The sequence below is a fragment of the Pristiophorus japonicus genome, chromosome 19 (assembly GCF_044704955.1).
Source record: "Pristiophorus japonicus isolate sPriJap1 chromosome 19, sPriJap1.hap1, whole genome shotgun sequence".
In the NCBI taxonomy this organism is placed as follows: Eukaryota; Metazoa; Chordata; class Chondrichthyes; family Pristiophoridae; genus Pristiophorus; species Pristiophorus japonicus.
The window spans coordinates 28099035-28159982 of record NC_091995.1 but is presented as its reverse complement, the minus strand read 5'-3'; the positions used below and the strand labels follow the sequence as shown (position 1 = coordinate 28159982).

At 47.1% G+C, this 60948-nt stretch overlaps 1 protein-coding gene across 1 annotated transcript; it reads left to right on the top strand.

Annotated features, from left to right (window-relative positions):
* The first annotated feature begins 4969 nt into the window (after positions 1–4969).
* LOC139230142 (uncharacterized) lies at positions 4970–48800 on the top strand. The gene is made up of 12 exons (XM_070861984.1): positions 4970–5493; positions 8311–8406; positions 10452–10685; positions 12404–12426; positions 12510–12628; positions 15994–16522; positions 37688–38168; positions 40992–41087; positions 42595–42828; positions 44727–44749; positions 44833–44951; positions 48268–48800. Exons 1-12 carry the CDS (start codon positions 5095–5097, stop codon positions 48798–48800), a joined length of 2886 nt encoding a protein of 961 aa, XP_070718085.1. The 5' UTR covers positions 4970–5094.
* The last annotated feature ends 12148 nt before the right edge of the window (positions 48801–60948 follow it).

The window sequence follows — 60948 nt, the reverse complement described above, 5'->3', positions numbered from 1 at the left end:
CCGATTGCCACCTCTCTTCCTCCAGGGCTTGTTTTCCAGCCGAGCCACGAGCCCCTGTGTCTGGGCGCGGGGCCGATTCTGGCGGCCGATGCTATGACCTTCCTCCAGCCCTGCTTGAAGACGTTTGTTGGTGCCGTGTGGGTAAACAAAAAGAAAACTGCAGAAATCCAAGAAACTTCCATGTGCCCCATTGAAAGGTTAAAAAAAAAGTTGAACTTTATTACGGATATTTCAAATGTTAGAGACTGCCTCCAAAAACGTTGATGAAAAACAATGGTGTCTTTCAGTGCCGATTTTTCACTGTGTTCTGCTTTCTGTTAACTCACCAGAAGGTTTTTTGGGAGTGGCCAGATACGCCGAACTAGGATAAAAAATTTGGGGGCAAACTGTGAAAAATGCTGCGAACTGGCGCAGACATGACGTCAAAAAAACCTAACCTGGAAAAATCGCAACTAAAGCAGTTACGCCGGCAGATCAGAGGGGGGGAAGTTTGAAGTAAATAATTACAGCAGAAAAAACAGCACAAATGACCCGGAAAATTGAGCCCATATTAAGTGGACATCATAGAAAGTGGGTATAAATGGGCATTGTAGAAGGTGGGTATCAGGAAGCGGGCATGGACTGGTTGGGCCGAATGGCCTGTTTCTGTGCCGTATGCCCTCTGTAATGTGTGCATCGTAGGAAGGAGTTATGGTAGGAAGTGGGCACCTGTAGACCATAACCTCAGCGTTGCAGCACAGAAACAGGCCATTTTGCCCATTGAGTCTGTGCAGCTGCTGCTTGTCGCCACCTTAGTCACCCGGCCTCGGCCTATGATGCTGCTAGCTCCCCATACAGCTCAGGAGCGGTAGAATCATGCTCGGGCAGGTCCAATGACCCAGAAACCCTCACCCTGTTAGCTTGGGGCTGAAGGAGGGCCGGATTGGGTCACGTACCCCGCGGGAGGTCAGGGACTGTGGAGCTGTGTCCTGGTGTTGGTCACAGAGCCCAGCGGGGTGGGGGTGGGGGGTTAGACTCCAGTGGGGAGGGGGGGGGGTTAGACTCCAGTGGCGGGAGGGGGGGGGGGGGAACAGACCCTTAAACAACAATGAACACGGACCAGGGATGAGAAACCCAAATGCGTTCACACCTGCTGATGGTGTTACATTACACAATCTTAGTTACCTTCCACACCACTGAGCTGGGCAGTTCCCCCAAACCAGAGAAAGAGCTTTGAAAGACAGAGAAGCTGCGACCATGCCCTTCTTACTTCTAGAAACTTCTGCAATGATGCCTGGTCAATGCCCGCAGCGTTTGGCGACACTGGCCCTCAGTCAGACCGTGGGAAAGAAAGGATGGTAACAGTGGGCATCGTAGCACTGACCTGCACATCGCAGTCACAGAGGTTAGGACCAGCTCCAGAGCAGGGCATCACACACTGGTCCCTCTTGGTTACAAAGGCTCCTTTTCCATTCTCCCCTCCTGAAGGCACTGACTCACGCTGCCCTACGGTTATATGGACTGCCTTACCCAAATGTCCATTCTGCACGTGTGAGTCCTTGCCAAGTGTGGCCAAGCTCTTCGACCATAAGTGGGGTTATTGCTTGATCATGATGTCGACACACACATGTCCTTCTGCCTGGGGTCAGTGGACAGGCATCAGGAGTGTGCACCCTTTGCTGCCTCCATCTTTTTCCCCATACAGGGGTCTTCTTCCCATGGCCGAGGAGTTCCTCCTGGAGTCACAATGCGGATTTCGTCCCCTATGGGACACAACGGACAGGATTTTTGCAGCCCGACAGCTGCAGGAAAAATGTAGGGAATAACGCCAGCCCTTATATATGGCTTTCTTCGACCTTACAAAGGCCTTTGACACTCTTAACCACGAGGGTCTATGGAGAGTCCACCTCCGTTTCAGATGCCCCCAAATGTTCGTCACCATCCTCTGCCTGCTCAACGACGACATGCGGGCTGTGATCCTTACTAACGGATCTATCACAGACCCAGTCCATGTCCAAACCAGGGTCAAGCAGGGTTACGTCATCGCCCCAACCCTCTTCTCAATCTTCCTCGCTGCCATGCTCCACCTCACAGTTGACAAGCTCCCCGCTGGATTGGAACTAAACTACAGAATCAGTGGAATCCTGTTCAACTTTCGCCATCTCCAGGCCAGATCCAAGAGGGAGCTTTACTCTGTATCTAACCCGTGCTGTATCTGCCCTGGGAGTGTTTGATGGAACAGTGTAGAGGGAGCTTTATTCTGTATCTAAACCGTGCTGTACCTGACCTGGGAGTGTTTGATAAGACAGTGTAAGAACATAAGAAATAGGGACATTCGGCCCCTCGAGCCTGCTCCGCCATTCAATAAGATCATGGCTGATCTTCTATGTTATCTGCACCTTCCCGCCCGATGCCCATATCCCTTGACTCTCAGGGCCCCTGAGCCCAGTAATTCTCATGTCCAAGCCTGTGTGCTGTTTCCCGGTGTTGGCAGGAAGGGATTTACATGGAGCAGTGCCGCCATCTGATGGCGGGATCAGAGTACGACCGCTCGAAGCGCTGTCGGCTGGCTTTAAACTGCAGGCTGATTTAGTGAGGCCAGAAATATAAAATAGTCACTAAAAATCCAATAAGGAACTCAGGAGAAGCTTCTTCACCCAGGGAGTGGTGAGAATGTGGAACTCACTACCACAGGGAGTTGGTGAGGCGAATAACACAGATGCCTTTAAGGCAAAGCGAGATAAACACACGAGGGAGAAAGAAATGGAAGGTTTACACTTGACAGTCCACAGTTGCCGATCTGACAGGCCAGGTATTCTCCCGATCCATCAGATGTTGTGAGAGACAATTATAAACCACCATCCTCCCCTCCCCCCACCCCACCATATGGGAACGGGGGTGGAGGGGAAGCGGGTACGGGTTCAAATAGAGACAGGATCCTTGCCCCCCAGCTCAGCACTGCACTCTAGCCAGCCTAGATTTCAGAAGGGGTGTAAGGCCCTTGTCACAGGTGACCAAAAACTTGGTCACAGAGGGAAGGTTTAAGCAGCATCTTAAAGTCGGGGCTTGATGACATCATTTGTGCTCACAGTCGCGCCCGGTGTAAGTCCATGGAAAGGATAATTGCACGGGGTGTTCAACAAGCAGCCCATTCACTCCCGCCCATAGAGCGCTGCCGCCATAGTCGAATTTCACCCCCTTTTTGCTCAAAAGGTAGTGTCCCTTTAAAGGGCATTACTGTCTTGGTAATAAAACAGAAAATGCTGGAAATCTCAGCAGATCAGGCAGCATCTGTGGAGAGAGAAACAGAGTTAACGTTTCGGGTCTGTGACCCTTCATCAGAACTGGAATAGTTCGCGATGTAACAGGTTCTTAAGGAAATGCAGGGGCAGGGAAAGGGGGAGGGGAGGAAAGAACAAAAGGGAAGGGCTGTGATAGGGTGGGAGGCAGGAGAGATTAGAGAGACAAAAGGGATGATGGGTAAAAATGAGATGGCAATGGCACAAGTTAAGAAACAAAAGATGAGAATAGACGGGGTGTGAATGGGGGAATCATCACCAGCTGCCATGGGAAGGGGAAATAAAAGGGAGGGCTTTGTTTAAAAAAAGAGAGAAGGGAAAAAAATGTGGGCAGAGGTTGTGTCTGGAATTGTGGAACTCGATGTTGAGTCCAGGAGGCTGTAAAGTGCCTAAACGAAAGATGAGGTGCTGTTCCTCGAGCTTGCGTTGTGTTTCTTTGGAACCATGTAGGAGGCCGAGGACGGAGAGGTCAGAGTGGGAGTGGGAGCGGAGAATTAAAGTGACAGGCAACCGGAAGCTCGGGGTGACGCTTATGGACTGAACGTAGGTGTGCAGCAAAGCGGTCACCCAATCTGCATTTGGTCTCCCCAATGTAGAGGAGACCACAGCGTGAGCAGCGAATATAGTATACTATACTGAAAGAAGTACAAGTAAATTGCTGTTTCACCAGGAAGGAATGACATGCCTTGGTAATGTGCCTTCCAAGGCTGTTGTGCACTGCGGAGGGGGAGACAATCGCAGAATCAGGGTCGCCCTTTGTTCAAACTAACAGAACACCAACAAGCCTATTGAGCAGGAGGTGAGCAGTAATTTAAGGATGTGATTGAACCGTTGTTGTCCCAGCCTGCGGCAGCCTCACGGGGCGCTGTCCAATTTCCAGGGCGGGGCGGAAAGTAACTGCCATGAGGGCGGACAGGGGTCACCGCGCACGGCGATGATGTCACTGCCGGAGGTACAGCGACTCGGGGCGCGACCAGTGGGGTGTGTCACTGCTACATTCGTGCCTCCGCTAACTCCCACGCAATTCCCGGGAGACGGTAGTGCCCCTCTCCCTCATCCCCTACCCGCCCCCCGGGCCAAACCAGAGCTGCTATCGGGAGGCGCACAACAGGGGAATTTGGCCCCAAAGAGTTCTCTGAGTATTCAGTGCTGTAGCAGGGGCAGAAACCTGATTGCAGAGGTTCCCACGGGTGGCCACCCATTGGGGAGGCAGCAACACTTTCACGGGAGGGATGGTGGGGGCGGTTGGAGACCGGGCGGTAATTTGCAAGGAGAGAGGAGTGAAGGGTGAGTTTTTGAGGGGAGAGAAGGTGATAGCGATTTGATCGAGTCAAGATAGAGTGAGGTGAGTCACATCGACAAGATGAGCTCAGAGAGGGCACGAGGGGCGATAGGCGATAAACTAGAGAAAGATGTGAGTTCAGTGTTAGGGCAGGGGGGGGAAGTTTGACCCGGGGGGGCGCACAGGGGAGGGAGGGATGTGTCAGAGGCAGGAGAACGGATGGTCTCAATCTTAGTGACACACTCCATGAGCTCCTCCCACGTTTTGTTGGAGGTGAGGGTGGAGAGGACGAGGGAGGGAGGGGTGTTTAATGATAAGGTTGGTATTGGAAAAAGAATGAATGTTAGAAACTGGGCTTTACAAATCTGCTAAGTGACCACATACAATAAACGGTGTCATTTTGATGTAATTACAAAATGCAGAACACTGAGTCGGTCCCTGGTTACGTGAAGTCAAAGCCAGGAAGTGCAGCACCGACCAAGAGTTGAAAGTGAAAGTACTGGACAGGGAAGGAGAGAGACTGGGAACACCGAGATGGCGGCTGCAGGTCTAACACATGAACTAACCTGTCCCATCTGCCTGGAGATCTTCACCGAGCCGGTGTCCCTGGACTGTGGCCATCACTTCTGCCGATCCTGCATCTCTGGGACTTGGGAGAAGGTCCCGGGAGATGTCTCCTGCCCCCAGTGTCGGCAGCTCTTCACCCAGAGAGACACCAGGCCCGCTCGGACCCTGGGCAACATCGTGGAACAGCTCAGACTGCTGAAGGTGAAGGCGACAGAGCGGGAGGGGGAGTTTTACTGCGAGGAACACGGGGAGAAGCTGAAACTGTTCTGTGAAGAGGAGCAGGAAGCGATCTGTGTGGATTGCTGGAGCTCAGAGCACCAAACTCACAATGTGATCCCTATAAAGCAGGCCACCCAGATATACCAGGTACTGGGTCACTGATTTAATTTGAAATACAATCTGTACCTGTATCACCTTTAAACACACCTGGCACTCAGCTACTGATATTGGTCACAATTTATTTGATGAACATAGAACAGGAAGCTGCTTCACCGTAAATTCAGCATAAATGACCAACATGTAAATCACAATTATAATTATCCACGGACCGTATTGTAGGTTTATATGTGAACGTTTAGTTACCGGAGAACAGTTGGACCTTAGGAGCCCGTGTCCTTCATTCGCTCTTTGTGCCAATAATCTGAGTGTGTGCCAGCTCACAAACTGGCAACATTTCACTGCCCGAGCTCCCTTGTTAGTTAATAATTCACAATCTGTCAGTTTCTCCCTGCCCTGTTCTAACATTGTGTCTCACTGTCAGGAACACGGAATATTTCCCACTCCTTGTTCAATCATCATCATAGGCAGTCCCTCGGAATCGAGGAAGACTTGCTTCCACTCCCAAAGTGAGTTCTTTGATGGCTGAACAGTCCGATACGAGAGCCATAGACCCTGTTCCAGGTGGGACAGACATTCGTCGAGGGAATGGGGGGTGGGGCTGGTTTGCCGTGCGCTCCTTCCGCTGCCTGCGCTTGGCCTCTTCACGCTCTTTGCGTTGAGACTCGAAGAGCTCTATGCCCTCCCGGATGGACTTTCTCCACCTCGGGCAGTCTTCAGCCAGGGTCTCCCAGGTGTCAGTGGTGATGTCGCATTTTACCAGGGAGGCCTTGAAGGTGTCCTTATAACGTTTCCGCTGTCCTCCTTTGGCTCGTTTACCACGAAGGAGCTCCGCATAAAGCATTTGCTTCAAGAGTCTCATATCTGGCATGCGAGCTATGTGGCCTGCCCAGCGAAGCTGGTCGAGTGTGGTCAGTGCTTCAATACTGGGGATGTTAGCCTGGTCGAGGACACTGATGTTGGTGTGCCTGTCCTCCCAGGGGATTTGCAGGATCTTGCAGAGACATCGTTGGTGATATATCTCCAGCAACTTGAGGTGCCTTCTGTAAATCGTCCATGCCTCAGATCCATACAGAAGGGCGGTATTACTACAGTCCTGTAGGCCATGAGCTTGGTGGTAGACTTGAGGGCCTGGTCTTTTCCTCAGACGGCTGAAGGCTGCACTGGCACACTGGAGGCGATGTTGAATCTCCGCATCAATGTCTGCCTTTGTTGATAAGAGGCTCCCGAGATTTGGGAAATGGTCCACGTTGTCCAGTGCCGCGCCATGAAACTTGATGATTGGAGGGCAGTGCTGTGCAGCGGGGACAGGCTGGTGGAGGACCTTTGTCTTACGGATTTTAAGCGTAAGGCCCATGCTTTCATATGTCTCAGTGAATACATTGACTGTATCCTGGAGTTCAGCCTCTGAATGTGCAGACGCAGACATCGTCCGCATACTGCAGCTCAACGACGGAGGTTGGGGTGATCTTGGATCAGGCCTGGTTCCCACTGGTTCTGTAGTTTAGTTCCACTCCAGCGGGGAGCTTGTTGATTGTGAGGTGGAGCATGGTGGCGAGGAAGATTGAGAAGAGGGTTGGAGCGATGATGCAGCTCTGTTTGACCCCGGTCCGGATGTGAATTGGGTCTGTAATGAATCCGTTGGTAAGGATCACGGCCTGCATGTCGTCGTGAAGCAGGCGAAGGATGTTGACAAACTTTTGGGGGCATCCGAAACGGAGGAGGACGCTCCATAGATCCTCATGGTTGACAGTGTCAAAGGCCTTGGTAAGATCAAGAAAGGCCATGTATAAGGATTGGCGCTGCTCCCTGCATTTTTCCTGCAGCTGTCGCGCTGCAAAGATCATGTCTGTTGTGCCCCGTAGGGGACGAAACCCGCATTGTGATTCCGGGAGGAGCTCCTCGGCCACAGGGAGAAGTCGATTGAGGAGAACTCTAGTGACAACTTTCCCAGTGGCTGATAACAGGGAGATTTCCCTGTAGTTGCCGCAGTCGGACTTGTCCCCCTTTTTATAAATGGTCACAATCACTGCATCTCTGAGATCTCACGGCATGTTCTCCTCCCTCCAGATGAGAGAGATGAGGTCATGTATTTGCGCTAACAGCACTTCTCCACCGTACGTTAGCGCCTCAGCAGGGATTCCATCCACACCTTTGTTATTCTTCAGCTGTTTTATGGCTTTGCCTACCTCATGCAATGTTGGAGTTTCACTGAGTTGGTGGCGGGTCGCATGCTGTGGGATGGAGTCGAGAACACTTGAATCAAAGGCAGAGTCTCGATTGAGGAGATCTTCAAAGTGCTCCTTCCATCGGGCCCTGACAGCTTCGGTGTCCTTGAGTGCTTCCCCGTTCTTGGCCAGGAGTGGAGTGGGGCCTTGGGAGTTTGGACAACAGGTGGCCTTGACTGCAGTGAAGAATCTTTGCATATCATTGCTGTCAGACAGTTGTTGTATCTCCTGTGCTTTCTCCATCCACCACTTCTTCTTTAGGTCCCGGGTTTTTTGTTGGACCTGAGCCTTGAGCCGTCTGTAATGTTGTTTTTCAGCTCCCGAGTTGGGTTGTTGCTTGAGGCTCAGAAATGCTTTGCGCTTGCGATCTATTCGTTCTTCGATCTCCTGTTCTAATATTGTGTATCACTGTCAGGGACATAGGGACTATTTCCCACTCCCTGTTCTAACATTGCGTCTCATGTCAGGGACACAGGGAATAGGGTACTGAGGTGAATGATCAGCCATGATCTTATTGAATAGTGGTGCAGGCTCGAAGGACCAAATGTCCTACTCCTGCACCTATTTTCTATGTTTCTATGTTTCCTTTTTTCAAGCCACATGCGTTTTTGTCTCCCAGGAAAAATTGGAAAAATCATTGGAATTTCTGCAAAAACTAATGGATCTCGCTGTTCAAAGTAAAAGAGAAGGGGAGGATGGGATCTTGCAGATAAAGGTAGGTGAGGTGTCCTTTGGGGTTTGTGTTCGAAACTAACTGAATGAGCATTTAACACAGTGAGAGAGAGTTTTACTGAATTAAGAGGTTTCTGTCCAGCACACTGCCAGCTGCAATCTGAACTTCAGCCTGAGGGACCGTCTGTACACAGGTAATTTGTTTAAACGAGTAGGAAGAGTGTTTGACTTTCATCAGATCCTTCATGCTGACTGCTAGTTGATCACTTTCTAAATAACAAAGTGTAAGTGTGACATCGATCCCCTTTCCCAACTGAATATCTTCTATTCTTCTACATCTCTGACAATTCGGCTGGCCCCTAACTCGTCGGCCCCAAAACTGCAGAGTCAGTGAGACCAACCTCCATACCTCATTTCATCTCTTCAAATATTCAGGGAAACAAACTTACTTTATGTTCCCATGAAAATTACAAACTCTTCAGTTTCAATCATTTTAATCAGTTTTATGCATTCGTTGTTAAATATCCGAAATTAGATTCTGCTTGGTAACTCACTCCTGAAAATCCATAGGTTCACAAAAACCGCTCACTCCCAGGTATCCATTATTCTATATATAAACCACCTGAACCCCTCGATTAGATTCCAGTCTGTAACTCACTCCCAGGTATCCATTATTCTATACATAAACCACCTGAACCCCTCGATTAGATTCCAGCCTGTAACTCCCTCCCAGATATCCATTATTCTATATATAAACCACCTGAACCTCTCGATTAGATTCCAGCCTGTAACTCACTCCCAGGTATCCATTATTCTATATATAAACCACCTGAACCCCTCGATTAGATTCCAGTCTGTAACTCACTCCCAGGTATCCATTATTCTATATATAAACCACCTGAACCCCTCGATTAGATTCCAGCCTGTAACTCACTCCCAGATATCCATTATTCTATATATAAACCACCTGAACCCCTCGATTAGATTCCAGCCTGTAACTCCCTCCCAGATATCCATTATTCTATATATAAACCACCTGAACCTCTCGATTAGATTCCAGCCTGTAGCTCACTTTCGGGTTTTCATTAATCTATATATAAACTATCAAATTTCCTCAATTAGATTTGGATCTGTACCTCACTTCCAGCTATCCATTATTCTATATATAAACCATGTGAATCGCTTGATTAAATTCCAGCCTGTAACTCACTCACAGGTATGAATTATTCTCGATATTAACCACCTGGATCCCTCGATTAGATTCCAGTCTGTAACTCACTCCTATGTATCCATTATTCTATATATAAACCACCTGAACCCCTCGATTAGATTCCAGTCTGTAACTCACTCCCGCGTATCTATTATTCTATATATAAACCACCTGAACCCCTCGATTAGATCCCAGTCTGTAACTCACTCCTGGGTATCCATTATTCTATATATAAACCATCTGGACCTCTTGATCTGATTCCAGCCTGTAGCTCACTCTCAGGTTTTCATTAATCTATATATAAACTATCGAATTCCCTCAATTAGATTTGGATCTGTACCTCACTTCCTGCTATCCATTATTCTATATATAAACCATGTGAATCGCTCGATTAAATTCCAGCCTGTAACTCACTCACAGGTGTGAATTATTCTCGATATTAACCATCTGAATCCCTCGATTAGATCCCAGCCTGTAACTCACTCCCAGGTACCCATTATTCTATATATATATATCACCTGAACCCCTCGATTAGATTCAAGCCTGTAACTCACTTCCGGGTATCCATTATTCTATATATATATATCACCTGAACCCCTCGATTAGATTCCAGCCTGTAACTCACTCACATCTAACGGCTATTTAATTAAATTGCTCTGTTGACAGTGCTTATTGGGAATTGCTGTTTCCTTATTAATATAGTGAGGCAATGAAAGCAGGTTGACAGACAGTGCGACTTACAGAGTGACAAAGAATATGACAAACCCTATTTCCATGTGTGATGGTACAAGACTTATACTCTGTAGAAGACACACGGAGCCCAGGGACACAGGGATTATGAATACTGTTTGTCTCGTTCTGTATTCAATCTGTTTCAGGCCCAGGTTGATGGTGTGAGAAGTGAAATCAAGACTGAGTTTGGAAAGGTGCACAAGTTCCTGTCTGAGAAGGAAGAGCTGATGAAAGCAGAGCTGGAGATAAAAGCAGATCAAATATTGAAGGAAATGGAGAACAATTTAAAGAGCACCTTCGATGAAATGTCTTCTCTTGAAGGAGCGATAAGAGATCTAAAGGCAAGGCTGGAGATACAAGAAGCCCCAAAGCTCCTCAAGGTACAAAATGTCCCTCCTCCTTGTACAGGGAATCTAAACGGACAGTGAAATAAGTGTCAGTGGGATTGATCTACAGGGTCAATGGGAGCAAACCAGCCCCCTCAGTGAGAGCAGGTCAGTGGAAACACTGCAACATTCAGGGGACTGGGGGCAATGGGTTAACATACTGACCTTTCACCTCTGGGCTTTGGTTTAGCTCTTTCTGCTGTCAGTAAGCCTCCAATGGGAACTGATGTGAGGCAATCTCAGGGCAGTTCCGAAACATAGTGCAACAGTGGCACTGATTGGTGACTGGACTTTTCTGAGGATGGGGTTAAGGTGCAGTGTTGAGGCAGAGTACGTAAAACTTTGCTGACTGTTGGCTGTGCTGTTCCTGATCCTGGGACTGCTTGATGCTGACACTGGGGATCAAAATGGAAACTATACGGTTAAACCGTCTGTCTTTGTGTTCCATATCAATGTTAAAGAAAACAAAGTCTTGGGCTGGGGTTGCATGTTTTTTAACCTCATGCTCTTCCATTATCCAGCTCTGGGATCCATTGTATTATTGCGTATAGAATTCAATCTTCAAAAGTTACACAGGAACAGTTGGAAATAAATCTAATGATTTGTTGAAGTTGTAATTCTTCCTTTATTCATGTTGCAGCTTTCGTCCCAAAGCGCTTTACAGGCAATGAAGTACTTTTGGTGTAGCCACTGTTGTGATATAGGAAAGCACAGCAGCCAATTTACGCACAGCAAGCTCCCACAGATTGCAATCAAATAAATTACCAGATAATCTGCCTTGGGTGTTATAATGTATGGGTCTGTGAGTAAGCTCACAGGTTTGTCGAACTGTTGCCCTGGCCAAGCTGGGCATTAACAGAACGAGGGGGTCTTTCAGCCCGACTGCCTGCCTCTCTTCCGTGGGTACATTCGAGCTAAGGTGTCCCTGGAGAGGGAACACGCGGTGTTCACCGGTACGCTCGCGGCCTTCCGCGAGAGGTGGGCGCCGGAGGGACTGGAGTGCATCATCATCCCCGGCAACCAAATTTGAATTTGATTATTATTGTTTAAAGTTTAATTTGTTTAATTGCTGTTTTTAGTGTCCCCACCCCTACCTTTTTAGCCAGGGGGCAATTGAAAAATTTGTGTTTTTTAGTGTCCAAAAAAAATGGGCACTTGTTTGAAAATGTTTGGAGTGTCTCACCATCCCCCTTTGAATGAGGGGGCACTTGATTTTTGTAGAAAACAAAAAATCAATGAAGAGTTGTTAATAAACCAATTAGTTCTTAATATCAAAGAACCCAGGAAGCAAATATATTAGTGGTGTGTGTTGAGGGATAAATATTGGCCATGACAGCAATAGAACTCCCCTTCTCTTCTTCCAATAGGGCTGTTGGAGTTTTAATGTTTACCTGAGAGGGCAGATGGGGCATCTGTTGAAAGTCTCAACTGAAAGATGGCACCTGTGATGGTCTAGATTTTGGACTGAAGTTTTGGACTGGCACTTGAATCCATTGGTACCTTTTTGTCTTAACAAGAAAGGAATTAATTCCTCAATAGTTGTCCTGGAACAGTTAGAAGTAGGTCTAACAGTTTGTTAAAGTAGCCAGGTCCTTTTCTGACTGACACCTTGGTATCCAGATTCTGTCCCTCTTTATCATTTCCCTGAGAGATTTGCAGCAGCAGCTCTTTAATCTGATTCAGTAACGTTTATTGTGTTCCTTTCCCCTCAGGACATTCAAGCCCTTTTGAACAGGTAAGCAGATTTAAAAAGCTGTTCTGTGATCTGTTCGCTGCTGTCTCTCTAACACGGACTGATTCCCAGCCCCGTTTTTACAGGTGTGAGATCGAGGTTCACAATCCCGGAGATGTCTCCGCTGAGCTACCTGTGGATATAGTTGGTGGGCCTTTCACATACGTCAATGTGTGGAGGGAAATGAGAGCCGTGATTTCACCAGGTATCTTTCTCTGTATATCACCTTCTCCCTACTATTATCCATGTGACTAATGATGTTTGATACACTGGATGACACCAGGTATCTTTCTCTGTATATCACCTTCTCCCTACTATTATCCATGTGACAAATGATGTTTGATACACTGGATGTCACCAGGTATCTTTCTCTGCATATCACCTTCTCCCTACTATTATCCATGTGACTAATGACATTTGATACACTGGATGACACCAGGTATCTTTCTCTGTATATCACCTTCTCCCTACTGTTATCCATGTGACTAATGACGTTTGATACACTGGATGACACCAGGTATCTTTCTCTGTATATTATTGGGTATCTTTCTCCTACCAAGTTAAACAACATGTATTCAATGATATTCAATGTATGGAGGGGTCTGCTCCTGAGGCACATCACCTGACCGCCGCCCTCTTCTGATTGGTTTATCAGGCCCCCGGTGGGGCCCACGTTGACCCTTGCAGAGGCTGAGATGCTTCCCCTCACTCGGTGTACCAGCCGCCATTACTACATCAAAACAACATACTAACAATGATGGACAAGAAAAGATCCTCTGCTTCATCCTGCTTGTCTAACATACTTGTGATACTGCCTCCATCACAACATATACATTCCCACATCACCCAAAACCATGTGATCTCCAGGGAGAGGCGGGGGAAAAAAATGATAAAATGCCAGGGATTTGGTGGGGAGGGAAATCAGTGAAATTTCTCCCGACTCCACGTAGGCAATTTAAACGAGTCCAGGAGATCACTTTGGCCTTGAATTCCCTTCAGTCCCACCTTTTATAAAACGTGATCTCCGCCCTCAGCCAGAAACAGGTCCAGCTGTTACTTGAAGGAATTCAGCAAATTGGTGGCCACCACACAAGTGGGCAGCACGTTCCAGAGGTTCACTCTTCTCTGGGAAAAGTACTACCTCCTGACATCTAACCTAGGCCTGGCCTTACACAACTCATAGGTGTGGGCCCTGGTCCTCCCTAACCTATTTAATAGGAACAAACTGATTACTTCAACACAATCTATTCCCTTCATCATCTTTTAAATCTCAATTAATTCACCCCTAAATCTAAGCTTCCCTAATGTGTACATTGATAAACAAGATTTTCAAACTGGGAATTGATCTAATGGTCCTTCTCTGCACCCTTTCCAAAGCTTCAATATTGCCCAGTCAAGCCCCATTTCATGGTCTGGGAATGGGAACTCCCAGCTTAGGGAGACTTCATCTTTGGCCCTGCCTCAGGTCCATCATTTGTCTTGTAAATGACAGGTCAAAGTTCCCCCTCTCACGAGACACTTCAGAAAAGGTTTCACTGGTCACCTGCTGTCGGAGTCCGGAGAACCCTAAAGGAAGTTGCAGACCCACGGTAACATAAGCAGCCATTTTATTAAGCCAACTCAAGTAATTCTCTGCTATTTGGAGCTGAATTTAACCCAGGTTATACTCCATTCATGTATAAATGGAGATGCCGGTGAGAATATTGAGCTCTGTGGTTCCACACACACAATAAATGACCATGTTTCCAGGCTCACCATTGGCTGCTGTGTAGATGGAACCAGAACTGCCGCCTCTTCAGTCTCATTCAGACATTAGAAAGATCGTCCCCACTACCCCAAATGTGCCAGAATACAGTAGGCTGGGCTCAGGGAGGGAGATAGAGTTAGAAACATAGGAAATAGGTGCAGGAGTAGGCCATTTGGCCCTTTGAGCCTGCACCGCCATTCAATAAGATCATGGCTGATCATTCCCTCAGTACCCCTTTCCTGCTTTCTCTCCATACCCCTTGATCTCTTTAGCTGTAAGGGCCATATCTAACTCCCTCTTGAATATATCCAATGAACTGGCATCAACAACTCTCTGCGGCAGGGAATTCCACAGGTTAACTACTCTCTGAGTGAAGAAGTTTCTCCTCATCTCAGTCCTAAATGGCCTACCCCTTATCCTAAGATTATGTTCCCTGGTTCTAGACTTCCCCAACATCGGGAACATTCTTCCCGCATCTAAGCTATCCAGTCCCGTCAGAATCTTATACGTTTCTATGAGATCCCCTTTCATCCTTCTAAACTCCAGTGAATAAAGGCCCAGTTGATCCAATCTCTCCTCATATGTCAGTTCAGCCATCCCTGGAATCAGTCTGGTGAACCATCGCTGCACTCCATCAATAGCAAGAACGTCCTTCCTCAGATTAGGAGACCAAAACTGAACACAATATTCCAGGTGAGGCCTCACCAAGGCCCTGTACAACCGCAGTAAGACCTCCCTGCTCCTACACTCAAATCCCCTAGCTATGAAGGCCAACATACCATTTGCTTTCTTCACAGCTTTCTGCACCTGCATGCCAACTTTCAATGACTGATGAACCATGACCCCCAGGTCTCGTTGCACCTCCCCTTTTCCTAATCTGCTGCCATTCAGATAATATTCTGCCTTCATTTCTTTGCCCCCAAAGTGGATAACCTCACATTTATCCACATTATACTGCATCTGCCATGCATGTGCCCACTCACCTAACCTGTCCAATTCACCCAGCAGCCTCTTAGTGTCCTCCTCACAGCTCACACCGCCACCCAGTTTAGTGTCATCTGCAAACTTGGAGATTTTACACTTAATTCCTTCATCGAAATCGTTAATGTATATTGTAAAGATCTGGGGTCCCAACACTGAGCCCTGTGGCACTCCACTAGTCACTGCCAGCCATTCTAAAATAGATCCATTTATCCCGACTCTCTGCTTCCTGTATGCCAACCAGTTCTCTATCCGCGTCAGCACATCACCTGCAATACCATGTGCTTTGATTTTGCACACCAATCTCTTGTGTCAAAAGCCTTTTGAAAGTCCAAATACACCACATCCACTGGTTTTCCCTTGTCCACTTTACTAGTTACATCCTCAAAAAATTCCAGAAAATTCGTCAAGCATGATTTCCCTTTCATAAATCCATGCTGACTTGGACCGATCCTGTCACTGCTTTCCAAATGCGCTGCTATTTCATCCTTAATGATTGATTCCAACATTTTCCCCAATACTGATGTCAGGCTAACCAATCTATAATTACCCGCTTTCTCTCCCTCTTTTTAAAAAAAGTTCCTGCAACTTCTGGTCAATGAGGCCTTGTCCTGGAGCGAGATCTTTACCTTAAATAGATTGATGAACATCTGCACTGTGTAAATAGGGCTGAGGGAACGGTGAGGGTTCAAAGGTGAGAAATCCCACAGACACCCTGTCCCTGGGGCTGCACAGATCCTGGGCTGAGGAAAGTGGTGATGGCCCATCACTGTCTGTACACATCTCGTGATTCAGTCCTGGTTTTCTTACAGTAACAGCTTCCCTTTCATGTTTTGTTTCAGTCCCAGCGTCTCTCACCCTGGACCCAGAGACGGCAAACAACAGACTCATCTTGTCGCAGGATCTGACTCGTGTGAGGTTCGGGAATAAGGAGCAAAACCTTCCTGATCAGCCGGAAAGATTTGCTAAAAATTGCTATGTTTTGAGCTCACAGAGTTTCACATCAGGGAGACACTACTGGGAGGTGGGTCTTGGAAACAAGCCTTTCTGGGTTGTGGGTGTCTGCAGAGAGTCTGTCAACAGGAAGGGAAGCATCACACGTTCACCTGAGAATGGATACTGGGTCATCGCCCTGGTTCCTGAGTGTAGAGCATTGAAAATCCCAGACGTCATCTCCCCTCTGAAAGTGAAACCGCGGAAGCTGGGAATTTACCTGGACTATGAGGGAGGACAGGTGTCCTTTTACGATGCTGAAGACATGTCTCACCTGTACACTTTCACTGACACTTTCACCGAGAAACTCTATCCCATCTTTAATCCCTGTAGAAATAACTCTGGCGATAACTCTGAACCACTCACACTGCTCACTGTGTAACACAGTGGGGCACGGTTTCTGAGTTCATGGCCGTGGTGAGCAGCCTTACCCACTGCCTGGACAGCCCACGTCGCCCCGATCCTCTGCTGTGTACTGCCAGGGGGTGGGGGGGAGGGTGTTTGCTGTTAGTGTGTCCTCTGTAAACTTAGCTCAGTGCCTCTACTCATCCCTCTGTCCTATCTCAATGTACTATGTCACAGACACTTTGTGCTGGAATATAATGAAGTAGAATGATCCCATGAATTGTGATAACTGTGTCCATCTATCTAACAATTAGTCGTGAATCTGTTTATATTTTTTCCCTTCAATCCAAGTTGACGTGTAAACGTGACTGACACCGGGCGTGATGATTGATGACTCTGGGAAGTAGCAGAAAGAATTAGGAACAGGAGGAGGCCATTCAATTAGATCAGATCAGAGCTGCTCTGTGTCTTAACTCCATCTGCCCACCTTGGTTCTGCGACACTTAATACCCTCAACTGAGAAAAATCGATCAATCTCAGTTGTGACCTTTACCACTGACCCTCAGTCTCAGCAGCTTTTTGAAGGAGAGAGTTCCAGATTGACAATACTCTTTGTGTGAAGAAATGCTTCCTGACATCAGCCCTGAACGCCCTAGCTCTAATTTTAAGGTTACGCCCCCTTGTTCCAGCCTCCCCACCAGAGGAAATAGTTTCTCTCTATCTACCCCATCAAATCCTTTCATTTTCTTAAACACCTAATTGGACAGGTTCGCTAATCATCGGAAAGCAGAGGGCCAATGGCTTGGGCCCAGTACCAGAGGGAAGAGGGTCCTGTTCATGGCCCAGCTTATCTCAATGGCCTTCCCTTGATACTTTCCGGCTTTATCTCCCTGGTTGTGGTCTTTACAGTGAGGATCATCAGTGCAGTGGAATGGGGTTTACTTTCAGCTCCAGTCTGGGGCCAAGCACTCCCAGGTTTTATGCCCCATCAGCCTGAAGGCTGTTTAGTGACGGGTCAGAACATCTCCCTACGATGGACAACCATCGTTAAGCACCAAGCACTCCCAGGTACTGCTTGGTGTCCTGCACACAATCCCAGTGCAAATACATCGAGGGGCGTGTTGTTGCTGGGCAGACGTGTCTGCCTGCTACAGAATGAACAAGGGTGAAGGGGAAGTAATGGGAAGTCTCACTGGCCAGTCAGCAATCTCTCCCTGACCCACTCTCTCTACTGACTCGAGGGGATGGTGCCTGAGGAGAGGGAAGGATCTGAGAAGGAGGATCTGAAGGATATCCTTATGAGGCGGGAAATTGTGTTGGGGAAATTGATGGGATTGAAGGCCGATAAATCCCCAGGGCCTGATTGTCTGCATCCCAGAGTACTTAAGGAGGTGGCCCTAGAAATAGTGGATGCATTGGTAATCATTTTCCAACAGTCTATCGACGCTGGATAAATTCCTATGGACTGGAGCGTAGCGAATGTAACACCATTTTTTAAGAAAGGAGGGAGAGAGAAAATGGGTAATTATAGACCGGTTAGCCTGACATCAGTAGTGGGGAAAATGTTGGAATCTATTATTAAGGATGAAATAGCAGCGCATTTGGAAAGCGGTGACAAGATTCGTCCAAGTCAGCATGGATTTATGAAAGGGAAATCATTCTTGACCGATCTTCTGGAATTTTTTGAGGATGTAACTAGTAGAGTGGACAAGGGAGAACCAGTGGGTATGGTGTATTTGGACTTTCAAAAGGCCTTTGACAAGATACCACTAAGAGATTGGTGCACAAGATCAAGGCACATGGTATTGGGGGTAATGTACTGACGTGGATAGAGAATTGGTTGGCAGGCAGGAAGCAGAGAGTCGGGATAAACGGGTCCTTTTCGGAATGGGAGGCAGTAACTAGTGGAGTACTGCAGGACTCTGTGCTGGGACCCCAGCTCTTCACAATATACATTCATGATTTGGATGAAGGAATTGAGTGTAATATCTCCAAATTTGCAGATGACACTAAACTGGGTGGCTGTGAGGAAGCTGCTAAGAGGCTGCAGGGTGACTTGGACAGGTTTGGAGAGTGGGCAAATGCATGGCAGATTCAGTATAATGTGGATAAATGTGAGTTTATCCACTTTGGTGGGAAAAACACGAAGCCAGAATATTATCTGAATGGCGGCAGATTAGGAAAAGGAGAGGTGCAACGAGACCTGGGTGTCGTGGTTCATCCGTCATTGAAAGTTGGCATGCAGGTACAGCAAGCGGTGAAGAAGGCAAATGGCATGTTGGCCTTCATAGCTAGGGGATTTGAATATAGGACCATGGAGGTATTACTGCAATTGTACAGGGCCTTGGTGAGACCTCAACTGGAATATTGTGTTCAGTTTTGGTCTCCTAATCTGAGGAAGGACATTCTTGCTATTGAGGGAGTGCAGCGAAGGTTCACCAGACTGATTCCAGTGATGGCTGGACTGACATATGAGGAGAGACTGGATCAACTGGGCCTTTATACACTGGAGTTTAGAAGGATGAGAGGGGATCTCATAGAAACGTATAAGATTCTGATGGGACGAGATAGGTTAGATGCAGGAAGAATGTTCCCGATATTGGGGAAGTCCAGAACCAGGGGACACACTCTTCGGATAAGGTTTAGGCCATTTAGGACTGAGATGAGGAGAAACTTCTTCACTCAGAGTTGTTAACCTGTGGAATTCCCTGCCGCAGAGAGTCGTTGATGCCAGTTCATTGGATATATTCAAGAGGGAGTTAGATGTGGCCCTTATGGCTAAAGGGATCAAGGGGTATGGAGAGAAAGCGGGAAATGGGTACTGAGGTGAATGATCAGCCATGATCATATTGAATGGTGGTGCAGGCTCGAAGGGCCGAATGGCCTACTCCTGCACCTAGTTTCTATATTTCGATGTTTTTATGTTCACAATGTCAAGTGGCCTGGAGCCCAGGACGGGAATGTGGTGGTCAGCAGTCCAGTGGGATCGGAGTCAAAGGGAGCAGGAGTCTCGGATGAGCTGGGAGAGGGCATGAGGAGAGAAACTAGAGAAAGACACAAGTTCAGAGCTGGGGCAGGGGGAATCCTGCAGTGAGGTTTGGCTTGGTTGGCAAGAGGATGGAAGAAAGCAGCTGAGGCAGCAGAACTAATGGTCTCAATCTTCATCACAAAGTAGTTCATAAGCTCTCCACACTTGGTGTTGGAGGTGAGGGTGGAGGGTGCAAGGAGAAGGATTGAAAGAGACAATTGTAGAGTGAAGGAGCCAGGGGTTCTCTTTGCTGCATTCGATGATCCTAGAGCAGTGGGCAATTTGGGCAGAGGACAGTGAGGCACGACAGCACTTAATGTCGTCCGGACAGATGTGGCAAAGGACGGCTTAGCCAGATGTGCACCAGATCCTCTAAAGTCAGCATCCCTTGTACTTGAGGGCACGAGAAATTAGGCCATACCAGAGGGATCAACTGGGATAGGAGAGTGTAAAGGTTCAGCTGGAGGGAAGGGTAATGAGATGAAGATTAAATCGATGCGGTTGAGGAGTTGCTTGGTGCAGATGCTGAGAGAGGAAAGGAGAAAGGATATCTCAGTGAGAAACTCAGGGTGGGGCTTCTAGTGGAAAATGAGGAATTAAAGAAGAGGTGAGAGGGGTGGAACAAGATGAAGTGCACGAAGGAGGAATAGGGACAAAAAACAAGTTGTGATTTGATGCTAAGGGTGGTGCTTTATGTGGGGCAGGGGGTGGAAAGTACAGCCAGGTGGGCAGGCTTCGGTAAGGGGCAAGGTGTTGCCACCCTAGTCCAAAAGGGCAGTGGTGGGTGGAATGAACAGGATGGAAAGCAAGTTGGTGAGATTAGCCCCCAGCAGGCACGGTGGGTGGGATGATGGGCATGAGAGGAGCACGGGGCAGTTTGGGGAGCTGCTCGTTATCCAAGGGCCATTCAAGCCTGGGACGGTGGCAGGAGAGCAGACAGGCAGAGGAGGAGTGATACTTTGAGCTAGGGGTGGTCAGGGTGGGCCAATATCCAAGAGGGGAGAAATGAAAGGAATCATTGAGGAAAATATCAACAGTTGTGATGGGTGGGTCGCTGGGGCTCTCTGGATGGGTGAGGTGAAATGGGATGAATGGCCTTCCTCATGATTTTGTGATGAAGATGGGGAAAGTGCTAATGCACCCCCACCACTAGCACTAAATGATCCAGTCGAGTGTTCACCATTTGGGGACATGGCAGGCTGCAGCACACCTCAAGTGCAATGGGCTGGCCTGGTCCTGGGAGGAACACCTTTGTGATCATTGCCCTCTGTACACAGTGTGCGGGGAAGGGAGAGAATTAAAGGCAGTGCTCTTTAAAGCACAATATGACCGTGGGAGCATGACTTCACTGTGGAAAAGACAAGGGTGGAATCAGGAACACAATTCATTCAAACTAACACAACAATAACACACTTTCCAGGCAGGAGGTGAGCAGTAATTTAAGGATGTGATTATGCAGCTGATGTCCCAGTTCCTTCTGTGTAAATGTGAACACACTGGTATGCTCGCGGCCTTCCGCGAGAGGTGGGCGCTGGAGGGACTGGAGTGCATCATCACCCCCGGCAACCAAATTTTAATTTGGTTTTATGTTTTAAAGTTTAATTTGTTTTAATTGCCGGTGTTTTTAGTGTCCCCCTCCCCTTTTATAGGGGGCACTTGGGAAAAAAAAACTATGATTTTAGTGCCCAAAAAAAACACAAAAATCACCAAAAAAAAACAAAAAAAAAGGGCCTTGTGAAATGTTTGGAGTGTCCCCCAGATCGGGAGGCACTTGATCTAATGGTTTGTTTGCTCAAAAGTGTTGTAGAGCTGTTGGAAATGTTTGGAGTGTCTCCCAGATTGGGGGGCACTTGACTAAACTGGTTAATTTTGTCTCCTACTAAAAAAAGATTTGTAAATGTGATCATGTGACCTGACAGAGCCCATCCCTTGAGTACTTCCTGGTAATATAAGCTCAGCCCAGGTAGGGGGCGCTCTCTGTATGTGTCAGTGTCGCTGGTCTCTGACTGGGACCGAGGACTCCCATCAGGATAGTTTGTGGGAAGAACACTTGAAACAGTTAGAGCCAGACTCTGAAACTGTTACCATCACTCCCTATGATACAGATTATGTCAGTCACTGCACGACCAATGTTATCGTCTCGGCTTCATACAGGATAAAGCACTCCGATTGTTCGGCATCCCATCCGTCGGCTTAAACACCCCCTCCCTCCACCACCGCACCATGTGTACTATCTACAGGATGTTCTACAGCAACTCCCCAAGGCTTCTTCGACGGCACCTCCCAAACCCACGACCTCCTCCACCTAGAAGGACAAGGGCAGCAGCTGCATGGGAACACTACAACAACTTGTATTTATATAGCCCCTTTAACATAGTAAAACGTCCCAAGGCGCTTCACAGGAGGGTTATAAAACACAATTTGACACCGAGCTACATAAGGAGGAATTAGGGCAGGTGACCAAATGTTGGTGAAAGAAGTAGGTTTTAAGGAGCATCTTAAAGAAGCAAAGAGAGTCAGGGAGGTTTGGGGAGCGAACTCCAGAGCTTCGGGTCGATGCAATAGAAGGCACAACTGGCCATGGTGGAGCGATTAAAATCAGGGGTCCTCAGGAGTCCAGAATTAGAGGAGCCCAAATATCTTGGGGGGGGTTGTGGGACTGGAGGAGATTTTAAAAATAGGGAGGGGCGAGGCCATGGAGGGATTCAAAAAGAAGGATGAGAATTTTAAAATCAAGGCATTGCTTAACCGGGAGCCAATGTAGGTAATCAAACAGAGGGGTGATGGGTGAGTGAGACTTGGTACGAGGTAGGTTATGGGTAGCCGAGTTTTGGATCACCTCGAGTTTACATAGGGTAGAACATGAGAGACCAGCAAGAAGTGCATTGGAATAGACAAGTCTGGAGGTAGCAAAGGCATGGATGAGGGCAGACCAGCTAAAGCAGGAGCGGAGACAGGTGATTTTACACAGGTGCGAATAGGCAGTCTTAGTTGTGATGCTGATATGTGGTCGGAAGCACATTTCAGGGTCAAATATGACACCAAGTTTGCGAGCAATGTGATTTAGCCTCAGACAGATGCTATGGACAGGGATGGAGTCAGTGGTTAGGGAATGGTGTTTGTGGCGGGACTTGAAGACAATGGCAATGTTTAGTTGGAGGAAATTTCTGCTCATACAGTACTGGATGTCCGACAAGTATTCTGACAATTTAGAGACAGTGGAGGGGTCAAGAGGAGTGGTGGTGAGTTAGTGCTGGGTGTCATCAGTGTACATGAGGAAACTGATGCTGTGTTTTCAGATAATGTCACCGAGGACTAACATATAGATGAGAAATAGGAGGGGTCAAGGATAGATCCTTGGGGGATACCAGAGGTAATATTGCAGGAGTGAGAAGATAAGCCATTGCAGGTGATTCTCTGGCTATGGAAGCAGACAAGAGCAGTCCCATCCAACTGGAGGACAATGGGGAGATTTTGGAGGAGGATGGAGTGGTCAAACATGTCAAAGACTAGACAGAAGGATAAGGAGGGATAGTTTACCTTTGTCACAGTCACATAAGATGTTATTTTTTGACTTTGATCAGAGCCGTTTAAGTACTGTGACATGGGTGGTAACCTGATTGGAGAGATTCAAACATGGAGTTCCGGGAAAGATCGGCACGGATTGGGGAGGTTGGAGATGGGGCGATAGTGTGCAACGACCGAGGGGTCAAGGGTTTGTTTTATTGAGAAGAGGGGTGATGACAGCAGGTTTGAAGGAGGCGGGGAAAGTACCTGAGGAGAGAGAACCGTTAACATCCACCAGCATGGGAGCCAGAAAAGGAAGTTGGGAGGTCAGCAGTTTAGTGGGAATAAGGTCGAGGAGCAGCAAGTGAGTTTCATGCACAAGGTGAGCAGCATCACCTCCAAGTTCCCCTCAAAGTCACACACCAGTTTACAATATATGGCCATTCCTTCATTGTCACTGGATCAAAATCCTGACACTCCCTCCCCAACAGCATTGTGGGAGCACCTTCACCACACGGACTGCAGCAGTTCCAGAAGCTCAGGACGGACAATAAATAATAGAATCATAGAGTTAGAAATTCATCTAATTTCCCCCAGTCCAGAGTGCCTTGAAATGGCGATAAAATGGCGGCTGCCTCTCATTTTCCAGTGCGGGGGGAGGTGTCATTGAGCCAAGTGGGGGAGTCACAGCCCAGTGGGGGGAAGGGGGTGTCACTGAGTGCAGTGGGAGCATTGGGGCTTTCACTGAGCCCAGTGGGGGGAGGCGGGGGGTGTTTACTGAGCCCGATGGGGGGGGGTTCACTGAGCCCAGTGGGGGGGTCACTGAGCCCAGTGAGGGGGGGGTCACTGAGCCCAGTGGGGGGGGGTTCACTGAGCCCAGTGGGGGGGGGGGGTCACTGAGCCCAGTGGGGGGGGGTGGGTGGCTGAGCCCAGTGGGGGGCGGGGTCACTGAGCCCAGTGGGGGTGGGCACTGAGCCCAGTGGGGGGGGCTTCACTGAGCCCGATGGGGGGGTTCACTGAGTCCAGTGGGGGTGGGCACTGAGCACAGTGGGGGGGGAGTTCACTGAGCCCAGTGGGGGCGGGGGTTCACTGAGCCCAGTGGGGATGGGCACTGAGCCCAGTGGGGTGGGGGGGGGGGGTCACGGAGCCCAGTGGGGATGGTCACTGAGCCCAGTGAGGGGGGGGTTGGGCACTGAGCACAGTGGGGGGGGTGGTCACTGAGCACAGTGGGGGGGGGGGGGGTTCACTGGGCCCAGTAGGGGTGGGCACTGAGCACAGTGGGGGGGGGGGGTTCACTGAGCCCAGTGGGGGTGGGCACTGAGCACAGTGGGGTGGGGGGGTCACAGAGCCCAGTGAGGGGGGGGTTGGGCACTGAGCACAGTCGGGGGTGGGCACTGAGCACAGTGGGGTGGGGGGTGGGGGGGGGTCACGGAGCCCAGTGGGGGTGGTGGGGACAGCCCCAGTGGGGGGAGGGGGGGAACAGACCCCTAAACAACAATGAACACGGACCAGGGATGAGAAACCCAAGTGCGTTCACACCTGCTGACGGTGTTACATTACACAATCTTAGTTACCTTCCACACCACTGAGCTGGGCAGTTCCCCAAAACCAGAGAAAGAGCTTTGAAAGACAGAGAAGCTGCGACCATGCCCTTCTTACTTCTAGAAACTTCTGCAATGATGCCTGGTCAATGCCCGCAGCGTTTGGCGACACTGGCCCTCAGTCAGACCGTGGGAAAGAAAGGAAGGTAACAGTGGGCATCGTAGCACCGACCTGCACATCGCAGTCACAGAGGTTAGGACCAGCTCCAGAGCAGGGCATCACACACTGGTCCCTCTTGGTTACAAGGGCTCCTTTTCCATTCTCCCCTCCTGAAGGCACTGACTCACGCTGAACTACGGTTATATGGACTGCCTTACCCAAATGTCCATTCTGCACGTGTGAGTCCTTGCCAAGTGTGGCCAAGCTCTTCGACCATAAGTGGGGTTATTGCTTGATCATGATGTCGACACACACATGTCCTTCTGCCTGGGGTCAGTGGACAAGCATCAGGAGTGTGCACCCTTTGCTGCCTCCACCCTCTGCCACATACAGGGGTACTGAGGCAAACTGCAATCACACCATGGCTGAGGTCAGCTGATGTCCAACCCTGCTATCCAGAGCAGACACACTGCCAAACATTCACCACACCCCACTACGCTCTGTATCTAACCCGTGCTGTACTTGCCCTGGGAGTGTTTGATGAGACAGTGTAGAGGGAGCATTACTCTGTATCTAACCCATGCTGTACCTGCCCGGGATTGTTGATGAGATAGAGTATAGGGAGCTTTACTCTATCTAACCCGTACGGTGTGGAAATGTATTTTTATCTAAGCTGATACCATACGGTATTTGTGTGCCTTTTGATTAAAATGGAGTCCTGGCCCTTCCAGAACTTTCTGCATTTTAGCAGCCAGCTTATTATGAACAGCTAAACCTGCTGTTAGATGGCTGATGGTTATCAGACAGCTAGGAGACAAGTCATGCTGAGACAAGTAACCCCCCCATGGTGCTCTCCTATTGTCTACACTACAGGAGTTCCATGTCACCCCACCCTTATCTTCGAGCCATTATCTCTTTCCTTTACCTCATCCATTTGAAGCAAACAGGTAAACTGACCAGGAAATGGGATAATCCTGATACAATACAAGACAGGTGATAGCCCATTACCTATGACTCATGGAGTAATGGCCGTTTGGCTTTCTGATAACCCTGACAAAAGGAAATATCTTGACACCATTTCAGTCCAGGATATAGTAATTAACTCTTTATCTGTATTCACTGACTGTGAGACAGAGCAATACACAGGGAGAGGCCAGAACTTGGGTTTTACTGTATAAATATCTTGTGAAGCTGTACCATTGCGGAGGTTTCATTTAGCCCTTGACTGAGTGAAACCTACCCCTTGCGAGCAAGTAAATTAAAAGGGAAACTTCCATCGGAGCTGTAAGTGTCGGAGTCATTCTTTTCTGAGGTCGAGATTTCGACAGTTATTGGAGGTTCCACCGAGATGCATACTCTCTGTTCTGTGAGTAAAACGGATACAGGCATAGTGCCTCTCCAGTGAAAGGCTTCGGTGGCCAAACAAGGTGAGCCTTTGCTCACAAGAGGTTTCTTCACTGTTGAATCGCAGATGTAATCTGTTGTCCACAGCTGAGGTACTGCATCTACAAGACTCGGCATTTAAAAGTTAAAGGTATTTTTTTTTTATAACCATTTCTTTCTCAGCTCGCCAGCAGAAGAGAACAGGTTCTGAAAAAAAATCTCGAGACAGCCCGGGGAAGGTTTCAGTAGGTAAAAGAAAGCGCTAGTCGATCGAAAAGGGTTCCAGGTTCTTATATGATAAGATTTTTATTGTTTTTAATTCGGAAGGGGTTCTTATGTGATAAGACTATTAAAAGAAAAGAAAAAAGAAAGCGCTAATAATCGATCGAAGGTTCTTATGTGATAAGATTTTTATTGTTTTTAATTCGGAAGGAGTTCTTTTGTGATAAGACTATTAAAAAAAAAGAGCGCAATCGATCAAAGAGTTTGGGTACGGAACCTTAAGTTTTATCAGCTGTTATTAGGATAAGTTAAGGACTCGGTCTGTAGTGGCGTACAACGCAGACTGAGAATTTGTTTAGAGGTTATGATTTGTGTACTCACGGGAATATTGTTTGTTGTCCTTGTATTACTGTTGTGTGCAATACCTTAGTGAGTCATTGCCATTAGAGAAACGGGAAGAGTCACTAGGGAATATTGTGATTCGAAAAAAAAAACACAAGGATTGATTAGGAAAAGAAACAGTGACTGATTGATCAACTACGGTTGGTTCGTGCCAACATATCTCACACACCCAGACTGAGCCCGAATTAAGAGCCTTTTCAGGCCACGTAACGGCCAGGAGAAGTGGGCGTAGAGAACTCGGTTGCCCGAAAGGATTGTGAGATCAGAAACTGTGGGAAAATCTTAATCATCCAGAATGGGTGCCGGAGCAAGTTAAAACACCACAAAAGGCACACCAGCCTATGTCATGCTCCAGAATTGTGGTCAGTCTTCAATTGACCAAAGAAACAAAAACCAGTAAAGTGGACTAAGGGTGAAAACAGGCCATTTCCACCCGATGGTTCATTTAATTTAGAGAGAACAACTTGTCTAGAGGAATGTCTTATAAACAGAGATCCAGGTAAAAAAAAAAAAGGAAAGTAATAGAAAAGGCCTGGGTTCCGATTCTTCAAGCCCATGTAAAATTAACAGAGGAAGTAAATCAAATGTAAAAAAAAAAGAGAACCTGATAGTGACTTATGAAAAAAAAAAATGAAGCTAGTAAAAGAAAAAGCTTTATTGAATGGAGAGAGACTTGTGAATGTCTTGTCTTTGAATGAGAGTGCGTGAATGTCTTGTCTTTGAATGAGAGTGCTTCTGTCTTTTTTCCTTGTGTCTGGAAACCTGTTTGGAAAAGTTGTGGAGCTGCCTGTTTGTTTTAGCTCCGCCCACTTTTTCAAACAAAGTGAAGTTTTTTAACCCTTCATAGTGTTGTCCTGTATGTGGGAAGTTTAAGACATTTTAAGTTAGAAGCGCAGGTGTGGATTTATTCGGATGAGAGGTTACGGAGCTAGGAAATGCACAAAGGATAGGTTTGTTGAGACATGGTCCCGGTGGTTAAAAGTTGTAATGCCTTTTTTTTTTAAAAAGCCTTTGTGGGTCTCTCGAGGTGCAGGCTGGGGGAGTACACTCTCATTGTCCTTGGTGTAAATTCTTGGTACAAAAGCTTCTAGCTCAGTAAGAGGATTTTTTTTTGATAAAAGAGTGACAGTACAATAATTGAATTGGGATTTTGAGATATTTCAGGTGATCTCCTTGATCAACATTTTGAGTGTATTGGAAAAATCTTGGGTTTGGAGGCCTTTTAATAAGATTAGAAAACAAGTACTTTACATTCTGTGATCTGTGAATCACTATAAGCATAAATGAGAAGTCCGTGTAACACACAGATTTGTCCAGTTCAGAAGCCCACACAAATGAAGGTTTGTCCATGACCTACGAGCTGTGAATGAATCTACTATATTCTCACAATGCTTAAAGGATGTGGAATGAAGTATCCCGGAATGCTTTCCAGAACCTTAAGCAGTCCCTCACTTCAGCACCAGCCTTGGGAATTACCAGATTACACTAAGCTATTCAACTTATTTGTGCATCACAAGTCGGGTTTTGCACAACCTGTTTTGACTCAGTTACATGGGGACAGGCAGCGACCGGTAGCATATTTCAGTACCCAACTAGACCCAGTGGCACGCGGACTACCAGGATGTCTTCCTTCGTTGGCAGCAGCTTATTATGCTATGCAACAGGCTCAGACAATAACTCTAAATCATCAGACCATTTTATATATCCCACACTCTGTCGAGATTTTACTTACTAAATGTGCCACCCAACACCTAACCTCCGCAAGAACCACTAAATACGAGGTCGAACTGTTATCAAATCCGAACCTTGTCATCAAAAGATGTACTACCTTAAATCCAGCCACTCTACTCCCCACGGAAGACGATGGCGAACCCCATTCATGTGAAATGGTAACCGAATTAGTGACTAAACCACGTATCAATCTAACAGATGTACCAATGTGTAACCCTGAGCTAGTGTACTATGTTGACGGATCAGCCTTACGAAATGATAGGGGCCAACCTAGAGCGGCTTATGCAATTGTAACTCAGTTTAATGTTGTCGAAACAGCCTCTCTTCCAGAATCCTTTTCAGCCCAACAAGCCGAATTGTTTGCGTTAACTCGAGCCTGTATTCTGGCTGAAGGACACACAGTTAATATCTACACTGACTCCAGGTATGCTTTTGGGGTATCACATGACTATGGACAAATTTGGAAGATTCGCGGGTACCTGACTTCTTCAGGAACCCCTATCAAAAATGCAGAACAAGTGGAAAATCTCCTGCGAGCCATTCAATGCCCCTTAAAACTTGCCATTATCAAATGCCAAGCACATACAGGCCAGTCGAATGAGGTGGCACTTGGGAATGCCAGAGCTGATAATGCAGCTAAGTCAGCAGCTCTGTCGAAAGGGGGGATGCAGGTGTCATTGAAAAGGGGGGATGCAGGTGTCATTGTTCCCACTAAGGAAAAATAATTGCTCAGACCCGCCACCCACTATTAATGACGTGCTGGCCTTTCAGACACAGGCCAGTACGGAGGAGGTGGTGACCTGGACGAAGGATCAATGTTATAAAAATCCAGAAGGAATATGGGTTCACCATGACGGCCGCGTGGTGGCCCCTAGATCCTTACTTCCATGGATTGCCCGATGTGTTCATACATTCACACATGCAGGCAAAGGGGGATTGGCAGATTATATTTTGGCAACTTGGTATGCACCAGGTATTTCGGCAATTGCAAAACAAATCTGTGAAAATTGTGTTACCTGTCAGACAATGAATCCGGGTAAGACGGAAAAAGTAGAATCTGCCTCCCACCCAAATCCAGTCGGGCCTTTTGTACATTTACAAATGGATTTTATTGAATTACCTATGTGTATGGGATTCAAGTATGTATTAGTTATTGTAGATGTGTTCTCTAGATGGATTGAAGCCTTTCCATGTAAAAAGGCCGATGCCACTACTGTTGCTAAATGTTTGTTAAAAGAAATTGTACCTTGCTTCGGAATCCCTGCTAAGCTTTCCAGTGATAACGGGTCGCATTTCACGGGAACTGTCATAAGAGAAATGTGTAAAGCTTTACAGATTAATCAACGTTTTCATTGCAGTTATCATCCACAATCAGCTGGACTTGTTGAAAGATATAATGGAATGCTTAAAAATAAGCTGGCAAAACTATGCAATGACACTGGACTGAAATGGACAGAACTGCTGCCCTTAGCTTTGATGGTAATGCGATCTGCAACCAACAGAACAACAGGCTTGTCACCACATGAGATAGTTATGGGACGTCCCCAACGACTACCTTTTACAGCACCATTTACTGCAAAACAGATGGACATCCACAAAATGGAGGAAAATATGTTGAATTATTGTATTGCACTAACCAAATGTATTTCCAGCTTTCATTCACAGGTAAAGGAAGCCCAAGTCAAGCCAGCGGAAGGGAAGTGTCATAACCTGGAGCCAGGGGAATTCGTTTACATCAAGATTTTTAAAAGGAAAAGCAGTCTACAGCCAAGATTCGAAGGACCATACCAGGTCTTGCTGGCGACCAATACTGCAATCAAGGTAAAGGAAAGACCAACATGGATCCACGCATCCCATTGCAAACGGGCACCCGACCAGGAGGAAGGGACGAAGGAATCAGAGGAACAGAAAAAGGAAGACTGAATAAAGAACTGTATGGACTATGGGGACTGATGGTGCTGGGATTGACAGGGTTTTACTTCACATTATTGATTACACCAGGGGTACAGACCCACCAGCGAAGGGAATTGCACGTAAACGTATTTATGGCACTGAGTTATAGGTATGCTCAAGAAAGAAACTTGTCGAGTTGTTGGATATGTTCCCATGTACCTGTCCACTCCAGGGGGGTATTCCCCTGAGATCTGTCCCCTTTAACGAATCAGAAATGGTAGAATGGTTGACAGTGCAAAACAGGACAAAACTAACTAAGGGGCCAGAAACAAAGGAGCAAACAGAATGGAGGTCGGCAGGGTATAATCTTACAGCCTTCCAGGGATGGTACCAGCCCAATTATGATAATAACCATCAGCCTCCCTTCCTAAGCATTACTCCCAGAATAGGAAATCCTGAGGGTATAATATGCCTAGTGAGTAATGAAACTAAAAGAAATGGAAATGGAGAGACTGTACAAGATCAGAATGGATTGAGTTGTCCTTGTGAAGGACAAAATGGGGGAATGTGGAAATGTATTTTTATCTAAGCTGATACCATACGGTATTTGTGTGCCTTTTGATTAAAATGGAGTCCTGGCCCTTCCAGAACTTTCTGCATTTTAGCAGCCAGCTTATTATGAACAGCTAAACCTGCTGTTAGATGGCTGATGGTTATCAGACAGCTAGGAGACAAGTCATGCTGAGACAAGTAACCCCCCCATGGTGCTCTCCTATTGTCTACACTACAGGAGTTCCATGTCACCCCACCCTTATCTTCGAGCCATTATCTCTTTCCTTTACCTCATCCATTTGAAGCAAACAGGTAAACTGACCAGGAAATGGGATAATCCTGATACAATACAAGACAGGTGATAGCCCATTACCTATGACTCATGGAGTAATGGCCGTTTGGCTTTCTGATAACCCTGACAAAAGGAAATATCTTGACACCATTTCAGTCCAGGATATAGTAATTAACTCTTTATCTGTATTCACTGACTGTGAGACAGAGCAATACACAGGGAGAGGCCAGAACTTGGGTTTTACTGTATAAATATCTTGTGAAGCTGTACCATTGCGGAGGTTTCATTTAGCCCTTGACTGAGTGAAACCTACCCCTTGCGAGCAAGTAAATTAAAAGGGAAACTTCCATCGGAGCTGTAAGTGTCGGAGTCATTCTTTTCTGAGGTCGAGATTTCGACAACGGTTCCTGCCCTGGGAGTGTTTGATGAGACAGTATATAGGGAGCTTTACTCTGTGTCTAACCCGTACTGTACCTGCCCTGGGAGTGTTTGATGAGACAGTATATAGAAACATAGAAAATAGGTGCAGGAGCAGGCCATTCAGCCCTTCTAGCCTGCACCGCCATTCAATGAGTTCATGGCTGAACATGAAACTTCAGTACCCACTTCCTGCTTTCACGCCATACCCCTTGATCCCCCGAGTAGTAAGGACTTCATCTAACTCCCTTTTGAATATATTTAGTGAATTGGCCTCAACTACTTCCTGTGGTAGAGAATTCCACAGGTTCACCACTCTCTGGGTGAAGAAGTTTCTCCTTATCTCGGTCCTAAATGGCTTACCCCTTATCCTTTGACTGTGACCCCTGGTTCTGGACTTCCCCAACATTGGGAACATTCTTCCTGCATCCAACCTGTCCAAACCCGTCAGAATTTTAAACGTTTCTATGAGGTCCCCTCTCACTCTTCTGAACTCCAGTGAATACAAGCCCAGTTGATCCAGTCTTTCTTGATAGGTCAGTCCCACCATCCCGGGAATCAGTCTGGTGAATCTTCGCTGCACTCCCTCAATAGCAAGAATGTCCTTCCTCAAGTTAGGAGACCAAAACTGTACACAATACTCCAGGTGTGGCCTCACCAAGGCCCTGTACAACTGTAGCAACACCTCCCTGCCCCTGTACTCAAATCCCCTCGCTATGAAGGCCAACATGCCATTTGCTTTCTTAACCGCCTGCTGTACCTGCATGCCAACCTTCAATGACTGATGTACCATGACACCCAGGTCTCGTTGCACCTTCCCTTTTCCTAATCTGTCACCATTCAGATAATAGTCTGTCTCTCTGTTTTTACCACCAAAGTGGATAACCTCACATTTATCCACATTATACTTCATCTGCCACGCATTTGCCCACTCACCTAACCTATCCAAGTCACTCTGTAGCCTCATAGCATCCTCCTCGCAGCTCACACTGCCACCCAACTTAGTGTCATCCGCAAATTTGGAGATACTACATTTAATCCCCTCGTCTAAATCATTAATGTACAATGTAAACAGCTGGGGCCCCAGCACAGAACCCTGCGGTACCCCACTAGTCACTGCCTGCCATTCCGAAAAGTACCCATTTACTCCTACTCTTTGCTTCCTGTCTGACAACCAGTTCTCAATCCACGTCAGCACACTACCCCCAATCCCATGTGCTTTAAATTTGCACATTAATCTCCTGTGTGGGACCTTGTCGAAAGCCTTCTGAAAGTCCAAATATACCACATCAACTGGTACTCCTTTGTCCACTTTATTGAAAACATCCTCAAAAAATTCCAGAAGATTTGTCAAGCATGATCTCCCTTTCACAAATCCATGCTGACTTGGACCTATATGTCACCATTTTCCAAATGCGCTGCTATGACATCCTTAATAATTGATTCCATCATTTTACCCACTACTGAGGTCAGGCTGACCGGTCTATAATTCCCTGCTTTCTCTCTCCCTCCTTTTTTAAAAAGTGGGGTTACATTGGCTACCCTCCACTCGATAGGAACTGATCCAGAGTCAATGGAATGTTGGAAAATGACTGTCAATGCATCCGCTATTTCCAAGGCCACCTCCTTAAGTACTCTGGGATGCAGTCCATCAGGCCCTGGGGATTTATCGGCCTTCAATCCCATCAATTTCCCCAACACAATTTCCCGACTAATAAAGATTTCCCTCAGTTCCTCCTCCTTAATAGACCCTCTGACCACTTTTATATCCGGAAGGTTGTTTGTGTCCTCCTTAGTGAATACTGAACCAAAGTACTTGTTCAATTGGTCTGCCATTTCTTTGTTCCCCGTTATGACTTCCCTGATTCTGACTGCAGGGGACCTATGTTTGTCTTTACTAACCTTTTTCTCTTTACATACCTATAGAAACTTTTGCAATCCGCCTTAATGTTCCCTGCAAGCTTCTTCTCGTACTCCATTTTCCCTGCCCTAATCAAACCCTTTGTCCTCCTCTACTGAGTTCTAAATTTCTCCCAGTCCCCAGGTTCGCTGCTATTTCTGGCCAATTTGTATGCCATTTCCTTGGCTTTAATACTATCCCTGATTTCCCTAGATAGCCACGGTTGAGCCACCTTCCCTTTTTTATTTTTACGCCAGACAGGAATGTACAATTGTTGTAATTCATCCATGCGGTCTCTAAATGTCTGCCATTGCCCATCCACAGTCAACCCCTTAAGTATCATTAGCCAATCTATCTTAGCCAATTCATGCCTCATACCTTCAAAGTTACCCTTCTTTAAGTTCTGGACCATGGTCTCTGAATTAACTGTTTCATTCTCCATCCTAATGCAGAATTCCACCATATTATGGTCACTCTTCCCCAAGGGGCCTCGCACAATGAGATTGCTAATTAATCCTCTCTCATTACACAACACCCAGTCTAAGATGGCCTCCCCCCTAGTTGGTTCCTCGACATATTGGTCTAGAAAACCATCCCTTATGCATTCCAGGAAATCCTCCTCCACCGTATTGCTTCCAGTTTGGCTAGCCCAATCTATGTGCATATTAAAGTCACCCATTATAACTGCTGCACCTTTATTGCATGCACTCCTAATTTCCTGTTTGATGCCCTCCCCAACATCACTACTACTGTTTGGAGGTCTGTACACAATTCCCACTAACGATTTTTGCCCTTTAGTGTTCTGCAGCTCTACCCATATAGATTCCACATCATCCAAGCTAATGTCTTTCCTAACTATTGCATTAATCTCCTCTTTAACCAGCAATGCTACCCCACCTCCTTTTCCTTTTATTCTATCCTTCCTGAATGTTGAATACCCCTGGATGTTGAGTTCCCAGCCCTGATCATCCTGGAGCCACGTCTCCGTAATCCCAATCACATCACATTTGTTAACATCTATTTGCACAGTTAATTCATCCACCTTATTGCGGATACTCGTTGCATTAAGACACAAAGCCTTCATGCTTGCTTTTTTAACACCCTTTTTTAATATTTTAATATAATATCCCTATATTTTTTAATATAGGGAACTTTACTCTGTATCTAACCCGTACTGTACCTGCCCTGGGAGTGTTTGACGAGACAGTATATAGGGAACTTTACTCTGTATCTAACCCGTACTGTACCTGACCTCGGAGTGTTTGATGGGACAGTGTAGAGGGAGCTTTACTCTGTATCTAACCCATACTGTACCTGCCCTGGGAGTGTTTGATGAGACATTATATAGGGAACTTTAGTCTGTATCTAACCCGTACTGTACCTGACCTGGGAGTGTTTGATGGGACCGTGTAAGAACATAAGAAATAGGGACAGGAGTCGGCCATTCGGCCCCAAGAGCCCGCTCCGCCATTCAATAAGATCATGGCTGATCTTCTACGTTAACTGCACCTTCCCGCCCGATGCCCATATCCCTTGGTTCTCAGGGCCCCTGAGCCCAGTAATTCTCATGTCCAAGTCCGTGTGCTGTTTCCCAGTGTTGGCAGGAAGGGATTTACATGGAGCAGTGCCGCCCTCTGATGACGGGATCAGAGTACGACCGCTCGAAGCGCTGTCGGCTGGCTTTAAACTGCAGGCCCAATTTAGTGAGGCCAGAAATATAAAATAGTCACAAATAAATCCAAAAAGGAACTCAGGAGAAACTTCTTCACCCAGGGAGTGGTGAGAATGTGGAACTCACTACCACAGGGAGTTGGTGAGGCGAATAACACAGATGCCTTTAAGGCAAAGCGAGATAAACACATGAGGGAGAAAGAAATGGAAGGTTTACACTTGACAGTCCACAGTTGCCGATCTGACATGCCAGGTATTCTCCTGGTCCATCAGATGTTGTGAGAGACAATTATAAACCCCCATTCTCCCCTCCCCCTACCTCACCATATGGGAACGGGGGTGGAGGGGAAGGGGGTACGGGTCAAAATAGAGGAAGGTCCTTGCCCCCCAGCTCAGCACTGCACCCAAGCTGGCCCGGATTTCGGGAGGGGTGTGAGGCCCTTGGTGCAGGTGACCAAAAGCTTCGTCACAGAGGGAAGGTTTAAGCAGTATCTTAAAGTCGGGGCTTGATGACATCATTTGTGCTCACAGTCGCGCCCGGTGTATGTCCATGGAAAGGATAATTGCACGGGGTGTTCAACAAGCAGCCCATTCACTCCTGCCTGTGGAGCGCTGCCGCCATAGTCGAATTTCACCCCCTTTTTGCTCAAAAGGTAGTGTCCCTTTAAAGGGCATTACTGTCTTGGTAATAAAACAGAAAATACTGGAAATCTCAGCAGATCAGGCAGCATCTGTGGAGAGAGAAGCAGAGTTAACGTTTCGGGTCTGTGACCCTTCGTCAGAACTGGAATAGTTCGCGATGTAACAGGTTCTTAAGTAAATGCAGGGGCAGAGAAAGGGGGAGGGGAGGAAAGAACAAAAGGGAAGGGCTGTGATAGGGTGGGAGGCAGGAGAGATTAGAGAGACAAAATGGATGATGGGTAAAAATGAGATGGCAATGGCACAAGTTAAGAAACAAAAGATGAGAATAGACGGGGTGTGAATGGGGGATTCATCGCCAGCTGCCATGGGAAAGAGAAAAAAGGGGAGGGGTTTGTTTAAAAAAAGAGAGAAGGGAAAAAATGTGGGCAGAGGTTGTGGTCTGAAATTGTGGAACTCGATGTTGAGTCCAGAAGGCTGTAAAGTGCCTAAATGAAAGATGAGGTGCTGTTCCTCGAGCTTGCGTTGAGCTTCATTGGAACAATGCAGGAGGCCGAGGACGGAGAGGTCAGAGTGGGAATGGGAGCGGAGAATTAAAGTGACAGGTGACCGGAAGCTCGGGGTGACGCTTATGGACTGAATGTAGGTGTGCAGCAAAGCGGTCACCCAATCTGCGTTTGCTCTCCCCAATGTAGAGGAGACCACAGCGTGAGCAGCGAATACAGCGTACTAAACTGAAAGAAGTACAAGTAAATTGTGTTTCACCAGGAAGGAGTGACAGACCTTGATAATGTGCCTTCCAAGGCTGTTGCGCACTGCGGAGGGGGAGACAATCGCAGAATCAGAGTCACCCTTTGTTCAAACTAACAGAACACCAACAAGCCTATTGAGCAGGAGGTGAGCAGTAATTTAAGGATGTGATTGAACCGTTGTTGTCCCAGCCTGCGGCAGCCTCACGGGGCACTGTCCAATTTCCAGGGCGGGGCGGAAAGTAACTGCCATGAGGGCGGACAGGGGTCACCGCGCACGGCGATGATGTCACTGCCGGAGGTACAGCGACCCGGGGCGCGACCAGCGGGGTGTGTCACTGCTACATTTGTGTCTCCGCTAACTCCCACGCAATTCCCGGGAGACGCTAGTGCTCCTCTCCCTCACCCCCTACCCGCCCCCCGGGCCAAACCAGAGCTGCTATCGGGAGGCGCACAACAGGGGAATTTGGCCCCAAAGAGTTCTCTGAGTTTTGGGGCAGAAACCTGATTGCAGAGGTTCCCACGGGTGGCCACCCATTGGGGAGGCAGCAACACTTTCACGGGAGGGACGGCGGGGGGTGGGGGTGTGGTGTGGTTGGAGACGGGGCGGTAATTTGCAAGGATCGAGGAGTGAAGGGTTGGGTTTTTGAGGGGAGAGGAGGTGATAGCGATTTGATCGAGTCAAGATAGGGTGAGGTGAGTCACATCGACAAGATGAGCTCAGAGAGGGCACAAGGGGCGATAGGCGATAAACTAGAGAAAGATGTGAGTTCAGTGTTAGGGCAGGGGGGGGGGAAGTTTGACCCGGGGGGGGGGGGGAAGTTTGACCGAGGGGGGCGAACAGGGGAGGGAGGGATGTGTCAGAGGCAGGAGAACGGATGGTCTCAATCTTAGTGACACACTCCATGAGCTCCTCCCACGTTTTTTTGGAGGTGAGGGTGGAGAGGACGAGGGAGGGAGGGGCGTTTAATGATAAGGTTGGGAGTGGAAAAAGAATGAATGTTATAAACTGGGCTTTACAAATCTGCTAAGTGACCACATACAATAAACGGTGTCATTTTGATGTAATTACAAAATGCAGAACACTGAGTCGGTCCCTGGTTACGTGAAGTCAAAGCCAGGAAGTGCAGCACCGACCAAGAGTTGAAAGTGAAAGTAGTGGACAGGGAAGGAGAGAGACTGGGAACACCGAGATGGCGGCTGCAGGTCTAACACATGAACTAACCTGTCCCATCTGCCTGGAGATCTTCACCGAGTCGGTGTCCCTGGACTGTGGCCATCACTTCTGCCGATCCTGCATCTCTGGGACTTGGGAGAAGGTCCCGGGAGATGTCTCCTGCCCCCAGTGTCGGCAGCTCTTCACCCAGAGGGACACCAGGCCCGCACGGACCCTGGGCAACATCGTGGAACAGTTCAGACTGCTGAAGGTGAAGGCGACAGAGCGGGAGGGGGAGTTTTACTGCGAGGAACACGGGGAGAAGCTGAATCTGTTCTGTGAAGAGGAGCAGGAAGCGATCTGTGTGGATTGCTGGAGCTCAGAGCACCAAACTCACAATGTTCTCCCTATAAAGCAGGCCACCCAGATATACCAGGTACTGGGTCACTGATTTAATTTGAAATACAATCTGTACCTGTTTCACCTTTAAACACACCTGGCACTCAGCTACTGACAGCGGGATATTGGTCACAATTTATTTGATGAACATAGAACAGAAAGCTGCTTCACCGTAAATTCAGCATAAATGACCAACATGTAAATCACTATTATAATTATCCACGGACCGTATTGTAGGTTTATATGTGAACGTTTAGTTACCGGAGAACAGTTGGACTTTAGGAGCCCGTGTCCTTCATTCGCTCTTTGTGCCAATAATCTGAGTGTGTGCCAGCTCACAAACTGACAACATTTCACTGCCCGAGCTCCCTTGTTAGTTAATAATTCACAGTCTGTCAGTTTCTCCCTGTCCTGTTCTAACATTGTGTCTCACTGTCAGGAACACGGAATATTTCCCACTCCTTGTTCAATCATCATCATAGGCAGTCCCTCGGAATCGAGGAAGACTTGCTTCCACTCCCAAAGTGAGTTCTTTGATGGCTGAACAGTCCGATACAAGAGCCACAGACTCCGTCACAGGTGGGACAGACATTCATCGAGGGAAGGGGTGGGTGGGGCTGGTTTGCCGTGTGCTCCTTCCGCTGCCTGCGCTTGGCCTCTTCACGCTCTTTGCGTTGAGACTCGAAGAGCTCAATGCCTTCCCGGATGGACTTTCTCCACCTCGGGCAGTCTGTGGCCAGGGTCTCCCAGGTGTTAGTGGTGATGTTGCATTTTACCAGGGAGGCCTTGAAGGTGTCCTTATAATGTTTCCGCTGTCCTCCTTTGGCTCGTTTACCACGAAGGAGCTCCGCATAAAGCATTTGCTTCAAGAGTCTCATATCTGACATGCGAACTATGTGGCCTGCCCAGCGAAGCTGATCGAGTGTGGTCAGTGCTTCAATACTGGAGATGTTAGCCTGGTCGAGGACACTGATGTTGGTGTGCCTGTCCTCCCAGGGGATTTGCAGGATCTTGCGGAGACATTGTTGGTGATATATCTCCAGCGACTTGAGGTGCCTTCTGTAAATCGTCGATGCCTCAGATCCATACAGAAGGGCGGTATTACTACAGTCCTGTAGGCCATGAGCTTGGTGGTAGACTTGAGGGCCTGGTCTTTTCCTCAGACGGCTGAAGGCTGCACTGGCACACTGGAGGCGATGTTGAATCTCCGCATCAATGTCTGCCTTTGTTGATAAGAGGCTCCCGAGATATGGGAAATGGTCCACGTTATCCAGTGCCGTGCCGTGAAACTTGATTGGAGGGCAGTGCTGTGCAGCGGGGACAGGCTGGGGGAGGACCTTTGTCTTACGGATTTTAAGCGTAAGGCCCATGCTTTCATATGTCTCAGTGAATACATTGACTGTATCCTGGAGTTCAGCCTCTGAATGTGCAGACGCAGACATCGTCCGCATACTGCAGCTCAACGACGGAGGTTGGGGTGATCTTGGATCAGGCCTGGTTCCCACTGGTTCTGTAGTTTAGTTCCACTCCAGCGGGGAGCTTGTTGATTGTGAGGTGGAGCATGGCGGCGAGGAAGATTGAGAAGACGGTTGGAGCGATGACGCAGCCCTGTTTGACCCCGGTCCGGACGTCAATTGGGTCTGTAATGAATCCGTTGGTAAGGATCACGGCCCGCATGTCGTCGTGAAGCAGGCGAAGGATGTTGACAAACTTTTGGGGGCATCCGAAACGGAGGAGGATGCTCCATAGATCCTCATGGTTGACAATGTCAAAGGCCTTTGTAAGATCAAGAAAGGCCATGTATAAGGATTGGCACTGCTCCCTGCATTTTTCCTGCAGCTGTCGCGCTGCAAAGATCATGTCTGTTGTGCCCCGTAGGGGACGAAACCCGCATTGTGATTCCGGGAGGAGCTCCTCGGCCACAGGGAGAAGTCGGTTGAGGAGAACTCTAGTGACAACTTTCCCAGTGGCTGATAACAGGGAGATTTCCCTGTAGTTGCCGCAGTCGGACTTGTCCCCCTTTTTAAAAATGATCACAATCACTGCATCTCTGAGATCTTCCGGCATGCTCTCCTCCCTCCAGATGAGTGAGATGAGGTCATGTATTTGCGCTAACAGCGCTTCTCCACCGTACGTTAGCGCCTCAGCAGGGATTGCATCCACACCTTTGTTATTCTTCAGCTGTTTTATGGCTTTGCCTACCTCATGCAATGTTGGAGTTTCACTGAATTGGTGGCGGGTCGCATGCTGTGGGATGGAGTCGAGAACACTCGAATCAAAGGCAGAATCTTGATTGAGGAGATCTTCAAAGTGCTCCTTCCATTGGGCCCTGACAGCTTCGGTGTCCTTGAGTGCTTCCCCGTTCTTGGCCAGGAGTGGAGTGGGGCCTTGGGAGTTTGGACTGTAGGTGGCCTTGACTGCAGTGAAGAATCTTTGCATATCATTGCTCTCAGACAGTTGTTGTATCTCCTGTGCTTTCTCCATCCACCACTTCCTCTTTAAGTCCCGGGTTTTTTGTTGGACCTGAGCCTTGAGCCGTCTGTAATGTTGTTTTTCAGCTCCCGAGTTGGGTTGTTGCTTGAGGCTCAGAAATGCTTTGCGCTTGCGATCTATTAGTTCTTCGATCTCCTGTTCTAATATTGTGTATCACTGTCAGGGACATAGGGACTATTTCCCACTCCCTGTTCTAACATTGCGTCTCATGTCAGGGACTCAGGGAATATGGTACTGTGGTGAATGATCAGCCATGATCTTATTGAATAGTGGTGCAGGCTCGAAGGACTGAATGGCCTACTCCTGCACCTATTTTCTATGTTTCTATGTTTCCTTTTTTCAAGCCACATGCGTTTTTATCTCCCAGGAAAAATTGGAAAAATCATTGGAATTTCTGCAAAAACTAATGGATCTCGCTGTTCAAAGTAAAAGAGAAGGGGAGGATGGGATCTTGCAGATAAAGGTAGGTGAGGTGTCCTTTGGGGTTTGTGTTTGTAACTAACTGAATGAGCATTTAACACAGTGAGAGAGAGTTTTACTGAATTAAGAGGTTTCTGTCCAGCACACTGCCAGCTGCTATCTGAACTTCAGCCTGAGGGACAGTCTGTTTAAAAGAGTAGGAAGAGTGTTTGACTCCCATCAAATCCTTCATGCTGACTGCTAGTTGATCACTTTCTAAATAACAAAGTGTAAGTGTGACATCGATCCCCTTTCCCAACTGAATATCTTCTATTCTTGTACATCTCTGACAATTCGGCTGGCCCCTAACTCGCTGGTTCCAAAACTGCAGTCAGTGAGACCAATCTCCATACCTCATTTCATCTCTTCAAATATTCAGGGAGACAAACTTACTTTATGTTCCCATGACAATTACAAACTCTTCAGTTTCAATCATTTTAATCAGTTGTATGCATTTGTTGTTAAATATCCAAAATTAGATTCTGCTTGGTAACTCACTTCTGAAAATCCATAAGTTCACAAAAACCGCTCACTCCCAGGTATCCATTATTCTATATATAAACAACCGGAACCCCTTGATTAGATTCCAGTCTGTAACTCACTCCCAGGTATCCATTATTCTATACATAAACCACCTGAACCCCTCGATTAGATTCCAGTCTGTAACTCATTCCCAGGTATCCATTATTCTGTATATAAACCACCTGAACCCCTCGATTAGATCCCAGTCTGTAACTCACTCCCAGGTATCCATTATTCTATATATAAATCACCTGAACCCTTCGATTAGATTCCAGCCTGTAACTCACTCCCAGATATCCATTATTCTATATATAAACCACCTGAACCCCTCGATTAGATTCCAGTCTGTAACTCACTCCCGGGTATCTATTATTCTATATATAAACCACCTGAACCCCTCGATTAGATCCCAGTCTGTAACTCACTCCTGGGTATCCATTATTCTATATATAAACCATCTGGACCTCTTGATCTGATTCCAGCCTGTAGCTCACTCTCGGGTTTTCATTAATCTACCGGTATATATAAACTATCGAATTCCCTCAATTAGATTTGCATCTGTACCTCACTTCCAGCTATCCATTATTCTATATATTAACCATGTGAATTATTCTCGATATTAACCATCTGAATCCTTCGATTAGATCCCAGCCTGTAACTCACTCCCAGGTATCCATTATTCTATATATATATATCACCTGAACCCCTCGATTAGATTCCAGCCTGTAACTCACTCACAGCTAACGGCTATTTAATTAAATTGCTCTGTTGACAGTGCTTATTGGGAATTGCTGTTTCCTTATTAATATAGTGAGGCAATGAAAGCAGTTTGACAGACAGTGCGACTTACAGAGTGACAAAGAATATGACAAACCCTATTTCCATGTGTGATGGTACAAGACTTATACTCTGTAGAAGAAACACGTAGCCCAGGGTCACAGGGATTATGAATAATGTTTGTCTCGTTCTGTGTATTCAATCTGTTCTAGGTCCAGGTTGACAGTGTGAGAAGTGAAATCAAGACTGAGTTTGGAAAGGCGCACAAGTTCCTGTCTGAGAAGGAAGAGCTGATGAAAGCAGAGCTGGAGATAAAAGCAGATAAAATATTGAAGGAAATGGAGAACAATTTAAAGAGCACCTTCGATGAAATGTCTTCTCTTGAAGGAGCGATAAGAGATCTAAAGGCAAGGCTGGAGATACAAGAAGCCCCAAAGCTCCTCAAGGTACAAAATGTCCCTCCTCCTTGTACAGGGAATCTAAACGGACAGTGAAATAAGTGTCAGTGGGATTGATCGACAGGGTCAATGGGAGCAAACCAGCCCCCTCAGTGAGAGCAGGTCAGTGGAAACACTGCAACATTCAGCGGAGTGGGGGCAATGGGTTAACATACTGACCTTTCACCTCTGGGCTTTGGTTTAGCTCTTTCTGCTGTCAGTAAGCCTCCCATGGGAACTGATGTGAGGCAATCTCAGGGCAGTTCCGAAACATAGTGCAACAGTGGCACTGATTGGTGACTGGACTTTTCTGAGGATGGGGTTAAGGTGCAGTGTTGAGGCAGAGTACGTAAAACTTTGCTGACTGTTGGCTGTGCTGTTCCTGATCCTGGGAGTGCTTGATGCTGACACTGGGGATCAAAATGGAAACTATACGGTTAAACCGTCTGCCTTTGCGTTCCATATTAATGTTAATGAAAACAAAGTCTTGGGCTGGCGTTGCATGTTTCTTAACCTCATGCTCTTCCATTATCCAGCTCTGGTATCCTTTGTATTATTGCGTATAGAATTCAATCTTCAAAAGTTACACAGGAGCAGTTGGAAATAAATCGAATGATTTGTTGAAGTTGCAATTCTTCCTTTATTCATGTTGCAGCTTTCGTCCCAAAGCGCTTTGCAGGCAATGAAGTACTTTTGGTGTTGCCACTGTTGTAATATAGGAAACCACAGCAGCCAATTTATGCACAGCAAGCTCCCACAGATTGCAATCAAATAAATTACCAGATAATCTGCCTTGGGTGTTATAATGTATGGGTCTGTGAGTAAGCTCACAGGTTTGTCGAACTGTTGCCCTGGCCAAGCTGGGTATTAAGAGAACGAGGTGGTCTTTCAGCCCGATTGCCTGCCTCTCTTCCGTGGGTACATTCGAGCTAAGGTGTCCCTGGAGAGGGAACACGCGGTGTTCACCGGTACGCTCGCGGCCTTCCGCGAGAGGTGGGCACCGGAGCGACTGGAGTGCATCATCACCCCCGGCAACCAAATTTTAATTAGATCCAAGTTTACTGTTAAAGTTTAATTTGTTTAAGTTTGTCGGTTTTAGTAACCCCCTTTAATCAGCGGGCACTTGATTATTGTTTGCAACAAATAGTTGTACAGCTGTTGCGCTGGCCAAGGGGGTCATCAGCCGGTCCACTGGAGTGCATCATCATCCCCGGCAACCAAATTTGAATTTGATTATTATTGTTTAAAGTTTAATTTGTTTAATTGCTGGTTTTAGTGCCCCCCCCCAACCTTTTTAGCCAGGGGGCAATTGTAAAATTTGTGTTTTTTAGTGTCCAAAAAAAATGGGCACTTGTTTGAAAATGTTTGGAGTGTCTCACCATCGCCCTTTTAATGAGGGGGCACTTGATTTTTGTTGAAAACAAAAAATCAATTAAGAGTTGTTAATAAACCAATTAGTTCTTAATAGCAAAGAACCCAGGAAGCAAATGTATTACAGATGTCGGTTGAGGGATAAATATTGGCCATGACAGCAATAGAACTCCCCTTCTCTTCTTCCAATAGGGCTGTTGGAGTTTTAATGTTTACCTGAGAGGGCAGATGGGGCGTCTGTTGAAAGTCTCAACTGAAAGATGGCACCTCTGATGGTCTAGATTTTGTACTGAAGTTTTGGACTGGCACTTGAATCCATTGGTATCTTTTTGTCTTAACAAGAAAAAATGAATTCCTCAATAGTTGTCCTGGAACAGTTAGAAGTAGGTCTAACAGTTCGTTAAAGTTGTCAGGTCCTTTTCTGACTGACACCTTGGTGTCCAGATTCTGTCCCTCTTTATCATTTCCCTGAGAGATTTGCAGCAGCAGCTCTTTAATCTGATTCAGTAACGTTTATTGTGTTCCTTTCCCCTCAGGACATTCAAGCTCTTTTGAACAGGTAAGCAGATTTAAAAAGCCGTTCTGTGATCTGATTGCTGCTGTCTCTCTAACACAGACTGAATCCCAGCCCCGTTTTTACAGGTGTGAGATCGAGGTTCACAATCCCGGAGATGTCTCCGCTGAGCTACCTGTGGATATAGTTGGTGGGCCTTTCACATACGTCAATGTGTGGAGGGAAATGAGAGCAGTGATTTCACCAGGTATCTTTCTCTGTATAACACCTTCTCCCTACTGTTATCCGTGTGACTAATGACGTTTGATACACTGGATGACACCAGGTATCTTTCTCTGTCTATCACCTTCTCCCTACTATTATCCATGTGACTAATGATGTATGATACACTGGATGACACCAGGTATCTTTCTCTGTCTATCACCTTCTCCCTACTGTTATCCATGTGACTAATGATATTTGATACACTGGACGACACCAGGTATCTTTCTCTGTATATTATTGGGTATTTTTCTCCCTCCAAGTTAAACGACATATGTTTAATGATATTCAATGTATGGAGGGGTCTGTTTCTGAGGCACATCATCTGACCATCGCCCTCTTCTGATTGGTTTATCAGGCCCCCGGTGGGGCCCACGTTGACCCTTGCAGAGGCTGATATGCTTCCCCTCACTCGGTGTACCAGCCGCCATTACTACATCAAAACAACATACTAACAATGATGGACAAGAAAAGAACCTCTGGTTCATCCTGCTTGTATAACATAATTGTGATACTGTCTACATCACAACATATACATTCCCACATCACACAAAACCATGTGATCTCCAGGGAGAGGCGGGGAAAAAAAATGATAAAATGCCAGGGATTTGGTGGGTGGGGAAATTAGTGAAATTTCTCCCGACTCCACGTAGGCAATCTAAACTAGTCCAGGAGATCACTTTGGCCTTGAATTCCCTGCAGTCCCACCTTTTATAAAACGTGATCTCTGCCCTCAGCCAGAATCAGGTCCAGCTGTTACTTGAAGGAATTCAGCAAATTGATGGCCACCACACAAGTGGGCAGCATGTTCCAGAGGTTCACTCTTCTCTGGGAAAAGTACTACCTCCTGACATCTAACCTAGGCCTGGCCTTACACAACTCATAGGTGTGGGCCCTAGTCCTCCCTAACCTATTTAATAGGAACAAACTGATTACTTCAACACAATCTATTCCCTTCATCATCTTATAAACCTCGATCAATTCATCCCTAAATCTGCGCTTCCCTAATGTGTAGAGTCCCAGCTCTTTGAGTGTACATTGATAAATAAGATCTTCAAACTGGGAATTGATCTAATGGTCCTTCTCTGCACCCTTTCCAAAGCTTCAATATCACCCACTCAAGCCCCATTCCATGGTCTGGGAATGGGAACTCCCAGCTTAGGGAGACCTCATCTTTGGCCCTGCCTCAGGTCCATCATTTGCCTTGTAAATGACAAGTGCCTCGTGAGAGAGGGAATTTTGACCTCAAATGGTTTCCGAGGAAGTTTCACGGGTCACCTGCTGTCGGAGTCCGGAGAACCCTAAAGGAAGTTGCAGACCCACGGTAACATAAGCAGCCATTTTATTAAGCCAACTCAAGTAATTCTCTGCTATTTGGAGCTGAATTTAACCCATGTTACACTCCATTCATGTATAAGTGGAGATACCGGTGAGAATATTGAGCTCCGTGGTTCCACACACACAATAAATGACCATTATTCCAGGCTCACCATTGGCTGCTGTGTAGATGGAAACAGAACTGTCGCCTCTTCAGTCTCATTCAGACATTAGAAAGATCGTCCCCACTACCCCAAATGTGCCAGAATACAGTAGGCTGGGCTCAGGGAGGGAGATAGAGTTAGAAACATAGAAAATAGGTGCAGGAGTAGGCCATTTGGCCCTTCGAGCCTGCACTGCCATTCAATAAGATCATGGTTGATCACTCCCTCAGTACCCCTCTCCTGCTTTCTCTCGATACCCCTTGATCTCTTTAGCCGTAAGGGCTATATCTAACACCCTCTTGAATATTTCCAATGAACTGGCATCAACAGCTCTTTGCGGCAGGGAATTCCACAGGTTAACAACTCTGATTGAAGAAGTTTCTCTTCATCTCAGTCCTAAATGGCCTATCCCTTATCCTAAGACTATGTCCCCTGGTTCTAGACTTCCCCAACATCGGGAACATTCTTCCCGCATCTAACCTATCCAGTCCCGTCAGAATCTTATACGTTTCTATGAGATCCCCTTTCATCCTTCTAAACTCCAGTGAATAAAGGCCCAGTTGATCCAGTCTCTCCTCATATGTCAGTTCAGCCATCCCTGGAATCGGTCTGGTGAACCATCGCTGCACTCCATCAATAGCAAGAACGTCCTTCCTCAGATTAGGAGACCAAAACTGAACACAATATTTCAGGTGAGGCCTCACCAAAGCCCTGTACAACCGCAGTAAGACCTCCCTGCTGCTATACTCAAATCCCCTCGCTATGAAGACCAACATACCATTTGCTTTCTTCACAGCTTTCTGCACCTGCATGCCAACTTTCAATGACTGATGAACCATGACCCCCAGGTCTCGTTGCACCTCCCCTTTTCCTAATCTGCCGCCATTCAGATAATATTCTGCCTTCATTTTTTTGCCCCCAAAGTGGATAACCTCACATTTATCCACATTATACTGCATCTGCCATGCATGTGCCCACTCGCCTAACCTGTCCAAGTCACCCAGCAGCCTCTTAGTGTCCTCCTCACAGCTCACACCGCCACCCAGTTTAGTGTCATCTGCAATCTTGGAGATATTACACGCAATTCCTTCATCGAAATCGTTAATGTATATTGTAAAGATCTGAGGTCCCAACACTGAGCCCTGCGGCACTCCACTATTCACTGCCAGCCATTCTAAAATGGACCCATTTATCCCGACTCTCTGCTTCCTGTCTGCCAACCAGTTCTCTATCCGCGTCAGCACATCACCCGCAATACCATGTGCTTTGATTTTGCACACCATTCTCTTGTGTCAAAAGCCTTTTGAAAGTCCAAATACACCACATCCACTGGTTCTCCCTTGTCCACTCTACCAGTTACATCCTCAAAAAATTCCATAAAATTCGTCAAGCATGATTTCCCTTTCATAAATCCATGCTGACTTGGATCGATCCTGTCACTGCTTTCCAAATGCACTGCTATTTCATCCTTAATGATTGATTCCAACATTTTCCCCACTACTGATGTCAGGCTAACCAGTCTATAATTACCCGCTTTCTCTCCCTCTTTTTAAAAAAGTTCCTGCAACTTCTGGTCAATGAGTCCTTGTCCTGGAGCGAGATCTTTACCTTAAATAGATTGATGAAAATCTGCACTGTGTAAATAGGGCTGAGGGAACGGTGAGGGTTCAAAGGTGAGAAATCCCACAGACACCCTGTCCCTGGGGCTGCACAGATCCTGGGCTGAGGAAAGTGGTGATGGCCCATCACTGTCTGTACACATCTCGTGATTCGGTCCTGGTTTTCTTACAGTAACAGCTTCCCTTTCATGTTTTGTTTCAGTCCCAGCGTCTCTCACCCTGGACCCAGAGACGGCAAACAACAGACTCATCTTGTCCCAGGATCTGACTCGTGTGAGGTTCGGGAATAAGAAGCAAAACCTTCCTGATCAGCCGGAAAGATTTGATGAACGCTTGTATGTATTGAGCTCAATGAGTTTCACATCAGGGAGACACTACTGGGAAGTGGGACTTGGAAACAAGCCTCTCTGGGTTGTGGGTGTCTGCAGAGAGTCTGTCAACAGGAAGGGAAGCATCACACCTTCACCTGAGAATGGATATTGGGTCATCGGCCTGCTTCCTGAGTGCAGAGCATTGAAAATCCCAGACGTCATCTCCCTTCTGAAAGTGAAACCCCAGAAGCTGGGAGTTTACCTGGACTGTGAGGGAGGACAGGTGTCATTTTACGATGCTGAAGACATGTCTCACCTGCACACTTTCACTGACACTTTCACCGAGAAACTCTATCCCATCTTTAATCCCTGTAGTAATATCTCTGGCGATAACTCTGACCCACTCACACTGCTAACTGGGTAACACAGTGGGGCACGGTTTCGAAAGTCATGGCCGTGGTGAGCAGCCTTACCCACTGCCTGAGCAGCCCACGTCGCCCCGGTCCTCTGCTGTGTACTGCTGGGAGGTCGGGGGGGGAGGTGTTTGCTGTTAGTGTGTACTCTGTAAACTTATCTCAGTGCCTCTACCCATCCCTCTGTCCTTATCTCAATGTACTATGTCACAGACATTTTGTGCTGGAATATAATGAAGTAGAATGATCCCATGAATAGTTATATATATATATATATATATATTATAATTTGACTTGTAGACACCGGACGTGATGATTGATGGACTCAGGGAAGTAGCAGGAAGAGGCCATTCAGACCCTTGAGCCTGTTCCACCATTTAATTAGATCATGGCTGATCTGTATCTTAAATGCACCTGCCCACTTTGGTTCTGCAACACTTCATATCCTAAACTAAAAAAAGTTGATGACCTTTACCACTGACCCTCAGCCTCAGCAGTTTTTGAAGGAGAGAGTTCCAGATTGACAATACTCTTTTTATGTGAAGAAATGCTTCCTGACATCAGCCCTGAATGCCCTAGCTCTAATTTTAAGGCTATGCCCCCTTCTTCTGGCCTCCCCACCAGAGGAAATAGTTTCTCTCTATCTACCCCATCAAATCCTTTCATTATCTTAAACACCTAATTGGACAGATTCGCTAATCATCAGAGAGCAGAGGGCCAATGGCTTGGGCCCAGTACCAGAGGGAAGGGGGTCCTGTTCTTGGCCCAGCTTATCTCAATGGCCTTCCCTTGATACTTTCCCCTTTTATCTCCCTGTTTGTGCTCTTTACAGTGAGGATCATCAGTGCAGTGGAATGGGGTTTACTTTCAGCTCCAGTCTGGGATCAAGCACTCCCAGGTTTTATGCCCCATCAGCCTGAAGGCTGTTTAGTGACAAGTCAGAACACCTCCCTACTATGGACAACCATCGTTCAGCACCAAGCACTCCCAGGTACTGCTTGGTGTCCTGCAGACAGTCCCAGTACAAATACATCGAGGGGCATGTTGTTGCTGGGCAGACTTGTCTCCCTGCTGCAGAATGAACAAGGGCGAAGGGAAAGTAATGAGAAGCCTCACTGGTCTGTCAGCAATCACTCCCTGACCCACACTCTCTATTGACTCGAGGGGATGGTGCCTGAGGAGAGGGAACTGTTCACAATGTCAGTTGGCCTGGAGCCCAGTACGGGAATGTGGTGGTCAGCAGTGCAGTGGGATCGGAGTCAAAGGGAGCACGAGTCTCGGATGTCTGGGAGAGGGCATGAGGAGAGAAACTAGAGAAAGACACAAGTTCAGGGCTGGGGCAGGGGGGATCCTGCAGTGAGGTTTGGTTTGGTCGGCAAGAGGATGGGAGGAAGCAGCTGAGGCAGCAGAACTGATGGTCTCAATCTTCATCACAAAGTAGTTCATGAGCTCTCCACACTAGGTGTTTGAGGTGAGGGTGGAGGGTGCAGGGAGAAGGATTTAAAGAGACAATTGTAGAGTGAAGGAGCCAGGGATTCTCTTTGCTGCATTCGATGATCCTGGAGCAGTGGGCAATTTGGGCAGAGGACAGTGATGCATGACAGCACTTAATGTCGTCCAGACAGATGTGGCGATGGACGGCTTAGCCAAATGTGCACCAGATCCTCTAAAGTCAGCATCCCTTGGACTTGAGGGCACGAGAAATTAGGCCATACCAGAGGGATCAACTGGGATGGGAGAGAGTAACGGTTCTGCTGGAGGGAAGGGTAATGAGATGAAGATTAAATCGATGAGGTTGAGGAGTTGCTCGGTGCAGATGCTGAGAGAGGAAAGGAGAAAGGATATCTCAGTGAGAAACTCAGGGTGGGGCTTCTGGTGGAAAATGAGGAATTAAAGAAGAGGTGAGAGGGGTGGAACAAGATGAGGTGCACGAAGGAGGAATAGGGACAAAAAACAAGTTGTGATTTGATGCTAAGGGTGTTGCTTTATCTGGGGCAGGGGGTGGAAAGTATAGCCAGGTGGGCAGGCTTCGGTAAGGGGCAAGGTGTTGCCACCCTAGTCCAAGAGGGCAGTGGTGGGTGGAATGAACGGGATGGAAAGCAAGTTGGTGAGATTAGCCCCCAGCAGGCATGGTGGGTGGGATGATGGGCATGAGAGGAGCACGGAGCAGTTTGGGGAGCTGCTCGTTAGCCAAGGGCCAGTCAAGCCTGGGACGGTGGCAGGAGAGCAGACAGGCAGAGGAGGAGTGATACTTTGAGCTAGGGCTGGTCGGGGTGGGCCAATATCCAAGAGGGGAGAAATGAAAGGAATCATTGAGGAAAATATCAACAGTTGTGTTGGGTGGGTCGCTGGGGCTCTCTGGATGGGTGAGATGTAATGGGATGAATGGCCTTCATGATTTTGTGATGAAGATGGTGAAAGTGCTAATGCACCCCCATCACTAGCACTAAATGATCCAGTCGAGTGTTCAACCATTTGGGGACATGGTAGGCTGCAGCACACCTCAAGTGCAATGGGCTGGCCTGGTCCTGGGATCCTTTGTGATCATTGCCCTCTGTACACAGTGTGTGGGGAAGGGAGAAATAATTAAAGGCAGTGCTCTTTAAAGCACAATATGGCCGTGGGAGCATGACTTCACTGTGGAAAAGACAAGGGTGGAATCAAGAACACAATTCATTCAAACTAACACAACAATAACACACTTTCCAGGCAGGAGGCGAGCAGTACTTTAAGGATGTGATTATGCAGTTGATGTCCCAGTTCCTTATGTGTAAATGTGATCATGTGACCTGACAGAGCCCATCCCTTGAGTACTTCCTGGTAATATAAACTCAGCCCAAGTAGGGGGCGCTCTCTGTATGTGTCAGTGTCACTGGTCTCTGACTGGGACCGAGGACTCCCATCAGGACAGTTTGTGGGAAGAACACTTGAAACAGTTAGAGCCAGACTCTGAAACTGTAACCATCACTCCCTATGATACAGATTATGTCAGTCACTGCACGACCAATGTTATCGTCTCGGCTTCATACAGGATAAAGCACTCCGATTGTTCGGCATCCCATCCGTCGGCTTAAACACCCCCTCCCTCCACCACCGCACCATGTGTACTATCTACAGGATGTTCGACGGCACCTCCCAAACCCACGACCTCCACCACCTAGAAGGACAAGGGCAGCAGCTGCATGGGAACACAACAACAACTTGTATTTATATAGCCACTTTAACGTAGTAAAACGTCCCAAGGCGCTTCGCAGGAGGGTTATAAAACACAATTTGACACCGAGCTATATAAGGAGAAATTAGGGCAGGTGACCAAATGTTGGTTAAAGACGTAGGTTTTAAGGAGCGTCTCAAAGGAGCAAAGAGAGTCGGGGAGGTTTGGGGAGGGAATTCCAGAGCTTAGGGTTGAGGCAACAGAAGGCACGACTGGCCATGGTGGAGCGATTAAAATCAGGGATCCTCAGGAGCCCAGAATTAGAGGAGCCCAGATATCTCGGGGGATTGTGGGACTGGAGGAGATTATAGAAATAGGGAGGGGTGAGGCCAGGGAGGGATTAGAAAACAAGGATGAGAATTTTAAAATAGAAGCTTTGCGTAACCAGGAGATAATGTCGGTCAGCGGGCACAGGGATGATGGGTGAGTGGGACATGGCGTGAATTAGGTCACAGGTAGCTGAGTTTTGGATGACCTCAAGTTTACGTAGGGGATAATGTGGGAGGCCAGCCAAAAGTGTGTTGGTATAGTCAGGTCTTGAGGTAACAAAGGTATGGATGAGCATTTAAGCAGACGAGCTGAGGGAGGGGCGGAGATCGGTGATGTTACATAGGTGCAAATAGGCGGTTTTAATTATGCCACGGATATATGGTCGGAAGCTTATTTCAAGGCCGAATATGAAATCAAGGTTGCGAGCAGTGTGGTTCAGCCTTCCCTAGGAGTGTTTGATGGGATAGTGTAGAGGGAGATTTATTCTGCATCTAACCCGTGCTGTACCTGCCCTGGGAGTATTTGATGGGACAGTGTAGAGGGAGCTTTACTCTGTATCTAACCCGTGCTGTACCTGCCTTGGGAGTGTTTAATGGGGCAGTGTAGAGGGAGCTTTACCCTATATCTAACCCGTGCTGTAACTGCCCTGGGAGTGTTTAATGGGGCAGTGTAGAGGGAGCTTTACCCTATATCTAACCCGTGCTGTAACTGCCCTGGGAGTGTTTAATGGGGCAGTGTAGAGGGAGCTTTACTCTGTATCTAACCCTTGCTGTACCTGCACTTGGAATGTTTGATGGGACAGTGTAGAGGGAGCTTTACTCTGTATCTAACCCGTGCTGTACCTGCCCTGGGAGTGTTTAATGGGGCAGTGTAGAGGGAGCTTTACCCTATATCTAACCCGTGCTGTACCTGCCCTGGGAGTGTTTAATGGGGCAGTGTAGAGGGAGCTTTACTCTGTATCTAACCCGTGCTGTACCTGCCATGGCAGTGTTTAATGAGGCAGTGTAGAGGTTGCTTTACTCCGTGAAATTGTGTTAGGGAAATTGATGGGATTAAAGGCCGATAAATCCCCAGGTCATGATAGTCTGCAGCACAGAGTACTTAAGGAAGTGGCACTAGAATTAATGGATGCATTGGTGATCATTTTCCAACAGTCGATCGACTCTGGATCAGTTCCTATAGACTGGAGGGTAGCTAATGTAAAGCCACTTATTAAAAAAGGAGAGAGAGAGAAAGCGGATAATTATAGACCGGTTAGCCTGACATCAGGAGTGGGGAAAATGTTGGAATCAATCATTAAAGATGAAATAGTAGCCCATTTGGAAAGTAGTGACAGGATTGGTCCAAGTCAGCATAGATTTATGAAAGGGAAATCATGCTTGACCGATTTTCTGGAATTTTTTGAGGATGTAACGAGTAGAGTGGACAAGGGAGAACCAGTGGGTGTGGTGTATTTGGACTTTCAAAAAGGTTTTTGACAAGGTCCCGCATAAGAAGATTGGTGTACAAAATCAAAGCGCATGGTATTGGGGGTAATGTACTGGCATGGATAGAGAACTGGTTGGCAGACAGGAAGCAGAGAGTCGGGATAAATGGGTCCTTTTCAGAATGGCAGGCAGTTACTAGTGGGGTGCCGCAGGGCTCAGTGCTGGGACCCCAGCTCTTTACAATATACATTAACGATTTGGATGAAGGAATAGAGTGTAATATCTCCAAGTTTGCGGATGACACTAAACTGGGTGGCAGTGTGAGCTGTGAGGAGGACGCTAAGAGGCTGCAGGGTGACTTGGACAGATTAGGTGAGTGGGCAAATACATGGCAGATGCAGTATAATGTGGATAAATGTGAGGTTATCCATTTTGGGGGCAAAAACACGAAGGCAGAATATTATCTGAATGGCGGCAGACTCGAAAAAGGGGAGGTGCAATGAGACCTGGGTGTCATGGTTTCATGGTTCATCGTTCATCAGTCACTGAAAGTGGGCACGCAGGTACAGCAGGCGGTAAAGAAGGCAAATGGTATGTTGGCCTTCATGGCTAGGGGATTTGAATATAGGAGCAGGGAGGTCTTACTGCAGTTGTACAGGGCCTTCGTGAAGCCTCACCTGGAATACTTTGTTCAGTTTTGGTCTCCTAGTCTGAGGAAGGACATTCTTGCTATTGAGAGAGTGCAGCGAAGGTTCACCAGACTGATTCCAGGGATGGCTGGACTGTCATATGAGGAGAGACTGGATCAACTGGGCCTTTATTCACTGGCGTTTAGAAGGATGAGAGGGGATCTCAAAGAAACATAAGATTCTGATGGGACTGGACAGATTAGATGCGGAAAAATTTTTCTCGATGTTGGGGAAGTCCAGAACCACGGGACATAGTCTTAGGATAAGGGGTAGGCCATTTGGGACTGAGATGAGGAGAAATTTCTTCACTCGGAGAGTTGTTGACCTGTGGAATTCCCTGCCGCAGAGAGTTGTTGATGCCAGTTCATTGGATATATTCGAGAGGGAGTTAGATATGGCCCTTACGGCTAAAGGGATCAAGGGGTTATGGAGAGAAAGCAGGAAAGGGGTACTGAATGAATGATCAGCCATGACCTTATTGAATGGCGGTGCAGGCTCGAAGGGCCGAATGGCCTACTCCGGCACCGATTTTCTATGTTTCTATGTATCTAACCCGTACTGTACCTGCCCTGGGAGTGTGCGATGGGACAGTGTAGAGGGAGCTTTACTCCGTATCTAACCCGTGCTGTACCTGACCTTGGAGTGTTTGATGAGACAGTGTAAGAACATAAGATATAGGGGCAGGGGTCTGCCATTCGGCCCGTCGAGCCTGCTCCGTCATTCAATAAGATCATGGCTGATCTTCTATGTTATCTGCACCTTCCCACCCGATGCCCATATCCCTTGACTCTCAGGACCCTGAGCTCAGTAATTCTCATGTCCAAGCCTGTGTGCTGTTTCCTGGTGTTGGCAGGAAGGGATTTACATGGAGCAGTGCCACCATCTGATGGCGGGATCAGAGTACGACCGCTCGAAGCGCTGTCGGCTGGCTTTAAACTGCAGGCTGATTTAGTGAGGCCAGAAATATAAAATAGTCACTAATAAATCCAATAAGGAACTCAGGAGAAGCTTCTTCACCCAGGGAGTGGTGAGAATGTGGAACTCACTACCACAGGGAGTTGGTGAGGTGAATAACACAAATACATTTCAGGGGAAGCGAGATAAACACACGAGGGAGAAAGAAATGGAAGGTTTACACTTGACAGTCCACAGTTGCCGATCTGACATGCCCCGTATTCTCCCGATCCATCAGATGTTGTGAGAGACAATTATAAACCACCATCCTCCCCTCCCCCTACCCCACCATATGGGAACGGGGGTGGGGGGGGGGAAGGGGGTAGAGGTTAAAATAGAGACAGGATCATTGCCCCCCAGCTCAGCACTGCACTCTAGCCGGCCTGGATTTCAGGAGGGGTGTGAGGCCCTTGGCGCAGGTGCCCAAAAACTTGGTCACAGAGGGAGGGTTTAAGCAGTATCTTACAATCGGGGTTTGATGGCACCATTTGTGCTCACAGTCGCTCCCGGTGTAAGTCCATGGAAAGGATAATTGCAAGGGGTGTTCAACAAGCAGCCCATTCACTCCCGCCTGTGGAGCGCCGCCGCCATAGTCGAATTTCACCCCCTTTTTGCTCAAAAGGTAGTGTCCCTTTAAAGAGCATTACTGTCTTGGTAATAAAACAGAAAATTCTGGAAATCTCAGCAGGTCAGGCAGCATCTGTGGAGAGAGAAACAGAGTTAATGTTTCGGGTCTGTGACCCTTCGTCAGAATTGGAATAGTTCGCGATGTAACAGTTCTTAAGGAAGTGCAGGGGCAGAGAAAGGGGGAGGGGAGGAAAGAACAAAAGGGAAGGGCTGTGATAGGGTGGGAGGCAGGAGAGATTAGAGAGACAAAAGGGATGATGGGTAAAAATGAGATGGCAATGGCACAAGTTAAGAAACAAAAGATGAGACTAGACGGGGTGTGAATGGGGGAATCATCACCAGCTGCCATGGGAAGGGGAAATAAAGGGGAGGGGTTTGTTTCAAAAGAGAGAGAAGGGAAAAAAATTTGGGCAGAGGTTGTGTCTGAAATTGTGGAACTCGATGTTGAGTCCAGGAGGCTGTAAAGTGCCTAAACGAAAGATGAGGTGCTGTTCCTCGAGCTTGCGTTGTGTTTCATTGGAACAATGTAGGAGGACAAGGACGGAGAGGTCAGAGTGGGAGTGGGAGCGGAGAATTAAAGTGACAGGCGACCGGAAGCTCGAGGTCACGCTTACGGACTGAATGAAGGTGTTCAGCAAAGCATTCATCCAATCTGTGTTTGGTCTCCCCAATGTAGAGGGGACCACATCGTGAGCAGCAAATACAGCGTACTAAACTGAAAGAAGTACAAGTAAATTGCTTTTCACCAGGAAGGAGTGACATGCCTTGGTAATGTGCCTTCCAAGGCTGTTGCGCACTGCGGAGGGGGAGACAATCGCAGAATCAGGGTCGCCCTTTGTTCAAACTAACAGAACACCAACAAGTCTATTGAGCAGGAGATGAGCAGTAATTTAAGGATGTGATTGAACCGTTGTTGTCCCAGCCTGCGGCAGCCTCACGGGGCGCTGTCCAAGTTCACAGGGTTGGGGGTAATATATTAGCATGGAGAGAGGATTGGCTAACTAACAGAAAACAGAGAGTCGGGATAAATGAACAGTAACTAGTTTGGTGCCGCAGGGATCAGTGCTTGGGGCCTCAACTATTGATAATTGGTATTAATGAATTGGATGAAGGGAGTGTAATGTAGCCAAGTTTGCTGATGATACAAAGATGGGTGGGAAGCAAATTGTGAGGAGGACACAAAAAATCTGCAAAGGGATATAGACAGGTTAAGTGGGTGGGCAAATATTTGGGAAAGTGTGAGGTTATAATGTGAGGAAATATGAAGTTATCCACTTTGGCAGAAAAAATAGAAAGCAAATTATAATTTAAATGGAGAAAAATTGCAAAGTGCTGCAGTACAGAGAGACCTAGGGGTACTTGTGCATGAAACACAAAAAGTTAGTATGCAGGTACAGCAAGTAATCAGGAAAGCAAATGGAAGGTTGTCCTTTATTGCAAAGTGGATGGAGTATAAAAGCAGAGAAGTCTTGCTATAGTTATACAAGTAGAAAGAAATAGAAAGGTGACGTCACAGCCAAGGGGGTAAGTGATTGGCTGGTGATTGTAAGTAGTTTTTCTTTTTTCTCTTCTATATCAGTGAGCAACTTTTAGCACTGTTGTTGCCAATTTAAGTTAATCTAAGGGTTAAGTCATGGCAGGCGAGCTCGGACAGGTGTTATGCTCCTCCTGTACAATGTGGGAAATCAGGGACGCCTCTAGTGTCCCTGACAACTACGTGTGTGGGAAGTGTATCCACCTCCAGCTCCTGACGGTCCGCGTTGCGGAATTGGAGCTGAGGGTGGATTCACTCTGGAGCATCCACGATGCTGAGAATGACATGAGTAGCACATGTAGCGAGTTGGTCTTACCGCAGGTGAAGGGTCCACAGCCAGTTAGGGAATGGAAGTCCAGCAGGAAGAGCAGTGCAAGGAAGGTAGTGCAGGGGTCCCCTGCGGTCATCCCCCTGCAAAACAGATACACTGTTTTGAGTACTGTTGAGGGGGATGACTCATCAGGGGAGGGCAGCAGCAGCCAAGTTCATGGCACCGTGGCTGGCTCTACTCACAGGAGGGCAGGAAAAAGAGTGGGAGAGCGATAGTGATAGGGGATTCAATTGTAAGGGGAATAGATAGGCGTTTCTGCGGCTGCAACCGAGACTGCAGGATGGTATGTTGCCTCTCTGGTGCAAGGGTAAGGGATGTCTCAGAGCGGGTGCAGGACATTCTGAAAAGGGAGGGTGAACAGCCAGTTGTCGTGGTGTACATTGGTACCAACGATATAGGTAAAAAAAGGGATGAGGTCCTACGAGACGAATTTAAGGAGCTAGGAGCTAAATTAAAAGGTAGGACCTCAAAAGTAGTAATCTCGGGATTGCTACCAATGCCACGTGCTAGTTAGAGTGGGAATTGCAGGATAGCTCAGATGAATACGTGGCTTGAGCAGTGGTGCAGCAGGGAGGGATTCCAATTCCTGGGGCATTGGAACCGGTTCTGGGGGAGGGGGGACCAGTACAAACCGGAAGGTCTGCACCTTGGCAGGACCGGAACCAATGTCCTTGGGGGAGTGTTTGCTAGTGCTGTTGGGAAGGAGTTAAACTAATATGGCAGGGGGATGGGAACCAATGCAGGGAGACAGAGGGAAACAAAATGGAGACAAAAGCAAAAGACAGAAAGGAGATGAGTAAAAGTGGAGGGCAGAGAAACCCAAGGCAAAAAACAAAATGGGCCACTGCACAGTAAAATTCTAAAGAGTCAAAGTGTAATAAAAAGGCAAGCATGAAAGCTTGGTGCCTCAATGTGAGGAGTATTCGGAACCCAGGAGAGGGCTCTGAGCTAGTTAGAGTGGGTGAGAGCTCAGATAAACAGGACTCTAAGAAAGAATGCAAAAGGCAGGAGGCAACAGAGCAGAGTAGCACTGGGGTTAGTGTAAACCACAAGGTGATAGGAAGGGACAATATGTATAAATATAAAGGGGCTGCAGGAGGGGTCAAAACTAAAAATCATGGTTTAAAAACTAGTTTTAAAACACTCTCCCTAAACACACGCAGCATTCGAAATAAAGTAAATGACTTGTCGGCACAAATCATTACAAATGGGTATGATTTGGTGGCCAAGACTGGGAATTAAACATATAGGGATATCTGACAATTCGGAAAGATAGACAAGAAGGGAAAGGAGGTGGGGTAGCTCTGTTAATAAAGGGTGATATCAGGGCAGTTGTGAGAGACGATATTGGCTCTTGTGAAAAAAATGTTGAATCATTGTGGGTGGAGATTAGAGATAGTAAGGGGAAAAAGTCACTGGTGGGCATAGTTTATAGGCCCCCAAATAATAACTTCATGGTGGGGCGGGCAATAATCAAGGGAATAATGGAGGCATGTGAAAAAGGAATGGCAGTAATCATGGGGGATTTTAACCTACATATCGATTGGTCAAATCAAATCGCACGGGGTAGCCTTGAGGAGGAATTCATAGAATGCATACGGGATTGTTTCTTAGAACAGTATGTTACAGAACCTACAAGGGAGCAAGATATCTTATATCTGGTCCTGTGTAATGAGACAGGAATAATAAACGATCTCCGAGTAAAAGATCCTCTCGGAATGAGTGATCACAGTATGGTTGAATTTGTAATACAGATTGAGGGTGAGGAAGTAGTGTCTCAAACGAGCGTACTATGCTTAAACAAAGGGGACTACAGTGGGATGAGGGCAAAGTTGGCTAAAGTAGACTGGAAACACAGACTAAACGGTGGCACAATTGAGGAACAGTGGAGGACTTTTAAGGAGCTCTTTCATAGTGCTCAACAAAAATATATTCCAGTGAAAAAGAAGGGCGGTAAGAGAAGGGATAACCAGCCGTGGATAACCAAGGAAATAAAGGAGAGTACCAAATTAAAAACCAATGCGTATAAGGTGGCCAAGGTTAGTGGGAAAAGAGCAGATTGGGAAAATTTTAAACAACAGCAAAGAATGACTAAGAAAGCAATAAAGAAAGGAAAGATAGATTACGAAAGTAAACTTGCGCAAAACATAAAAACAGATAGTAAAAGCTTTTACCGATATATAAAACAGAAAAGAGTGACTAAAGTAAATGTTGGTCCCTTAGAAGCTGAGAAGGGGGATTTAATAATGGGAAATGTGGAAATGGCTGAGACATTAAACAATTATTTTGCTTCGGTCTTCACAGTGGAAGACACAAAAACCATGCCAAAAATTGCTGGTCACGGGATGTGGGAAGGGAGTACCTTGAGATAATCACTATCACTAGGGGGGTAGTGCTGGACAGGCTAATGGGACTCAAGGTAGACAAATCCCCTGGTCCGGATGAAATGCATCCCAGGGTATTAAAAGAGATGGCGGAAGTTATAGCAGATGAATTCGTTATAATCTACCAAAATTCTCTGGACTCTGGGGAGCTACCAGCGGATTGGAAAGCAGCTAATGTAACGCCTCTGTTTAAAAAGGGGGCAGACAAAAGGCAGGTAACTATAGGCCGGTTAGTTTAACATCTGTAGTGGGGAAAATGCTTGAAGCTATCATTAAGGAAGAAATAGCAGGACATCTAGATAGGAATAGTGCAATCAAGCAGACACAACATGGATTCATGAAGGGGAAATCATGTTTAACTAATTTACTGGAATTCTTTGAGGATATAACGAGCATGGTGGATAGAGGTGTCCCGATGGATGTGGTGTATTTAGATTTCCAAAAGGCATTCGATAAGGTGCCACACAAAATGTTACTGCAGAAGATAAAGGTACGCAGAGTCAGAGGAAATGTATTAGCATGGATAGAGTATTGGCTAGCTAACAGAAAGCAGAGAGTCGGGATAAATGGGTCCTTTTTGGGTTGGAAATCGATGGTTAGTGGTGTGCCACAGGAATCTGGGACCACAACTGTTTACAATATACATAGATGACCTGGAAGAGGGGACAGAGTGTAGTGTAACAAAATTTGCAGATGACACAAAGATGAGTGGGAAAGCGGGTTGTGTAG

Bases quoted from the DNA above. Each gene is read 5' to 3' on its own strand.
- LOC139230142 (XM_070861984.1), top strand. From the start codon at position 5,095: ATGGCGGCTGCAGGTCTAACACATGAACTAACCTGTCCCATCTGCCTG. The intron at 16,523-37,687 runs GTAACACAGTGG...GGTTACGTGAAG, and splicing joins CCACTCACACTGCTCACTGT to TCAAAGCCAGGAAGTGCAGC. The intron at 41,088-42,594 runs GTAGGTGAGGTG...AATCTGTTCTAG, and splicing joins ATGGGATCTTGCAGATAAAG to GTCCAGGTTGACAGTGTGAG.